A 66,828-nucleotide genomic window follows, 5' to 3' on the forward strand; every position below is an offset into this window, starting at 1 on the left:
CACCTATGACACTTACGTTGGGATCGGGTGGCTGATTGCCGGTATGGATCAGGGGCTTCTGGGAATGTGTGTTGGAGAGAAACGCATCATCACTATGCCCCCGTCACTGGGATATGGAGAGAATGGAGATGGTGAGTGTTTACACATTCTTTAATATGATTTATTTCTTTGGGTCTGTTTTTTAATAACTTTATTTAAGATGTGAGGTACCATTTTGACATACAACCAGGGCACATAGGAACAAAAACAACAAAAGAAAAGGATACATAAGAACTGCAATGATTAAAAAAAAAAAGACTAAGACGGTTACGAGTATTATATAAAGAAGTATAAAACTAAGTACAATATCCAAACATCATCATCCACCCATTTACTTTCAATTACCCACAATGACTCATCTATTTACACATTCAAATGTGTTATTCTCACTCTTTCTCACTCTTCTGAGTCTGATTTTATTTCTGTGATTGATTTTTGAGAAAAAGAAGAGATTGATAATCACAGTAAAAATCAAAAGATGCTGTAGTTGCACAGTTTAAGCACTAGATGGCAGTACATCACACACAAATGCAGTTCAACTACAAAACTCATCTGGTTTTACCGAGTAGTCAGAGATGAATAATAGTACAAACATATACTTATAATGTATGATATATTATATTAAATAATATATTATAAGACTAAATTTGTCTTCATTTTACAGCCAACAATATAGGAAAAAAATGTATAACAGTTTTTGTATTTTTAATCTTTATTTGTTCATTCTACTTTGTTCTTGTGAAAATCATCTTTAATACAAATGAACTGCCTTTTTCATACATGAAGGAAATAATTAAAACCTAATGAAAAAGAGCAAAATAGAATCACTTCCAGTATGAGAGGTAATATCTATTCATCCAACTTTCAAATTAGGCTTTCACTTTATGTAACAATACCAGATATATTATAAATATATGTTCCTTTATTGCTTCAAGCTTCTCAGAAGGTTACCATGCTGTGAGGTTAACATCACATTTTCATAGTTTAAAGCTCACCTTGGAAAAGATAGTTTGACAAAATAACAATTTTAAAACATATTCATCAATGGAAGAAGAATGAGTAAGAATGTTTCTGGAGTTCCTGTAGTGCCTTTTTTCTCGTCTTTAACCTTTCCTCTTCTTGGCTCTCCAGGTAGCGACATCCCGGGTCAGGCATCTCTGGTGTTTGACGTCGTGCTTCTGGACCTCCACAACCCCAAAGATGGGATCACAGTGACCAATCAGGTGGTGCCCGAATCCTGCACCAGGAAGACCGTCACTGGAGACTTTGTGCGCTACCACTACAATGGCAGCCTCCTCGATGGAACATTTTTTGATTCCAGGTATGTGTCAGTGTTTAATATTCATCCTATTAGCCACACAGAAAGGCTAATAGTAAATATAATATTTAATTTAAATGATAGTTGTATTATTTTTTCACACTACCATGTGCTATATAAAACCAGAAACAGATGAGCATTACTGTAACTTAATAGGAATATAAATAATACATAAAATATAAAATAAGGGACAAAGCAAGATAAATAATAACAAAGACTGTCGTAAGTATACCTTATTAAATTCATAAACCATTCAAATATATTTGACACGCTGTTTCTGAAATTAATATTTCATGTCTGTTGTTCCTCAAGTGGCCTGAGGGCGGCAGCATTTATCTGCACTGAAGCCACATTGAGAAGAAACAAAACTTAAAAAGCATTAGTGGAAATGTTCTGTTTGATTTACAAAATACTGCTACTTATCAAAACAGAAGATTACCTTCCTGTTTAGTAACCTTTGGCAAAGACTGGTCGACTGACAGAAAGAAAGTGTCTTTACATACTAAAAGTCTAAAAAAGATTGAAATAAAACTATAAAAATAATGTTCTTTAAGACTATTATACCATATTTCTTCTTTCATGTATAATGCTGTCAATATATGGTGTTATATATTGCATATATACAAGCAAAATGCATACATAAACCCATGCAAGGAATTTGAAGTTATTTTCTAAAATGACATCTTACCTTGGCTTTTTTCATGGCAAGAATAAACACAAATGTAACCTCCAAAACAAAGCGCTGAAAGCAACTCATGCAAACAGTGGCTTTAGCCTTTTATTTTCTCTGCCCCGTTCCCCGCGACAGAATAATTGTATATCCTATAGTCACTTTACTATAGGGGTTATTCAGTTGTGCACTTCCTACAACCTCTGTATGTGATTAACTCACTATATAGGCCTACTATAAGAAAGTTCATTGTGACTGATTTTTGTAACTGGTAGTTTAACAATACTTTTGTTAATATTTCTCTTCCACAGCTACTCTCGTAATCATACCTATGACACCTATGTGGGCAAAGGCTACGTGATCGCCGGCATGGACGAGGGTCTGATTGGAGCCTGTGTGGGAGAGAAACGCACCGTCATCATCCCGCCACATCTCGGCTATGGAGAGGAGGGCACAGGTGTGTGCAATGCTCTAATACCTTAAACTGTTCCACAAAATGTCTCCATTTACTCTTCTTTGTCTGCAGCTTTTAATATTGTTTTCTTTTTTTCCCTTACCATGTCCCTCTCAGGCTCTAAGATCCCTGGTTCAGCTGTGCTGGTGTTTGACATCGACATCATCGACTTCCACAACCCGACAGACAACGCTGTGATGACCACCGTCCACAAGCCAGAGGAGTGTGATAAACAAACCAAGAAGGGAGACTTTATCAAATATCACTACAACGCCTCTCTGATGGACGGCACATCCATTGACTCTACGTGAGTAAACCTTAGTGAGACACTTGCCTCCTGGGAAAGCAGAACATCTTAACTCGCTTCAACACATCCAGTCTTTCCCTAAAATGTTCATGTTTCTCCTACATTTCATGCAGGGATTGGTATGAGGGGAAATCTGTACCACTGATTTCCCACTCTAAGACTTTTTAACATTTTATAGAAATTGTGAATGAAATAATAACATTGCAGGCACAAGCACGTAAAGGGTTACTTCCGTCAAAAGAAAGTCTCCTTTTTTAAAGGAGGTTCTTTAAAATATATCCTTTAGGTCCAATTTGAATAAAAAATCTCCACTTTAAATAGCTAAAGCGTTATTCCATTACAAAGAAAGAAACTTTTCATACGGCATTTTTGTTACCTGGATGTAGTGCATGTGAGAATAGTGAATGTCACTATCAATTTGTGAAAGAAATCCTTAAAAAAATATATTGAAGAGAGAATCTCCACTTTAAATCCATTCCACTTATTCAGCAGAGTTGATAATGCATTGCATTCATGCTGGCATTGAGAAAATGACCTGACCTCTGAGCTGATCTTGAGGGCAAGGGCGTTTAAACCATCTGTTGTCTGTGAAGACCAAATGGTGGGGAGACTGACAAAAGGACAGGATGTGACAAATTGCATCTCAGTGGAAAGGATCAAAGGAGGGCATTTGGTAGAGCTTTGTTACTGCAAGCCCCTCTTTGGATGGTGTTGAGGCAGAATCTCTGCTTCGCGCGTTTCTCTATGAGGTTGTTTTAAAAGAAGGAAAAGTCAAAGCACCAGGATAAGGGTTAAACAATAATCTGCTTTAATGGTAAAAACATACAATACATCACCCAGTCACCTAATCACGAAGCACTCTGCAAAGTACGCCGGGCTCAGGTTCTACCACCGTGTGAGACATGTCTCAGGAACGGCAAGTCAAAAACAAGAGCGCCGATCTTCAATATGATCACAACATTTCTACACAGGTGGGGAGGAGTTTTGTCGCTTGCTCCTTCCTAGCTATTTGTTTATTGGCGGGTTCACTTCTGAGCGAGCTAGTCAGTGAGTTGGTAGTGTTCCATTGGTCGGTTTCCCTTCTGGGCGGGACCCCAGGTAGTGTGTCCGCAGTTGTTGATTCCATTTGTTGCTTCACAGTGTATGTGTATGTGTGTGTGTGTGTGTGTGTGTGTTTGTCCCTCTGCCCTTAGGCAGATCCCCCAATCAATGATTTGGAGTCATGACAGAGGACTCTTTGACAGGACACATACTCATTACCCCTAAACATCTTCAACACACACATCCTATCATGTATCTTATCACACAACAGTCACATGTTTTTCTTTATGAAAGCCATATTTGTAAATATCCAAACGTCATCGTCTCATGACATCTTTAGGATTAGGTAAATAACAAAGCTTAACTGTTCCCATGGCCTAAGGCCTTCCCTGACCTTCTTCTCACCTAAAAGTCAGCTATCTGGAATGAATACAGACATTAATGAGAACAAAAGACTATGGCCTCTAACTGTTTGACTCAATTCTCAAGGCCTCTTTTGGGGTCTGTAGGAGATAAATCATTAATTCTACAAGACTTTAACTGCCTTATCTCTGAAAATGTATCTGGGAATTCCCCTGTTAATTGCAAAAACCGTGGATGATTAACAGAGAGACCCTAACACTCTCCTGATATTCTGGGAACTGCGAAGCAGATGTCAAAGGTCATTTGTAATATGCTTAACCACAGAGAGCCAAAAAACCACCCTTTTGATTACACATAAAAGTGGAAGAAAAGACTATTGCGCTATATTTAAAAGAGGGAAAATGTACTTTGTCCCTTCAAATTTAACACACACGAATATATATAAGGTGACATTAAAATAAATATATCACAATGGTAAAATGTGTTTCAACAGGATCACAAAACCAAACCTCCAGGCAAGGATTTCATTGTAAGACAGAGTTAACTGTCAAACAGTAGGATAGGAATGTCATGGAGAGATTTTTAAATGTTTTCTATACACGCCTGAAAGGTTATCCCTGGGCTGTAGACAGTGCAAAATAGACATGTGTAACAAAAGTATTTGGATTCATCATATTGGGAGCAAAAATGTCCAATGTTCAATATTTCTTAGCAATGCATCCACTATTTCTTAAGATATTTCACACCAAACTGACCGACCAACAGACTCATGCCACTAGCATGTCTAAAAATATTAACGACATTTGAAATCAGTTTCATACTGTTGTATACAACCACTCTTATGTATATAAAAAGTGCTAGGAGGAATTGCTATGGTAGTTTCTCTGTCTTCAAGTCCTAACTGCACATTCACCTCCTCTTCAGGTGCTATCTGTCTTTTTAATTTAAAGTCTTCCCCTTTTAGTGCACCATACAGCCCTAAATTATTTACAAGTTGATTAGTGTTAAATGTATAACCATATGTACACACGTTTTTGGAAAATTGCAGGAGATTATAGACTGCATGCTTCATCGAAATAAAAAAAAAGAATTAAAGTAAAAAAATATCATAAATATAAAAGATAAGATCATCTTTCAGGAATGACTTGAAGTCTTGCTCTGTCACGAGATAACCTTCAAAACGTATCTATTTTGTGGATTCAAGACTAGCTTTGGCCTTTCCCCCACTGAAACACAACTGAACGTTGACCTCCTGGCACACATTATCATCCTGACTTTGGATATTTTCACACATATAATATATATATATATATATATATATATATAATAATAAATAATTGAAGAATACTGTTGGAAGTACCGTAATTTTCGGACTATAAGCCGCGCCTTTTTCCCAATTTTTCGACGCTGCGGTTTATATAACGGTGCGGCTAATCTATGGATTTTTACAGCTAACGGCCAGCACCTTTAACTCTATGGGCTCTATGGCCGGTCCGCGGACGCCCACCTTTAAGCGGCGGGTTCCAGCAGGAAAAGCTGGAGGCCGGAAAAGAGTGAGACAGGTAGCGCGCAAAAGTAAAAGTGGAACCGAGAGTTATGCCGCTGCTGCGGCTTATATTCAGGTGCGCCTTATAGTCCGAAAATTACGGTAACATACTATTTGTGATGTTAAGAGTGATGACCGAGATAGTTATTTTGTGTTCTCTGTTTTTTTACGATTTGTTTCAGGCATAACTATGGAAAGACATACAACATTGTTTTGGGAGCCAACCAGGTAGTGCCAGGGATGGAGGACGGACTCATGGAGATGTGTGTTGGAGAGAAAAGACATCTTGTCATTCCTCCTCACTTGGGCTATGGGGAGAGAGGAGTCGGTAAGTACTTCACAAAACTCTATGAGCAGAAATAACAGAGAATATATAAGATGGTTGTCTTTCTGATGAGTAAGATTCAGATTTTCATGCGTGTACCTTTGAGTCAGACTAGCTGTGTCAGTCTTTAAGCTGAGCTAAGTTAAGCTAAAACAGTGGAATTTATCTTCTCATGAAAGTCAATTCATTTATCAAACAAACTGTCACAGTGAAGATCCAGCTTATAGTTTGTGTTCTAATTATATATGTTTTACACATAGGCACTTTAAGACATCTTATCTATGATATTCTAAAAACATATACACAGTACCACCACTCAATCATGGCCCACCATTCCATTGCAATCTTTTAGCAACAGTGGTTAACATTATTCAATGAACTAGTCAGAGATGAGAACTTCTGTATCTTTCATCATGTTTTGCAAAAAGAAAAGCACTCATTCTCTAGGTCTCTATAGAAGAGTGCAACTTCTTACCCTGTTTAGTCACTTTATTACAGTTTGAGTACACATGCTCAGTCAAGAGATAAAAGACCCATGATTTTTGTCAAAGGTTGCTAACTGAGAGGTCATGTGGTCATTTGCGACTGGTCATCTACAAAAGGGATGATATCTTAACTCCATTAATCTACTCTCTTCTGGTATGTAAGGCTCTCACAGTAACTAAAAGCATTAGTTGAGGATTAACGTGGAGATATTTAAAGGACAAACAGCAGAGTTGTGGAGGAGATGAGTTTATTTAGCTGGTGAATATAAATATATGTTCTTTCCTTCAGCAGCACTAAGTCTGAACTCTACCACTAATGCTGTTTGTGTGTGTTTATATGTGTGTGTAGATGATGAGGTTCCCGGGAGCGCTGTGCTGGTGTTTGACATCGAGCTGGTGGAGCTGGAGGAGGGACTTCCTGAGGGCTACATGTTCATCTGGAACGACGACGTGTCCCCTGACCTCTTCACTGAGATGGACACTGACAAGAACGCGGAAGTAGAGCCCTCTGAGGTACGTGACACTAACCTGCTGTTGCTGTAATATTTGTAACATCTGATACGTTCTCACTACTTATTTATTGATGTGTATCTTGTCATTTTGTATGTGATATGGACTTTGAGTCTGAAATTAAGATTGAATTGAATATTACAGTCTGGGTGTCCTTAACTTAACATCTTCGACTCCACGTTTGTTTCCACAGTTCACTGACTACATCATGCTTCAGGTGAGCGAGGGCAAAGGCCGCCTGGCTCCTGGCTTCGATCCTAACCGCATCATCGACAACATGTTCTCCAACCAGGACCGTGATGGAGACGGAAAGATCACAGAGGCAGAGTTCAGACTGAAAGCAGATGAAGCCCCTCACGACGAGCTATAACGGGATTGAGGGTGAAACTCAGATCAGGGTGTAGGCTGAAGGGCTAGACAGCGGGAGTGTAAAACACATGTGGGTAGTAGAGTAGAAAAAAAATGGGGTTGTGTGTGTAAAGTAAGCGAGTGCAAGTCGAGAAATGTGCTGCGAGACTGTTTTTTTGTTATATTTTTAGATAGTGTTCAAAGGGTATCTTGTTTCATAAGTGCCAAATGAGAAGAAAGAGGAAGGATTATTTTTTAAGCTTTAAAATGGAAAGAAAACACCTCATTTTAAGTCTGTGATGACGATGAATTTTTTTTTTACCTCCTCTCCCATCAAGTTCTTGTCTTGTTTTATGTGACTCTATTTTTATTTTTATATTGAAGGGTACAAAAGCACTCGTGTGTGAAAGAACAAAACAATGCCTCACTCCATATATCTCTACATACAACAATCCTTCCCGACTTTTATTGTCGTTAATATTTTCTGTTTGTGTGTGCATTTTCTTTTCACTGGGTATCAACTTGTCTTTGAAATATCTGACAGTCTTCCAGGAGCAATACGTCGGCAATAAGTGATAAGTGAACATTTTATGTAAGAATATTTGTTTTATACATAGTTTGCAGCTGACACCTTTCACTGTTTTACCTTTACATGTCAGGATGCCTTCTATGTTTTCTGCTGTTAAATTTTCCAAAATAACGCTGAAAGGTCAAAAACCCTAAAATGTTGTCGGGGGATTTACAGTCTTTCAATCAGGTTTGGTTGGTCAACTCGTTTTTCACCTGTTTTGTTCTTCATTATAATGTCAACACCTGGTTGCAATGTAAGACTTTGTGTGTATTTGTGTGCTTGAGTATGTGTGCGAGTGTGTCTGTGTTTTTGTTAGTAAGAAATACAGAGAAAAGTGTGTATGACTGTTGCTGTTTTGCTTGATGATGACAATGTCGACACAAAGTTTGATTTTATTAAATAACCTGACCGAAATATTTTGTCTGTCTTTTTATGCTCCAAGTGATATGTTTGCTTTAGAAAGTTTAACTGCTCGACTGACTGCACACCTATAGCATAGCCAGTCAAAAACAAACACATTGACAAAAAACACAAATGATATATTCTTAATTATGGATAACTACAGTACATTTAAAAGTTGTTATATAATAAATGAATGCCCTTCCATTGTTTATTAACAGAAAGAGTCCAGCAAAGATAAAGCAAAGTAGTTACCATTAAAATATAATTTGAACTTTCACCAAATATACAGTATTTCTACACGTAAACAAAAAAAAGGCATCACACAGACAATGGGGTCAGGTTCCCTTCTGTTCTGTCCCACTGAACCATAACCTCAACATTTACATAAGCAGGTATGTGTACCAGTGGGAAAAAAGCCGCCCTTTTCCAGCCTCAAGGATCCTTCTTAGGACATTCTGCCACCAACACCACCAACATCATCAACTTATTTTATGTATAGTAAATTATTTATTTTTAATACAACTGATATTGTAGAATCTGTTTTATCTTATGTGGTGGAAATCTGTCAATGAAGGGAACAAACAAATGAGACTTGTCTATGTAAGTTTATTAGGCTTCTGCGCAGAAGGATCAAACTCAGCAAGCAACAGCAAGTCACTGCCAAAGAAATCAATGCCGAGCACACTTTCAAGGTTTTTATATGTATTAGTACAATGGATCAACAGTTTCAAAGATGAAATCCTATAAAAGGGAACAATTAACAATATCGTCGTAAGAAAGGACGAGTTGTTAAAGAACAGAGAGCCAACAGTACTTGCTTTAAGGGGCTTTCCAAAAAACAAAGGCACACTCTTGTCATAGTAAACAGGAAAATAAATGAATGACATCCTGGGTTATACTTCTGCCTACATCGTACGCCTGTGACAATTAGTCGTGCACAATTATGTATCGTCTGGGCCACAAGTTGAAACAGAGGACAAGTACATCCTTGTTGTCATGAGTTAAACCAGAGGACAAGTTAATCCACAATACACAAGATTATAAGTAACAATTATAAAAGACCCCCATCACCCCAGCCACTAACTGTTCTATCTGCTGCCGTCTGGCAGGCGGTACCGCAGCATCCGGACTAAAACCACCAGACTCAGGGACAGTTTCATCCTACAGGCCATAAGACTATTAAACACCTAAACTTTTGAAACAACATCCATAACATTCATCTGGCGGGAACTTACAAATTATTGATCTAATATATCTATTCCAATCACTTATATAGACTCTTATTGCACTATTTCACTTTTTACTATTTTTTCTGTTTTTCTGTTTTATTGTGTTGCACTGTTTGTGGAGCCTGTGACCTAATATTTTCATCGTCATAACTACACTGTAGCTATTGTTGACAGTTCTGCTGTTTAAGTGGCCGTGTCAGACCTGACCTTTACCTCACCTACCTCTATTAAGCTTACCATTGATAAAAAGATGCTAAATTGGCTGTAAATAGAAAGGATGTATGTTTCCATCATGTATTTTCAGACATGTAAAATCAGGCATGTGAAACTAGATAGAACATTCTGAACTTTTGACCTATGTGCATTACGCATTCTAGATGGGGCAATAAAAGCGTACAAGTTCCAGCCACAATTATGAGAAGGCGCTTGTGGTTTTTGACACCTTGAGAGCGGTTACAGCGGGTATGAAGACAATGAAGCACAGGATGCAGGCGATCTACGCAAAGGGTCGAATCAACTTCCTGGGCCAGCGAATCGTAGAGACAAGCTGTCATTATTGTCTCTGTTAATAAATGAAGCCTCTGTTAATAAATTAAAGTATAAAGTTTGAATATTTGAAATGAGATGCCATACTGCAAACTAAAGTGAAAACACTCGAGGCTAAAAACACCAAGCTAGAGGATAAAGTTGAGGACTTGGAGGCAAGGTCCATGTTATCCAACTTGAGACTTGTGAATCTGCCAGAGGACGTCGAAAACTGGATACCAGACGTGTTGAATTTGGACCCGCTACGTTCAAAGTTTATACTGGAGAGAGCTCACAGAATCGGCCAGAAGAGGGATGCAAATGCCCCACCAAGAACTGTTATCATGAAATTCCTAAACTATAGGGACAGGATGGTTGTAACGAAGGCAATCAGGGCAAAAAAGCAGATCCTATACAAAGACCAGCAGGTGAGATTTTATCCAGACTTGGCTGCAGGAGTGCACAAGCGGCAGAAGACGTTCGATAATGTCCGTCAGAAACTACGGAACCTGGGGATTCTGTATGTCATGCTATTGCCGGCTCGGCTCCTGGTAATTTACAAGGACAAGTCGCACACTTTTGAGAACCTGTCTGCTGTGGAAAACTTCATCAAGCAGATTACAAGAGAGGAGGAACAGGCTTAGTGACGCAGGGCCGTGGGAAGTAGGGGTGCTGAGGGTGCTGCAGCACCCCCTGGTGGAGGACAGGGGATCTGCACTTCCACAAGATATAATAAAAAAAAAACGAATTTTCAGCCTTGATGTAACAACATTCATAATTAAGTAAAGATAACACCCTTTTCACCCCGGTTACATTTTCCATTTGCCCTGTACGATGGGCGCTGTAAGTGATGAAAGTGGGGGATGTTGGCTTAGCAGGCTCCCGCAGCTCACAGCCAAAGTGAGAGAGATAGAGAGAGGGGATACCGCGGTACCGGCGGGGATTGTTGTTAGCTTCTGCTGCGCTAACGGATATAAGAAGCTGTTTCTACAATAATGTGGAGGGAGAGTCCTCTCCTGTCAGACTGAGAGGCTCAGTGAGGTAAAGGACTCTGAGGGCTTAGATAGTTCACTTTAGTCGAAGTTATCTCAGTGGGTCTCAAACGTTTTGATCACAATTTATGTAAACAAATATTTCCAAGGCACACCTTTATAATTATTAGGATAAATAAAAACAGGTTTGAAATCATTCCAATGTATACTATAGGACAGTAAACCAAAAATATTGTTTAAAACTGGAGAGATTTTAAAATATACATAAATAAATAAATGTTAACTGGTAAAATAATATATGAATGAACAACACAAATAAAATAAGTTACATGTATTTGTTATTGGCTATGGTAGGTTATTGGAAATGTTCACATACCTACTTATTTGATTAATAAAATGCAAACCGATCTTTTTCATATGGGTGTTTAGAGTTGTACCCCCTAGATCAGTCTCTAATTGGGCGCTCAAAGTGCACCAAATTGAAGCATTTTACTTTAAAATGTTAAAAAAATCTTGCCGGGGGGGTACCCCCGGACGCAGGGCCGGCCCTAGACATTTTGGTGCCCTAGGCGAGATTATGATTTGGTGCCCCCCCCGCCTCCAAGCAATACACAATAGAATATATAAAGAATAAATGAAAAATCTCTACAAAAGACCAATACACTACAAAAACTGAAACTTATTGACATAGGTAATATACATAAAGAAGGTTTCAAATGTATTCATTATTGTATGAACATGTTTTAATTGGGGGGTGGATGTCACATCCTCTAGGGGGGTCCGGGGGTATGCCCCCTTCGGAAAGATTTGTTTTAACATTTTAAAATAAAATGCTTCAATCTGGTGCACTTTGAGCAGAATTACTAGAGACTAGATCTAGGGGTACAACTCTAAACACCCATATGAAAAAGATCGGTTTACATTTTAATAACCAAATAAGTATGTGAACATAACCAATAACCCACAGCCAATAACAAATAAATGTAACATATTTTTTATTTATTTTATCCTTATTATTATTATTGTAGTTATTAAATGAAAATCACTCATCAAACAAAAGTAGCTTCTCTTAAAACTTCAAGAAAAGAAAGTGCAAACGTGGACAAAAATATAGCCAACGGAGCTCTTACAACTGAGGTTATTGCAAATAAATTAAGATAATGAACAACATTACACACACTATAAATCAAATGAAACAGGCAATCAGAACAACAAGTCTCTGCTATGTTATTGTGTCCTTTAATTAGTCCACATCCTTAAAGTCGGACACGTCTGGACTTCCTTGCTGCAAATTCATTTATTGTGTCATCAAATGATATTTGCCCCGAAACCTTGCGATTGATGCTTATTAAAGCTAATCCATTGAGGCGTTCTTGAGCCATTGACGACCTCAGGTATGTTTTAATGAGCTTCAATTTAGAGAAGCTCCTCTCCCCAGCAGCAACTGTCACTGGAATAGTGACAGCGATCCTGAGGGCCACCCACATATTTGGATACACTTCGTTCATTTTCTTCTCCTGTAGGAAAGTCAGAAGTTCCAGGGTAGTCATGTTGGCTTTTGGCAAAGCTGGGAAATTCTGCATCTCCAGTGCAAGTTCCCTCTTATCCAGGTCTGACTGCCCACCCCAGCTCAGGGTGTTGCTGAGTGTTTCACACTGCTTCGTCAGATCTTCCTTTGGCAGGTCAGGGAAGTTGAGTAGCACCCCAAACTTTTTCTCTACTTCACCTAAGGCCTTGAATCGCTCCTGCAGTGATGCAATGGAAACATCCACCACCATATTGAAAAAAGAAACTTCGAGTTTCTTTAGTGCATCACTCACTTGCTCCTCCTGGGACTCATAGGAGAACTGTCTCTTGGTTGATCTCAGCCTCTTCTGCTTGAGAACAGCTTCCACATTCATTTGGCCACAGATGTCTTTGGCAGATGCTTGGGCAGAAGCAAATCCATTGCCTCTGTAGCTGACCAAAGAAACTTCTGTTTTTCTCAGGAGGTCAACAGCAATATCCAGCTGCATTGACACTGATTGCAACATTTTGCTGACATGTTCGATGTTGGTCAGGATGTCATACCATACCACAGTGCATATTGCAAAGCGGTATGATCCAACCTCTTCAGCCAAAGATTGTGCCTCAATTTTTACGACTCCATCTGTGGCTTTATCCCTCACCTCTAGAAGTGCATCTCTGACTTCTGCAGCCTGATACCTTACAGCCTCTATGCTGTTGATCCGACTCTCCCATCTGGTATCAGACCATGATTTCAATGTGATGTTCACATGGCTTTTTAGGATGGACCATCTCTGAGTGGAGGCAGAGAAGAGTGTGAAAAGCTTCTGCAGGTAGCCAAAGTAGCTAGTGGCTTCTGCAGAGCTTTTTGCTGCATCAGCTACCACCAGGTTCAATGTATGTGCTCCGCATGGCACAAATAAAGCCCTTGGATTGATTTGAACAAGTCTGGCTTGGACTCCTTTCCTCTTTCCTTTCATATTTGCACCGTTGTCATAAGACTGCCCTCTACAGTCTTCAAAAGGGATATCAAGCTGTTCTAATCTCTTTAGAATCAGGGTTGAAAGGCTTTCTCCAGTGGACTGTTCTACCTCAAGGAACCCCATAAAATGTTCTTTTATTTGGGGCGTGTCCTGGGTTGTAACTAGTCGAATAATGACTGATAGTTGCTCTGTATGGCTCAAATCTGGGGTGCAATCCAAAATAATTGAAAAGTATTTGGATTGTTTGATTTCCTTGACCATATGGTCCCCAATCTTCCCACTGATGCAATCTATCAGTTCATTTTGAATTATTTTTCCCAAATAGGAAATATTGGTGGTTCCTCTTTGGACCTCAGCAACATGCTGTTTGAGGACTGGGTCGAACTTCGCCATGAGCTCTACCTCCTTCAGGAAGTTGCCATTATTTGGCTGGTTAAGTGTTTCTTAAAGGCAATATTTCGCTCTGCCAACGACTGAATTATTGCCACCAACCTGGTCAGGACTTCACGCCACTTCCTCTTTTCAGCCTCCATAAGTGCCATTTCTACCTTGTCTATAGTTAGGCCCTTTTCAAGTCGAGTCTCCAGTTCCTTCCACAACGTCATGTGCCTAGAGTGTTCTGGGCTGTTCTCATGTGTTTTTAGTTTGTCAGTGCAATTTTTCCAGTCATTTAGTCCACTGCTGATTAGTTGGTACTCTTTTTGGGAGAACAGCTTGCAGCAAAAGCAGTAAATACTTTTGTTTTTCTTGGAATACACAACCCAGCTCCTCTTGATTGTCTCTCCATTCACTAATCTTCTGTAAAAGTAGTGATGATGGCAACTTCTCCCTCCCTCCTTTTTAGGAAAAGTGAAGTCGGATTTTAAATGATATGGCCCACGTCTGACTAACTCCATCCTCACTGTATCACTCAGTGCTGGCCAGTCAGCAGGATCTGAGGGGACTGCAATGGTGGACTCAGGTGGGCCTGGGCAGTCAGCAGGATCTGAGGGGACTGCAATGGTGGACTCAGATGGGCCTGGGCAGTCAGCAGGATCTGAGGGGACTGCAGATGGGCCTGGGCAGTCAGCAGGATCTGAGGGGACTGCAATGGTGGACTCAGATGGGCCTGGGTAGTCAGCAGGATCTGAGGGGGCTGCAATGGTGGACTCACATACTATGCTCGTTATTCCTTCACCTGCAGGCAGGCAATCCAAACATGCAAAGAAGTTATTCATGCTTCAGTTTTCATTATTTATCATAATAATAACAATAATAATAATGACAAAAAAGTAGTGTATGAACGATTACACAGAGACCATAAATGTTTGGCAAAACTTACATTCTTCAGAGTGTGATGTACATGGGAGATCAGATGTTCCTTCTCCAGCAACTGGGGGCTTTTTGAGGTATTTCTCAAGTGCAGCTGGACATTTATAGGGTAGATATTAGCACATTACAAGGAAAAACATTTATATACAGTCAGGCAAAAATAACTGCTGCAATCTGCCTCAGCTGTATGCAAGTTCACAACTGGCCTATATAAAAGTGAGGTTCTGCTGCCCCAGGAGATCATTTGCAAACATAAGTAACAACTAAATAATAACACATGCCCATATTGGTTGGTCAGCCTCACTTTATACAAAGGAGCAGTTATCCAGATAGCTTTCTTCTGGCTAACATTAACATTATTTCGTTACATCAGCATATAAAACAAAGCATTGCACAATAATTAGACATTAAAAAGTGCAGAAAATAAAAAAAATATAATAGAAAATAAACAGAAAAATAAATATATATATATACACACAAGTTGACCGTGAAAATAAACTATCTGACAAATTAAACACTATTGGAGGATCAATTTACAGCTATCACAATATAAAAGTAGGATATTATTTACAAAAAGATTATATAGGAATAATAACACATAAATAAAAACTTAAAATCATTTGTATCTATCATTCTGTATCAGAGGCTCGCTGCTAGCATGGCATCAAAGCTGTATCATGGCTACCTCCTTAGCTAGCTAGCTAGCTTAAAATCAAATGTCTAACGGTACAGTACATACTGAATTTTTTTTTTTACACAAGCCGACTTACCTCTGTCTTTGACTTTCGATTCCTCCTGTTCTTTTTTCCGTTTCCTTCCCGTTGCCCCAGAAGGCTTGGACCTTTTCATAATGCTAATGTTTTGCCTCTTGCTGTTGCGATCGTTGCGATCTCCGACACTTTCAGCTGGAGCTGCCGCGTCACTTTGGCTGTGAGCCACGGCCTGTGGGTGCCTGATAATAAGCGACCATCCCCCCCTTTCATCACTTACAGTTACAGCGCCCATCGTACAGGGCAAATGCAAAATGTTGCCGCCAGCCCGGGGTGCAAAGGGTGTTTACTTTGTTCAATTATTGTAAATGTATTACATCAAGGGCAGAAAATTAGGCAGAATAAAAATTATTTTAATTTTTTTTTATTAATTTTTTTTTTCTCCCAGCGCAGCGCGGCAGCGCCCCTCCAGATCTGGCGCCCTAGGCGACCGCCTAGTTCGCCAGTGGGAAGGGCCGGCCCTGCCCGGACCCCCCGAGAGGATGTGAAGTCCACCCCCCCAATTAAAACATGTTATAATATATAATAAATTTGAAGCCTTGTTATATAAGCTGTGTGCACCATGTCAATATATTTCTCTTTTTGCAGTGTATTGGTCTTTTGTAGAGGTTTTTCATTGCCAGCTAAAATCTTGCCTAGCAGCACATTGGTCAGAACCAGCCCTGGTGTCATCCCCACAGCACCCCCCATTTGAAACATGTTCCCACGGCTATGTAGTGACGTAACCTGTGGCTGCGCCCGGCTAAAAGGCTAACATGTGCTAACTATGTGCAGGTATCATGACTTATCTACTTGAAGTTTGCAACTGATGTCTGACGGTGACCAAATGTTTTGTTTGTATGTTCTAGTGGTCACGAGTGTTCTCTATAATGTTGAGGTCTGTTACCAAACATTAGTCGCTAATTACGTTGGCCCTAACTTAGCTTTTACTTCTGGGTTGTTTTTATTTTGGTATTCTATTTTTTATATTCACTCCATACATCTCAGTATCTAGCCAACGTTGCATTGCGCTGAGTCAATAAGTAATAGAGAGGCCAGCCCTTATGGGGATTGCTGATTTAAATTCAATCTGGCTCTGATAGCTATTCAGCTACATTTGTGTTAAGCCCTGATGGTTTTTTTTAACAAAACGGCAGTGTCGTTTTATGACAAGGGTATGTGGAGCCTTCAGTTTAAAATTGAAGAATGAACGCATCTTTTCATTTTATTGGGTTATAATCTTGAATTTTTTCGACATAACATTTGTTGGCTTCTCCTGAGCTCACTACCCATTAGATATGTATTGTGAACAGTGTTGGGCAAGTTACTTCCAAAATGTAATATATTACATATTACTTATTACTCTCTTTTGAAAGTAATAAGTTACATTACAATATTACTGTCTCTGAAATGTAATGAGTTACACTACTTTAGTTACTTTTTAGTTACTTTCACCAAAATAACCGCAAAAGAATAGCTAGGTATTTTAAATGCTAAAATGTAGTTTAGTGCAGCTCATTATGCATCCAGTGAAGGGCAATGTGGTATAGCATAACAACTGTGTAGGCCCTTAAGGCTACTAACAACTTGTATTACAGGGCTTAGTTGAATACTCGATTCTGATTGTAAATTCTTAACATGTGACACATTGTTAATACAGCAGTACAGACCGCTGTCAAGGACTATAATGAAGGTTAAAATATTGTAAATCAAGGCAAATATTATTTAAACCATGCTCATGGTTTGAAATGGCAAACATTGAAAGGCAAAAGTATTATTAAAACCATGTAGCCTACTAAATCATCACCTTGGTCCCATCATATACGCTGGGAAGAGAATATTTACTGTGCTTGAAAACTGGTATCACATCATCATGTGAGGTTGAATTTGTGACCTGGAGAACATTTCAGCTGCAACATCAGCTCGTTGATAATAAGCTTGGGATATGAGATATTTTTTTAGCCATTCGTGGTGAAGGCATCTGCTATTGTATGCATTATTTTTGACCCAACATTTCTAAAGGCATGTCAGAATATGGTACTATTTTCACATGAATATTCTAGCCATTGTCTATTTTTATACCACAAGCTGCAAAATGACCGCCTTACCCCACTGTACAGGCGGGTAGTTGTTTAGATATACCTGGCACCTGCGGGCCGCAGAGGGGCGGCGTAGTTTCGGGCGACGAAGACTGCTGCTCCGGGGCTGGCGAGTCAGGCTAGTAAGCTAGTGTCCACAACGGAGGGTAACGTGATGTCCGCATCTGACCTGTTGCTACTGTCTGCAGTAGATGCAGTGTTGCTGGCGTTTAGTGATGGTTGCTTTAACCATTTTCGTATAAATGATTATCCACAGATCAGATGTGTGTCACTGCTGTGGAAGCACTTTGGAAATGATGCACGCGCAGCGGAGCAGGTCACGCGCACCTGACACAATTTGTTGTTAGTATTTTTCGCTACGTTCTCTTTTTTGAATGGTTGCATAACGTTCAACTTCCCCGAAGATCTCGACGCGAAGCCTGAAGGGTAAACACCAGGTTTACTAATCTACCCGCACAATTTGTCCGGTGTCGGAATGTCTCGCTATGTTAGTACATTCTTAAAAAACAAAACACCATTTAATTTCGGGTTAAAATGTGTTGTAACTGCGTTACTGAGCATTGTAACGGGTAATATATTACCCACATTTCATTAGTAATGCGTTACATTACTTCGTTACAGCAAAAAGTAATATATTACTGTGACTCCGTTACTTTTGTAACGCGTTACACCCAACACTGATTGTGAATCTACTTTAGGTGGGATTTCTTATGGTTACATGGCGGTTAGTAAGGTAAAACAAAGGTTAGGTATAGAAGTATAGTCGAGCTGAAACACGTTCTGTAAGAGTACAGTGACTGTCAGCCATAAGAAGAAGTGTCAACATGATGAAGGTTGGACGCATTCGGGAAAGGGGGTAAAGGTTCACAGGTTTGGATGTGGTTTGGAACATCCGTGTTATGTTTCTTAATGTTTTTTAAATGTATTTCTTTTTTTTATGTACATGTGGGTAACCTAATCTGTGTCAAAAGTCATGTCGCAGGGTGTGGAGGTTAAATTTACTTCCTGGAATTGCAGGGGCCTGCAAAAACTTAAACAAATTAAACAGGTTATGAATAGAGTTAAAAGTCTGAAATCTAAAATAGTTTTTTTGCAGGAGACACATTTACTTCCAAAGGATGATATTATAATTAGGAGGAGGTGGGCGGGATGTGTGTATTCAGCAATATTTTCTACTCAGGCTAGGGGTGTTATGACGCTAATTTATAAATCAGTACCATTTCAGGTAAAAAATGTAATCAAGGACAAGGTTGGTAGATACTTAATTGTTCAGGGTACTCTACTAACAGATAACTTGAATTTAGTTAATGTATATGCCCCCAATAATGATGATCTGAAGTTTTTTAGGGACCTGTTTTATACGCTTTCAACATTTACTGGTAATTACATCATAGCAGGGGATTTTAATTGTGTATTAGATCCAACAAAGGATTGGTTAGGGGACATAGATAAATCACACACCAAAAGCAGGGAAGTTTTAGTTAGTATTATGAAAGATTTAAATTTAAAGGACATCTGGAGAGAATTCTTGCTACTCTGCTTCTTACAAATCTTATTCCCGTATTGATTACTTTTTGATATCAGCAAATTTGGTTTCTAAAATCAAAGACGGCACTTATGATGGAATCCTTATTTCGGACCATGCACCAAACTCACTGCTTTATGTAGACTCAAGGCTGGTGAGAGATCCTTCTAAATGGCGTTTTCAACAAAAATGGTTGCAAGACTCAGATTTTGTCACGTATCTTGGCAAACAAATTGATTTATATTTTGAGAAAAATACATCAGAAACATCAGCATCTATAAGATGGGAAGCTTTTAAAGCATTTATTAGAGGCCAAATTATCAACTACACAAGCTCTAAATCCAAAAAAGCTCGTCATAAAATGACAATGTTGGACTCAAAAATAAAAACCCTGGAGAGTGAGGCCTTTCAGAAACCCTGCCCTAAATTACAAAAATAACTGCTAGTGCTGAGGTCACAGTATAATGAATTATCAGCTTCTAAAGCAGTGGCAAGTCTACTAAGACTCAAACAAACATTTTACGATCAAGGAGAGAAGCCTGGAAAGATATTAGCGTGGCGCATTAAACAATTACAAATCGAAAGATCTATTACGTCCATACAGAATAACAAGGGAGATAATATAGTTGATCCTTTAGAAATAAATTAGGCTTTTAAAAATTTCTATGAAAAGCTATACGACTCTGACACAGATTCAGATCTGACGCGTCAAAATAACTTCTTAGACTCTCTCAATATACCGAGTATCCCAGCAGGAATCAGACCTAGTTTGGAAGAGGAATTATCACTTGAAGAGATCTCTAATGCAATTGATAACATGAAATCTGGGAAAGCTGCAGGACCGGATGGCTTACCCATAGATATCTACAAAAAGTTCAAATATAAAATACAATCTCCCCTCTTAAATATGTTGTTCGAATCTTTTAAAAATGAAGTCCTTCCGCCATCACTGAGAGAAGCCTTGATTACATTGTTACCAAAACCAGGTAAACCCTGCAATAGATCTAAGACCAATAAGCCTTCTTAACTCGGATGTAAAGGTGTTATGTAAAATCCTTGCGAAAAGGCTGGAAGGCCTGTTCACAGGGATAATTAAGGAAGATCAGAATGGGTTTATTAAGGGATGCCAAGGGTTTCATAATGTCAGGAGGGTACTGAACATTCTGCATAATCAAAATGACATGCCAGATACTGCTCTCTTGTCGTTGGATGCCGAGAAGGCATTCGATAGGGTCGAATGGCCATATCTTTTTGATATCCTCAAACGCTTTGGATGTGGTAACAATTTTTGTAAATGGGTTAAATTGCTATACACTGACCCTGTGGCAGAAATACGTACAAATAATACAACCTCTAAACCAATTAAGATTCACAAGGGATGCCGTCAGGGATGTCCTCTATCACCAATTCTGTTTATAATGGCAATAGAACCGCTGGCCATAGCTATTCGGTCTCATCCACAGATCTCCGGTATAACTATAGGTCAAACGGACCACCGTTTAGCTTTATATGCTGATGACGTCATCGTGTTTCTCAGGGACTTGGAGAGATCAATTCCAGTATTATTAGAAGTGATAGAAACATTTGGTGAATTTTCTGGTTACAAAATTAATCATTCCAAATCTTCCATATTGTTATTAAACTCCAAAGAGAGAAGTAGTCCGACTGCATCATTCTCCCAGTTTAAAGTTGCGGAGCATTTTACATATTTGGGTGTAAAAATAGTGTCCAATATAACAGATGTGGTGAATTCTAATTACGATCCTATTATGGAATCAATTACAAGCATAATTGATAGATGGAAGCCTTTGCCGATCTCTTTAATTGGGAGAATTAATATATTAAAAATGAACATACTCCCCAAGTTGCTGTATCTATTCCAAAACATCCCCCTGCCTCCTCCTCCAAACTTATTTTCAAGGTTAAAGAAATTATTTTTGAATTTTCTGTGGAACAACAAACGAGCCCGCCTGCGCTTGGCCCTCCTGTATATGCCCTATGATAGAGGGGGCCTTGTGTGTCCTAATCCTCTCTGGTACTACTGCGCAACTCAGTTAAGGAATATTATGTTTTATTTTACAAACGACAACCCACCGTCTGGAGAGAGATGGAGACCCAACTTTTAGATTTACCTCTTCCCATGTATTTGTACTCAGCTAATGTGAGGAAACTTGAAAAAAAAAAACACTAAGCCTATTACTAGGAATATGATCAGAGTCTGGCATGAAGTAAGGAAGTACTTGGGCGAACCTCTCTCACGTTTTAGTCCAATTTGGGGAAATTATGACTTCATTCTAGGCAGAGCTGATAATGGGTTTAAGATTTGGTCAGATAAGGGGGTACAGAAAATTCAAGATCTATATAGGCTCAATGATGATAATCTGATGTCGTTTGAGGAGCTTGCAATCAAGCACAACATTTCACAGAAACAATTTTTCAATTTCTTACAAATCAGAAGCTATATTGGAGCAAACCAAAAACAATTATTAACTATACCTCCATACTCAACACTAGAAAATAATGTTAAAGGACTGTAGGGGGTGAAAACTAATTTCTGCACTTTATAACTTGCTTATATCTGGCTCCCCTGAGTCATCCGAAGCTAAACTTAGGAATTGGAGGGAGGATTTGCAGGAAGACATTTCGATTGATGAATAGGAAGGTGCCTGTAAGAAAGCTCAATCACAAACAGCGAATACCCGTCTTAAGATCTTACAATATAACTGGCTAATGCGCACATATATTACCCCAGAAAAACTAAACAAGTTCAATGATAATATTCCGGACTTATGTTTTAAATGTGGACAATTTAAGGGAACATTCTTTCATTGTGTTTGGGAGTGTACCAAGATAAAAACGTTTTGGGAAGAGGTAAAATGTTTTTTTTGTTAGGGTGTTACCCAAAAGAACACAACATAAGGAAGAGAGAACAAATCTTTTTAAATGTATGTCTGCTGCAGGCAAAACGCATGATAGCACTTTCATGGAAAAATGTTAACAGTCCAAGTATTGGCAAATGGCTAAAAGAACTGTCTGCATGTGTCTCATTGGAGAAAATAACTTATTCAATTAAAGGAAAACAAGAACTATTAAAAAAGGTATGGGGCCCTTTCCTTAACTATCTGGAACATGCGGATCTAGAGAGTACTCTGGGTCAGCAAATTGGAGATGATTAATGCTTCTCTGCTGGGAGAAGGATAAAAACCTTTCCTATCTGCCTTCATATTTGTATATTTCCTTACTTAGCCTACCCACGTGTTTGTGAAGTTAATTTTATTTATTTATTTTATTTATGTGACTTGTAATGTACTTTAATTTGGTATGTCTTGTGGATGTTTGTGTACTGTCTTATTGTCTATGTATGCTTAAACAATAAAGAAAGTGTTAAAAAAAAAGAAGAAAAAAAAGTTGAACAAACCCCACACAGCTCAGTGAAATGTTGACTTTATTTGACAATTTCAATAAAAACTAATGTTCATATTTGTCTTTTGAATTATAATACTGATGAACGTTCAAAACAAAGCAGTTTGGCAAGTTACCACATACGTTTTAAAATGCTTAATAAGCACCGTAACTTTCATGATAACTTCTCCGTCATAATCGTTTGTTTCCGTGAACGGCCGACTGTTGTGTGACGGCAAATAATGCGGCTGCAAGGCATTGTGGGGCAGCAGTTTCTCCTCTCCTTTCGGTTAGGGAGGTCCAGTGGTCCCTAAGCTAAAGGAGGTTATAAAGGAAGTTTGAAACCTCCTTTCCTATCATTCTAGAGAATTCGAACGGCACTTATCATGGCTGCCACTGAGGGACTTCCGGGTCATTTCACTCCGTTAGGAAGGCTCCTAAGCTAAATGGACTATTCGACTTCAGCCCTGTTGTATGCATGTGATACATGTCTTCTGCCCTCTGGTGGATTATCCGGGCACTGCAGGCTGTAGAGCGCTTTTAATGACCAAATCCAAAATGGCTACCGTCATGTAACGGTTCAGACGGTTCAGACCCATGCTCAGACGCTTTTGGAAGCGACATCTTTGCCAATATTGCAGTGGCGGTTCTAGACCAATTTGAGTGGGGGGCCAGGCTGGGGCCAGTTATTTTCTGAGGGGGGCACAATAAATGCAGGACGAAAAAGACAAAGACAGTATGAAGTAATTGCGCATAAGAAAACAATGCAATACAGTTATTGGTATTTGTTTCATTACCCATATGCATTTCAAATACTTATAGTTACAGTTTTTACGCTCTAATGCAGGGGTCTCCCACCTTTTTTAGGATGAGAGCTACTTTCAGAAAATAAAACAAGTCGTGAGGTACTTTTACTCCTTTTTGTTTTGTTTTTTGCAGTATATATATTTAGCACATTGTAACATTATTATATGCTTACCTTTAACCTTTGTGTGCTGTTTGGGTCTGTGGGACCCGTTTTCAGTGTTTACTGAAGGAAAATGCATGCAATTTAATTATTTTAACCTGCTTTATTTGGGGGTGGACCTCACATCCTAGGGGGGTCCTGAGATTTTTTTTTAAATGTTGAAGTTAAATGCATCAATCTGGTGCACTTTGAGCACAACAAGAATTTATGGATACAACTCTCAACACTCATATGAAAGGGAGCTGTATACTTTTCAATAATCCAAACATCTTTAGAATATGATCACAACCAATAACAAACCATTTAAACTTGTTTATTCTTATCTTATGATATAGTTAGCATTCTTTCTTTTTATTTATGCATATTTTACTAATCACTCCCCTTTTAAACTGTTGCAAGAATGTGCGAACGTGATTGGTTGATATTCATTGTGGGGGGTGGGGGGAGGAGGGGTGTTAGATAGATATAGAGTTGTAGTAAGTAGATAGAGTTCGCTATGATTGAGGTTTCGTTTATGCATAGGGTAGATTCTTTTAATTACATTTCCTTTTTTTTGGTGTATTTTTTACATTTTGGATTTGCTTGGGGAGCTACTTATTGAGGGCTTGCGAGCTACCAGAACCTCGCGATCGACGTGTTGGAGACCCCTGCTCTAATGGGTCCGACTAGAACGACAAATAACGTTAGTTACGCCTATTCCGTCAGCCAATAAATCGATTAATCATAAACTTTTTTTTTTTTTTTCATTTTCATTTTCAGGGGGGCCACAGGGGGGTCCAAAGTCAATGTTAGGGGGCACTGGCCCCCCCTGGCCCCCTAGAACCGCCCCTGCAATATTGAATAAATTACGATAACAATTACTTTTATATTGTTACTGATATTTCACTATGAATATGTACTGTATTGAAGCAACTTATAATCAGTTTATATTTTGTAGCTTATTTCATAGAAAATTGTGTTGAAAATGTATCTAAATAGTATACAGCAGGTATTTGAGTACATTTCTCCAGAGAATCAGTATCATTGACTCATTGTAGTACATTTCATGATGCAATCTGGGTTATGCTTACCACAATGCCAAAAACACTGTTTAGATTATTTAATCAAACTAATTAAAGATTAAAATGTAAAATATTAAAAGTCAAAATTTAGATATTTACGTGTTTTTTTTGTAACCCGGTGAGTCAAATGTTGCAATGACTCACTTGCTAATAATTGCCACAACTTATTGATTTTTTATTAAAAAAATTCCTTGGCTGTCATAATCTATGTTATATTGACCAAGTCAAGGAGTACAACATCATTTGTGTTTTCATGTACTTTTAGATGGCAAAGAAATACTCAGTATTTATATAGCCTGTTGGTTCGGGTTGTGACATGTTCAAAATCTTCCAAATGTAATAATCAATATTTGTTTCAAAAGGAGACGTTGTGTTGTTCAATAAATTGCCATAAACGCCTGACGTATTGTAGGAGCAAACACAGTGGTGGTGGCTTAAAGCCCACCTCCGCTCCGCGCCGTCCGTTAGATGAGCCTGGTCAGATTAATAAAAGAAGGAGTTCAAAACACCGGAATAAAAGTTATAACAATAATTTGATTTTAATGGTAATAAACACCAATACAAGTTACAGAGTACTCTGGACTCCCAGTTCTACTGCCGTGCGATACAGATATCGGGACCAGCCAGTCAGAAACAGGGGGCATCGTGCATGAATAAACATCAGTATACATAGCCATATTTGGGGGCAGAGTTGTGTCGGTTGCTCCGCCCCTCCAAATCTCTAATTGGTCGATTTAATTCCTAAGCGAATCAGAGAGTCCGTGTGGAGGAGTTGTGTCGGTTGCTCACTCCCCTAGGTGTTCTTACTGGTTGGATTCACTTCTGGTCGGGTCCAATACAGCGAATCAGAGTTCTGGGAAAAAGTATTTTACTTCTGAACAGAGCGTGAGAGCTTCCGAAGTAAACAAGGACAGAGTCAATCTTTATCTTGCACCTGAATTCACTCCTTTACTTTCCCAAGGAATATTTCACACAAACTATTCTTTCCCAGACAATCAAACATTGTACAAAGATATATTGGTGCTTGAGATTATATTAGCCCCAGAAAGAACCTTGAAAAGAATATGTGTGTGTGCTGGTATCTGGATCAGTGAGTGTAAGTGAGAAGGTTATATATATAGGATTACTTGAAAACAGTCCCACACACTCACTTTAATACAGTTTAGAACAATATCTGTTGACTTTAGTATCAAGGCAAGGCAAGTATATAGCACCTTTCAACCCAAGGCAATTCAAGGTGCTTTACAAAAATGAAATGAAATGCACAATGAAATGTATCAAATATGATACATGATATGATAAAAAAAAATCATATATGTAAATAATTACCAAATATTTTGTTGTTGTATTTTTGTTAAAAGGTGCAATAAACACCTACATTTCAAAAAAATTGAATTTTCTGACTATTATTTGATGTGTCAGGCTTCACAGGGTTTTTAACTCCACTCCATTTATAATATACTTAATTACTTTGCGCATTTTGATTCATTATGTGAAATATAAACAACAAGACTCATAGCCGTGGGAACATGTTTCAAATGGGGGGTGCTGTGGGGATGACACCAGGGCCGGTTTTGACAAATTTGCTGCCCGAGGCAAGATTTTAGCTGGCAATGAAAAACCTCTACAAAAGACCAATACACTACAAAAAGAGAAACGTATTGATATGGTGGACAGCTTATATAAAAAGGCTTCAAATGTATTCAGTATTGCATGAACATGTCTTAATTGGGGGATGGACTTCACATCCTCTAGTGGGGTCCGGGGGTCCCCCCCGGGAAGATTTTTTTTAACATTTTAAAGTAAAATGCTTCAATCTGGTGCACTTTGACCCCGCCAAACTAGAGACTGATCTAGGGGATACAACTCTAAAACACCCATATGAAAAAGATCGGTTTGCATTTTAATAATCAAATAAGTATGTGAACATAACCAATAACCTACCATAGCCAATAACAAATAAATGTATGCTAACTTGTTTTATTTTTGTGGTTAATTTATATCTTATTTTATCAGTTAACATTTATTTATTTATGCATATTTTTAAATATCTCCAGTTTTAAACAATATTTTTGGTTTGCTGTCCTATAGTATACATTGGAATGATTTCAAACCTGTTTTTATTTATCCTAATAATTATAAAGGAGTGCCTTGGAAATATTTGTTTACATAAATTGTGATCAAAACGTTTGAGACCCACTGAGATAATTTAGACTAAAGTGAACTATCTAAACACTCAAGAGTCCTTTACCTCACTGAGCCTCTCAGTCTGACAGGACAGAACTCTCTCTCCACATTATTGTAGAAACAGCTTCTTATATCCGTTAGCGCAGCAGAAGCTAACAACATTCCCCGCTGGTACCGGTGCACCCCCTCTCTCTATCTATCTATTTCTCTCTCTCTCACGCTGGCTGTGAGCTGCGGGCGCCTGATAAGCCAACATCCCCCACTTTCATCACTTACAGCGCCCATCGTACGGGGCAAATGGAAAATGTAACCGTATTATATTTGTATTTAATCTTGTGAAAGTGCAGATCCCCTGTCCTCCACCAGGGGGTGCTGCAGCACCCTCAGCACCCCTACTTCCCACGGCCCTGACTTAAATAAGACTTTATATAGACCTGGAGTAACATTCCAGCTACCCTGAAACTAGCTGCATATTTACCATCTTTGATAAACACGTTAATGCATCAATAATCAAAAATATATCATATATATTATTTTTAAATGGTCCAATCTGCATAATAAGTACTTTTCATTTTTGGTATCTAGATGCTAATACTTGTCTACAAAATTACTTGAGTATTATTTTGAATTCAGGACTTTAACTTACAGCAGAGTATTCATACACTCTTGTACTTCTTATTTTACTTAAGTACACGACTTGACTGAGTACTCCCACCTCTGGTAAATTGTATGGACAATAAATGATTCTGAAACGGATCTTCAGGAAACCGTTTCTCGGAGGAGGAGGAGTCAGCGCCATATAGATAGTCTACAGTCGGCGCTGGGAGGAGTCTCTAATCACCACAGCTGCCAATGCTTCCTCCCCGCGGCAGAAGCATTGCCGCGCATGAAGCAGCAAAATGGAAGCTGTGCAACTGACTCAAACAAACACACTTTTTTACGGATAATTTCCACTTTCAAACTTTTCTCAAAGCTCGGTGTAGACGTTGATGTTGTACTTCTCCAAATGACATCCTAAAAAGAATTTCCTGCCTGAGAAGTTGTACTTCTCGTTAGTTAACTTTCATCATGGACCATCTGAACCTGGGCTGTCAGGTAAGCTTTTTTTAATGCACCACAGTCAGTGATATGGAGGTAATATTTCGACATGACTTACTGTCTCTGTGCTTCAAAGATTCAGTGCTTAGGCTGTTATCTGTATGTTAGCATTGCAACAGTGGGAGTAATATCAACCATGTGCAACACAGTTAACAGATGCAACGGTCGACATGATATTATGGGATTAGTTTTGTTTCATAAAGATAAAGCAACACTTCCTCAGAATCAAGCTAAACTAAGAGTTTAAGAGAAAAACAACTGAGTCAAGCAAAATACATTTAATTAAAAAAATAAAACTATAAGTTGCAAACAAACCATTTGTGTAATCATGTAAACTATAAGTCTTTTTGTTTTGTTTTAACACTACTTTTTGTTTGCAGTTCTCTTTGCTTCTTTCTCAATGATCAGACTTTTGCTCTCGCTGCAGCTTTCTCGTTTGCGCTCCCTAATTTTTTGTTTTCTTCTTAATTTTTCTTTAATGGCGAATCGCTTCCACTTGGAGCATATATCGCCACCTACTGTTAATTTATTAAATGTTCATATTAAATCCTTGTCCTCAGACCAGTGTTTTTGAGGAACTTGAAGATCAGCTTGTTTAGTTAATTTCTTGATTTACTTTCGTATATTGACCTGAAATCCATGTCCTTGATGTTATGTTGTTCCAGTGCAGTTTTCAGAATGAGTCTTGGTCTGTTATAATCCGGGCAGATAAACAATACATGATGTATTGTCTCTGGTTGTTGGTAACCATCACATTTTGCCATTTGGATGTTTTCCAATCAGATGCATTGTTGAATTTGATCCAGAGTGACCTAATTTTATCCTGCTGTTAATGCTCTGTTCTCTTCTACTACTCCCCCCAAGTGTTTCCCGTTCCTACTTCCCTTTGTATCTGGTATAAATGTCTTCCTTTGGTGTTACTGTCCCATAGTTTTTGCCATTGTTGCTTGATAACAACTTTTGTAACAGACTTGACTTCTGCTCTACTAATGGGTACCATAATATCAATCTGGTTTGCTTTCAAACCACATTTTGCCAGTTGATCCACTACCTCATTCCTTCTAATACCCACATGCGCTGGAACCAACACAAATTGAGCAACAATTCCCAGATGAACTAACCTAAACATGATGTGTAAAATATCCTGATGACATTCTAAAGAGAAGTTGTTTATACTCTCCAGAGCTGCGCTGGAGTCAGAGCAAAAGTCACATTGACTGTATTTCCTCTACCCACTGAAGTGCTAGTGAGATAGCCATCATCTCTACTGTATATACTGCGATGTGATCACTTGTTCGCTTTCCCACTTTGACCTTTAATTCAGGAACATAAAATGCACAACTAGTTTGACAATTTTCTGGATTTTTGGATCCATCAGTAAATATTTGTATAAACTGCCCATATTGTTCATGTAGAACAGTGTTCACATAAGCCTGCACATTGATTTGACTTTTCATTGAATGTAACCGTTTCAATAAGGATAAATCTACTACAGGTTGAGGTAGCAAACATGGTGCAACAGCCGATAACAACACCGTCGGACTAATATTCCATTCTTTAAATTTGAATTCGTTACATAATTCCAAAACACAAAAACGTTCTTTTTTTAATTTTGTTACTTTCCCAACTTGTTTTTACAGTTTGTTTAGTAGGGTGAGTATCTTTATGGCCCTGTAGATTTGCCCAGTAATTACAGTGTTTCCCCTAGGATGGAGTCATAGCAGCGGCTTAAAAAATAGTTGTTCTACCACCTGAGAGAGCCCCAGGTCACATGCTGCAGGACCTGCTGGTCTGCTGCTAGCAATGACGAACGCACGCACGCACACACACACACACACACTAACCACTCTCGAGACCCCCTGGTAGTCACACGGCTCCATAATATAACTGGCAAAAATGTAAGAATTTCATGCATCGGCCTACAGTGGGAAAATGGTTGAATCTGGTGGAATAGAGTAGACATATCAAATATCACTACTTTTCTTCTAAATTAAATGCTGACATTATAAAATGCATGGTTTTATACTGCAAAGGCAGTGAGATCAAAAAATGTGGTTTGAATGGAAGTCAATGAGGCATTTTTGGCCACAAAGGTGTCCAGAGGTAGTATCTGACACTACGTAAAAAATAATAATGCAGTCAAATCAATTTTGTTGCTAATCTTTGACATATCCAAGACTCTAACCACCAAAGTTCCATCCCCCTACTACTATAATTATTATATGGACATTTCTTTCATTTTTTATGTTTTTATATCATAAATAATGAGATAATTCAAATAATGAAACAGGCATTTAAAGGGTTAAAATCCAGAAAATTGTTGAATGTTTGGTAGTTTTGAGTACGTTAGAAGTTGTTTAAGTGATTAATGAAAAGAAAAGTAGAAACAAATATTGATGTATCATGATTCAATAGCATTTGTTTGGGGCGTGTACATTTTTGCCACGAAGGTGTCGAAAGGATGAACATTCCAGGAGGGCACAAGGGTTAAACCAAAACATAAATTCAGGACAAACCAGCCTTCCACCAAACTCCCTCTTTCCTCATCTGTTGCCCGATGTTTCACTGGAAAAATATTAATAGATAAGAATCAAAGTCTAAAGTTGAACTGTTGAAGGTTTCCTGTTGTCCCGTACAAAACTCTATCCCTTTCTCTGTTCCTTCTTCTATTTCATGCTAATGATGCACCTTCTTCTTCTTCTTCTTCTTCTAGGTCTGCCTCACCACATCTAACTACTTGTTTGATTTGAAAACCCATATTCACTCACATGGACATGTAAAGGTGGGCATTCAACTTTAGGAACAACTTCACCTGGTTGATTCTCATTCTGTACCATTAACCAATACTAACTAGGAGATAATGCAGTTTTCGTGTTGCCTAAAAAAAGTCTGTTTTGTGTCAGCTCTGGCTGCTTGTGTGTGGGGGTGTGTGTGTGTGTGGTCATACAGAGATCAATCTGCATGGTTAGTGTGTATTTAAGAGCGATGGGGGGGGAGGGGGGAGGGGTTAGAGGCTGTGAAGTAAGACTGTTAAGATTGAATTATGTGAGTCACAAATTGTAAAACTTTAAGGATGGGGGAGGATGCATTTTGGTCATTTGTTCTTACGTGGGGGATGGGATTTACTCTCAAATCTTCTACTGGTCCACATTCCACTTCTGATGGCATATGCAGAGGGAATTTAAATGATCATTGTTTTGCTTATTCTGCATTAAAGCTGACAAGCATATGAGCATTTTACCATAATAATTTCCACAACACAAGAAAGGGCAACGAGTGCAAACACCCTTAAAAGTGTTTATCTGTCTCATGAACAGCATTCATATGTGGGTCCTATTTTTTTGATTTTTGTTACTGCAGTTTTCCATATTCCTGTTTCTATCTGCTTTTATAAACCTCTGCATGTTTCTTTGTTCTTTACCAACAGACAATGATTGATGTCTTCCAGCAAGGTATTTCCTTTTTCTTTTGTTGGGAAAACCTATGTTCTGAGTGCACGTCTTGTGTGCGGTCTTGTAAAAATGCAGAACAAAAAGTAATGATATTTGTTTGGAAATGAGACTTGAGTTTGAGCTTGCATGGGATCATTGTAATGCTAAAGCTTGGAAAACTGGACAAACTAGCTGAATAATAAAAGCAAACGATATAAGGTTGGCATCTATTGATACAAGATACTACTTGGTCAATCTTAAATGTGAATTTATTTTAGCATTAGCTTTATTTCCAGTATACTGTTTTGCTGTTCATTTGATAATTTATCAGCAGTCCAGTAAAAGTTATTTGAAAATCTGCAGCGAAGTCTGGACGCAGTGGAAACAAAACGGCACTTAATGGTTTTTGTATCAGCATTTTTGTTGTTGTTTATATCTTAGTGTTTTATTGCACGTATGGTAATTTGCTTTGGATAAAAGATAAACTAAATGAAATGTAATGAAAAAATGTAAAGTTTTAAGTTGCAAAAGAGTTGAGGTCTCCTGTAAATTATTCTTGGGGTTAGGTTAAAATTAGCTTAAAGAAACAATAATGTAACGGTTTACTAACTTAGCCAATTAGATATGCAATGCACTGCCCCCAGGTCAAATGGCTGTTAAGGGGTCCCTTTTCTTGTAAGCTGCTTTCGAGAATGTGTCGCTCAGATTTTCTGTGCAGTAGATTAACCTTTTTTTTCTTGTTAACTTCTTTTTAGATATGTTCAAGGGTCATGGTAAGCCTTTTTTTCTTTCTTCCTTTTTGTAAATAAATTGTGTAAGCATACTGAAACCTTGAGCTGATTATGTTTTATTGACTTGGTAAAAATAACGTAAAACACACAGATTTATTAAAACATTTCAATGTCACTGCCAATTAACTTCAATCTATCTATTTATTTTACTTTTTGAATTTAAGTTATGTTGGCTTTCATAAAAATCTAAAGTCTAATCCTCTTTTCTTCCATTGTAATGTTTACTCTACAGGCATCTTTCCTTGCATTGAGTTGATCAAGTCGCGAGTCAGACGTGAAATCCCATGGCCCATCATAGGTCAGTAAAGTATCTCTAAGTTGGTTTGTAATTACATTTTTAAGCAGGAACGACCTGCTCCCCCCATGTCAAATTCTCGCCCACTTTTCAAGCTTTTAAGTCCCGCCTAAAGACCCACCTCTTTTCCCTCAGTCTGAGCTATGCACTACCTACTTGTATGCTTTTATTGTGTATCCATAGCCTTTATGTGCCTTGTATTTATTCTCATGTGTGCCTTTTATCTATTCGTATGTGTGCCTTTTATCTATTCTTGTAATATTATATTTTATTATAATGTTATGTTCATTGTGAAGCACTTTGGCAAACCCTCTGTTTTTAAAATGTGCTATATAAATAAAGTGGATTGGATTAACATTTTCTCTCATACATCCCAACATTAGACAAACCAGGCCTTTATTGCAGCAGAGTTGGAATGAGTGATGGCAATATGATGAGAAACAACAGTTTATTACTTTAAGTCTCATTAAATGTTGCATTTTATGTAAATCCAGAAACAAATTGATTTTGCATTCTACCTAAGAGCAGAGTCTTTATAACCAATGCTGACACAGGTATGGCAAGCCGATTTAGCTTTTATTAATTTCTGGAGGATATCAAAAAATAAATTTTAATTAGTTAGAATGAAAATTCTTGATATCAGAAATTCAATTGTAACTAGTTGTATTGTGTATTTCTGATATCAGAAATGCGATTTTAACTAGTGAGATTTGCATCGTTTTTCTCGTTTCATTTCAATGGGAGTTGGAATTTAAACTAGTTCAAATGCCAATTTCTGATATCAGTAATTCAATTGTTACTAATTGCAATTACATTTGAACTAGTAAAAATACGAATTTATGATGTCAAGAATTACATTTCAACTAGTCGCAATGCCAAATGTTGATATCAGAAATGCAATTTGAACTAGTTCAAAAATATATTTTTTATATCAGGAATTCAATAGTAACTAGTTATAATTCAATTTTTATTTATAACTAGTTAAAATTGAATTCCTGATAACAAAAAAAAGTTTTTGAACTAGTTCAAATTGTATTACTGATATAAACAATTGGCATTTCCACTAGTTCAAATTCCAACTCCCATTGAAATGAATGAGAAAAACAATGCTTAAAATCGCATTTCTGATATCAAGAATACACATTACAAATAGTTACAATTGAATTTCTGATATCAAGTATTTGCATTCTAACTAGTTAAAACTCTATTTTTGATATCAGAAATAAACATTATTACTAGTAAGAATTGCATTTTTGATTTGAAGAATTCACATTCTTACTAGTAAGAATGGATTTGTTGATATCCTCCAGAAATCAATAAAAGCTAAATCGGCTTGCCATACACAGGATTGTATACCTTAACATAAATGATGCTATTTATTTTCCATATTTGTGTTTAGGCCAATATTTGTAAAAAAAAGTATCCCAAAAAGTATATTATTTGTTGCTGAACATCTGAGAGACAAGAGGCTAAGGTCTGACTGTCTGGAAAACTAAAAATAGACTGTCTTGACCGTTTAACCTTTTTAAAAGAGGAAATAAAAACAGACCGCTACAGAGGAAAACAAAAGTTCAGCTAAAGGCTAACTGGAGGAAAACACAATCTCACCATCTTCCTACGCCTCTACACAGCGCTCCACTTGAATAAAAAAAAATCAGCTGCAGAAAACTCAGATATAATAATTTCTATCACAGTAATTGTTCAGTTTTAAATGTGCTTTTTTCCAGGCATATCGTTGTGTTTCAGTCGAGAGTCAAAAACATATTTCTACATGTGCCATGTCTGTGAGGAAAAGTTTCTATCAACGAGGATTTTATCGCACCTCACTTCAATGGACCACCACAGAAACAACTTTGTAAGTGCGGATCATCATTACAAAAATATGCAGATATGTTTAGAATTTGGAAGCATACATTTAATTGTATTTTGCATTTCAGAGCTACATAAACCCCAACGCACTGAGTTTCTCCTGGATGCCTGAAAATCCAAATAAATACTTCATGAGGTCTGAGTTGAGAGAGAGTGAAAACGATGAGGAAAGCACAACTGGAGACCTACAGGTCTGTAGCTTAAGGCCTGCAATCATAACTAAATGCATTTTTTTATATTCGAGCAGCCGAGTAACTCGATAACTTCAAAGATTTTTTGCGTCAAGATTTGTTTGATTGACGTCATGTTTGATTGATTTGACATTTTCTCTTTGCAGCTGTTGGAATTGCCTGGAGAACTGTTTAAACAAGTGGAAAAAAGCAATTACTCAGAGGGTATATGATTGTTAGATGTCTTATAGTTATATCATATTTGAAACATCTATGCAATTGTATATTATTGAAATTGAAATTGATCTGACCCTACTCTCCAGTGGCTCGCACACTCAGTGAAATTGAGAAGCTTCCCAAGATGCATCAAGGTGTGTATGCACATTTATTCTTAGGACTCCATTATTAAAATGAAGCAATGCATTGTCATTCTGTTATAAGTAACCAAAGCAGCAGACATTTGTTTGTTTTACCTGTAATAATCACTCAATCTTTATAATATGTATAATGGTGACACATTTTGTAGCTTTTCTGGATATAGTTTAGTTCTGATATCTCAATATACTGAATATTTGCATCTGTTTGTACTGTGTGTATTTACTCCAGCTTTCTGTTATTCTTTATCACTGAAATATCTTTCTCTCCCCCCAGTTTTCAAGAAAGAGAGGATGACAATACAAACATACCTAAAAGACAGCAAAAGAGAACATCCACTTCTTGGTCAGTAAATGTTTCAGAAAAATTCCACTGTTAACTTCCTTAATGGAAAAAGGTAGTCTCTTTACAGCTGTCGTATGCAGTCTTCTAGAATCAAATTACTACTCTAATCCATAAGATACAATTCAAACTTGTTCCCCCCCCCTTTTTTTTTTTTCTGATCATTGTCTTTTAGGCATGAAGCACCTGATTGAGTGCATTTGTGTCGGGCAAACGGAGAAGAGATACTACCTCTGCACGCTCTGCAACATAAATTTGACCCCCCAAGGGATCATCAAACACGTCCTGAGCTTTGACCACGTCTTTTCTTACTTTGTAAGTGCCTCTGACGCAAAGTTAATATACATGAAATGAATGCTGATGTCTAATTTGGCAAAAGAACATGGTAGTTGTGAATCCATCATTATTGTTTGTCTTCATTAAAGTTTTATTCTCTGCAGAAAGCGTGGCACCCTTCAACTTTGTCGTCGAAGGATTATTTCAACACTTACACAAAAGACTTTGGCTCCCTGATGCTTAATTTTGCAAAGCAGACAGAGGAAATTCATGGTACTGCAAACATGGATATAAAGGTAATGAAGTTGATTATCTTGTTCATATTTCCAAACGGATGCTTTTGTTCATTCTCATGTAAAACGTTATGACTTCCTGTTACAGCAAGTGATCCTGGAGCCTGCCAAATTCTCATCAGTGAATTTCACCTCTTATACAGAAGGTTGGTATTTCTTTTATTTTTTTAGTGGAACCCATAATGTTTTATTAATTGTGCCTGTGGTTGTATGTAGCTTTAAAGGAGTTGGAATCGATCACAAAGGAAAACAATGGGAGCAGCTTGATGACGATTGTCAAACCAGGGAAGAAGCTGGGTATGTATTGAAGTGAAATCTATATTGTGGTCCCTTTGCTGTCCTACAATAGCTAAACTATTACAAGATTGTCTCAACATCTCTGTTTAATGGTTTTTAGCGTGGTGTATAATAGTGGTGCAGGAACGAGTCCTAAAACCCGGAAGTGAGTCAGCATGTTACCACTTCCGGTTCCCTCCTCTCAGAGTCAATGGGATTTCTCCATAGGATTTTGGAAAATAGCTGGAAATAAGGTCTGTGGTTGACACAAATTTAAGAGACGGATCACATTTTGTTCTACGACATTAAATACATCAGCAGTGACCCCACTGGTGATTTTTGAAGAGTTTACGTGTCTGAAAAACGATGGTTGTTAACAAGTGGCTGATTAGGACTACAGAAGTTGTGAAGGACGTTGTACGTCATTACGCCGAACACGTAAACACTCCCGCTAAGTTTGTTTGCCCCTGTTCTGCTTGAAAGCAAGTACCTGCAGGTCTTGCAAACTGTTAAAACAAACGCTTCAACTTGTATAATTTAGAATCTGTATTTTTGAATATCAATTTTAAGTTGGCATGACGTTGAAGTCGTGCGACCCTGCTGTAGTTCCTTTATAGCATAACGTTAGCATTTAGCTTCTGGCGATTTAGATTTATGATTAGAAAATTATAAGAGTAGGGTAGACATGTGGAGATTATCCGGCTGAACAAAACGTGCATTTATCTAACAGGTTCGTTTTCCACAGACCTTATTTCGAGCTCTTTTCCAAAATCCTATGGAGAAATCTCATTGCTTTTTTGTCAAGGGAACCCATGCGCAGCTTACTCCCGGGTAAATACGTCATCTCTGCACCACTCTATAGCTTTACACATACCCAGTGTTGATAGACAACGGATAACAGCTGTTCTACTCCCCCTGATCTGGGTTTCAAACGTTCCCAGCATCTACATGAAAGATGAATCGGGCACAGAATCCAGCGTGGCCTTCAACACGAACTGAGTCATTCCTAGCATTAGGTGCGATTTCAGCTAGGTTAATCAAAAATCAAAAACATAATTTTCCATGTTTTTTTTTGTTTAATCTGAATGATGGCTTGTTAAAGTATAAGAAAATATTTTTGGTCAAGGTCAGGATATTGTTTAAAACATTTATTTTTTAACATCCCCAGTTACTGTGTCCACCCTGTTAATGTGAAAAATAGTAACGGGGTGGACATTTTATGCTAAACTTGGCTATTGCTACATGTGTGATGATAATCAAGCTAGCACTGGGTGACAACATAAACATATATGTGATAGATATATTCCACATATTTTCTAAATGTAAAACAAATGATAATTTTCCACTAAAATAAATATAACAGTGTGGACATGTTATGCTTTACCGCAACAGTTAAGTTCTTTAAAAAATAAAAACGTTGAAGGAAGAATGTGTTGGTGCAATTTATAGCTCACCAACCTTAAATGTTAACACAGAAAGAGATCAATAAAACACAGACATGGTTGAGATTAATTATCATTCAGTTGCACAACAACAATAATAATCTGGAGTACATCACCTCCTGCCACTGCAGCCAATTGTGGAAATGCCCCCCAGACCAGAAAGATCTCATGTGCTTTATACATGTAAAACAAACACGAACATACACTTGAAACAGCATACGTGGCAGAGATGTTCAAACCTTATACAGTCATGTTGCATCCTCTGAGTTTTACATGATCCCAGATTTCATGACTTTATTTAGCAGCTACCACACATGCAACTGTTAAGACTACATGTATACTGTTTGAAAGATATCACTCAACACCAGGTTGAGAATCAATGATCAGGTTCTAATTTATTCTTGCAAGAAGGAGCAGAGTTAAATCACATACAAAGGATATGGGTTAACTCACACACGAGGTATGTTGCTCAACGGAGCAGCATAAAACATCAGGCTTATATAGTCCAAAACACGGAGATAACAACAAAGTCGTAAATCGAGGTGGCGCTAATATCATTCGCAGGTGTCGGAAAGGTGTCAGGATCATCTGCGACGTCTTCTAGAAAAAGTCACGTACTTCCTTCACGCCTCATAGAAATTAGATATTTAGGAGACAGCAAGTCTGTCTTCTCATAAATATCAACAACTTGAAATGCCCTGCCTCCTCCTATCTCAAGAAGAGGCAGCTGCAAGGTCATACACAGTTCAGAGTCACCCACAGTATCAGTGCTTTAAAACAAACCAAAGAGTGGAGAAAAGAGTATTTCTCCAACATATACACAGTTTTAACCTAAGCATCGGGCAAGTTGAGCAAACATGATTTGGGACGGGACACAGCAATTTGGCCTACTTGTCCTAAAATCAGAGTAATTATTTTTGAATATCCTGGGTAAATAACATTGGTGTTTTATGGTAGAGGGGGATAAAAATGTAAATCCAAGCTTTTAAAAAATTAAGCATTAGACATTTTAAATACAAAATATATGATATAATGTGTCGGGGACCTAAATGGCACCGAATGCTAGGAATGACCCAGCTGCCGTTTTATGACCTTTATCAGGCATTAAAATCTCTAATGTTTGACTGCCAATGTGTATTCAGTAGGGGGTCGGTGGACTGGTCAAACTGCACGGCGGTAAAAACAGTCCTGCTCCTAGAGGAAACCTGTAGTGCTAAGGAATCTCTTCATTTTTTTAAAGGTCCCATGTCATTGCCATTTTTACTGATCATAATTCCATTGTTGAGGTATACTAGAATAGATTTATAATGTGCAATTTTCCAAACTCACATTGGTTTCTCATACAGCATCTCTGTATCAGGGTTTCCGTTAGCCGGTAATTACCGGTTTTTAGCTGGTAACATTTAATAAAAACCGGTAAATTCAAAACCTGCCGGTCAAAATGTCCGATGCTCCGATCGATTGGCCGCCATTATCGGCCGATATTCACTCTTAATAGTTTGATCTGTGCTCTCTATAAAGGCCGATCAGGAGAGCTGGATCTGATCGATATGGACATAAACGCGAGTGAAGTGTAACCGGACGCGAGAGAGAGATCGGATCAGCTGCTGAGTCTGACCGAGACACACAGCTCTGATCACCTGAAGCCCCGCCCACTGTTTAGCGCGCTGCATGAGAAACTGACGGGCTGTCAAGAGAGAGAGAGGGAAAGAGAGGATCCGTTTCTCCCGTGTTATTATTCAAAGTTAATGTAAACTTTTGAATAATGTACTTCATCTACTGCAAGTAGTTTGTTTGAATGTAATAATTATGTTTGTTGTTTGTGGAATCATTTATTGAAAAATGAATCTGAATTTTTCGATCTGTTACGATTATAAAATGAAGCAATATAAAAATGACTCATTAACTGAGTTTTAAACATCGGCATATCCGGTCATAGTCCAGTGATTACCTGCCAACAGAAACTCTGCTACACAATTCTTATTATTATTGAAACATGACCGGTAAGTTTCAAATTTGTCCGGTAAAATAAATTCTGTCCGGACATTTGACCGGCAAGAAAAAATCCTAGCGGAAACCCTGCTCTGTATATGTGTATTCACTCTGTCCTAAACGGCTTGTTGGAGCTCCTGCCAATTTAAAAATCTAACACCTTATCATATCAAACCTACACAATCTAGTTCTGGTGTCACAAAGCAAAGCTTTAACCCTTAACACCTTAACCTGAGCATGTATTCTGCTTCATCGTAGAAATTTCTAACCTCTACTGTTACCAAGGTTGGTTTTTATTTGTATTTTTCAGAAGACAGAATGTTTTACTAATAGTGCCTGTGGTTGTTTGTAGGTTTAAAGGCTTTGAAATCCACTCCAAAGGAGAAAGATGACTGCAGCTCGATGACAATTGTCAATCAAGAGAAGATGCCAGGTATGTATGCCCAGTGTTAATTAGACACAGCTGTTCTACTCCCCTTGAACTTGCTTTGAAACTTTCTTAAAATCTAAATGCAAGACCGTCTTAGTCTATGGAAGTAAATCCAGCGTTGCCTATAACACCAGCTGCCGTTGGATCACCTATTTCAGGCACTGAAACCTCTTGTGTTTGACTGCCAGACATCACCACAATGTTATTCAGTTGGTGTCGGTGGACTGGTCGAAACTGCAGCAGTGTTTTGTTTTGTTTTCCTTAAGGCAGCCTCAGAGGTCAGTCCCTACATCCCGTTAATTTAGGGTGCCTTGACACAATCTAGTGCAGTGGTTCTCAAACTTTTTCTGTCAGGCCCCCCCTTACAATACAATTGTCCAATCCCTTTGCTAGAACAATAAGTTATAATACTTTGCAATCTGTGCAAAAAAATGAAAATGTCTTTATCAGGCAGAAACCAAACAAGAAAAGTACATGTCATACAGCAGAACATCAAGCAAAACCAAGCCAACCCGAATTACCAAATGATGTCCAAGGGAATCTCACAGCATTAACCTTAGAATTGACTGATGCTTCATCATAAAATGTCTATCCAAATTGTTACTAAGGTTGATTTTTATTTTTCAGTGGAACCCAGTGTGTTTTACTTACTATGCCTGTGGTTTCTTGTAGCTTCAAAAGAGCTGGAATCCATCACAAAGGAGAACGATGAGAGCAGCGTGATGACAGTTGTCAATCCAGAGAAGAAGCCGGGTATCTATTATTTCAATGTGAACTAGTGTTTGATAGATTCCAGAAAAAAGGATTATGTTTTCAATTATCATAAAAACAAAATTATTCTTCTGTTTTTCTTTGCAGAGGAACCTATTGAATCATACAAATTACACTGTCAGGTAACAAAATATCACTAACACATTTAATTACTGTATCCTGGAAGTTATTATTGTACCTCATGGAAAACATAAAAATAACCTAAGCTTTGTTTCACATTTGTATCTCACTTTTGGCAGAACTGCGGTTGGGGCTTTAACTTCTTCTCTAAATACTGCAAACACGTTTCGTCATGGAAACACCAAGAGGTAAATCGAACTTTTTCAATGCTTCTTACAGAAGGTCTTATGCTACGGAAACTTACATACTATAATATCTGTCTCTCATGTTCCTTTTCTAGATGGTGAATAAATGTGTTGGCGGAGGTACCATTTCACTTTACTCTTATTTTTAATAATATGATGTATTGTTCAATAAGATATGATAATATTCTTCCTTTTCTTACAGGTGCTGATTGTTATGGCCAACAGGGTAAACGTTATTCCTTCTGTTACAACATGCTGCAACACTCATTTATAAATTAAAACAATATTGGGAACATTTCAGAAAAAAAGTACGGTAGATCTAAAACGAATCACACCCTATATACATTTTCCTTCCATTTTCTTGACAATGATTAATGTTATAACAGTTTCCTAAAATATGCCTTTGTCCATTTTGGAAACTCATTACACTAAAGGAACAAGTATTGAGTTGATTTTAACATGTGTTTTTATTCATGTAAAACTATTATATTATTTTAAGCTTTTCCTCCTAACCTCTTCCTTTGAAACATTAGGATGGGTACCTGAACTGGGCCTCTACTATATCCACAACGAGAGCTTGAAGCTAAAACAACCCCTTATTGGTGAGCGCTTTAACATACGTTTTGTTAGGTGTGAAACTGAAATATATATATATATATCATTTCTTAATGTGTTGTTTGTTTGTGTAGGTGTTTCCCTGGTTATGACGTTTGTCTGCAATCAGGTTGAGAGCAAACCTTTTTACATTTGCTTCGCTTGTGAGGAGTGTTTCTCCGAGTCCTCTCTCAGACAACACTTACACTCTACACAACATCTCGTAAACACGTTGGTGAGCTTTGAGTCGTTTATATGGTTGGTGTGTATTATAGTGACTCCTGTTCTCATTGAAAATGTGTATTACTTTTTTCCGCCACACACATTTTTGCTTATCAACAGTAACAAGGAAATGTACATACTATCTATTTGAAAATGATACTTTTTTAATAAGTCCAACTTATGATACAGTACCTTCTTGTTTTAAAATGATCAGCTTTTGTCTTGAATTCTCAGCTGTACCAGAACCCGTGGCGGCTTACTTTTGCTTGGAAGAGTTGCCTTGATCTTTCTTTTTTGAGATCAATGGCATGGGAAGAGGAGAAGGAAAGAGGAACAAACGAGAGGAAGCTGAAGGTAAAATGCCCAATAACTCGAACAGAGCTGTGAAAACTGTGAAGATATTCAAAAGCTTATTTGCATTTAAAAGGAATCTAACTTTGATAACCACGTCAGGGTTTCCGTTAGCCGGTAATTACCGGTTTTTAGCTGGTAAAATGTATTGAAAACCGGTAAATTCAAAATGTCTGGTAATAATTAGGGATGCTCCGATCGATCGGCCGCCGGTCATTATCGGCCGATATTCACGCTTAATAGTTTGGTCTGTGCTCTCTATAAAGGCCGATCAGGAGAGCTTGATCTGATCGATATGGACATAAACGCGAGTGAAGTGTAACCGTCTCCGATAGCTAGCTCCGATGCTGATAAGACACCGGAAAACGGCTGTTCTATCTTTAACTAACCCCCAAAATATACACACAAGATCAACGTAATCTGCTTTGGGAGGCAACTAACAGCGTGGCTTCTAACACCAGCTTCCCGTCGTATTACTTATTTCAGGCACTAAAACGTTGCACGTCCGACCGCCAGGATATCAAATGGAGTGTGTAGTGCAGTAGGTGTTGGTAGGCTGGTAGAACCCCAGAGCAGGATCTCAACCTGGAGGAGAAACCCTGTGTCGTTGGGAGACTCCCTGGTTTAGGGCAGCTTCAGGACCCACAATCCCTAACCCCCACTTTTGAACCCTAATTATGCCAATTATAATAATGTAAATGTAAAATCAAGCATAGCCAGAGTCAAACACTGATATCACAGCTGTGATATCACAACACAAGCAAAGCACATATTTCAGCATCAATCAAAACCACATCAACCACAGTCACCAATATGAAACTACAGCTTACCTTTAGCAGGGTTTCTATTTCCCTTGAACTATTTGTAGTCCAAATTATCAAACTACTGTCAGCCTTTTCCAAGGAAGGGTGTTCTTACCTTACTCGAAGACCAAGCAGATACCTTTAGAGACCACCAGAGAGACCAGGAATTGGGTCGAAGTGTACAAAGCACAAACCGGTTTTATTGGGTTTTTACACAAATAGAGGATTACAAGATACAAAAATGCAAAAGAAAACTGTAAAGGTTTTACAAAGACACAAGGTCAAAGTACGAAAGCATAGGCTCCCAAGATAACCCCGAAAAATCTCCAACCTAAGGCCCAGGGCCCAAAAGCCAAGACCCAAAAAGCCTAAAAAGACCCCATTTCTCTTCGCTCATCTGTTATAGTCTCTTCCCTCCTCCCTCTCTGAATCAGGTGGTTTCCCCTTTCCTATCTTTGAGTGAGAAGGAGGTCACATAGGTTCAACTCTTACTTAATGAACAATAAAAATGTCGAGTTAAAATTAAACAAATGAAGACTATAGTAATGATATGCAATTTTAATAAAAGTGAATAATAACATTTTTCATGAAAGTTACTTAGATTTATTTTAACTTCAATTTAAAATATGCAAACTTTATACTTTAATTTATTAACAGAAAGAAATGTAACAACTGTCTCTATTGTCTCTAAGATTTTGTTGGTCCAGGATGTTGGTTAAAGTCTTAAGTTCACCTGCATCCTGTGCGTATTGTCTTGGTGTAGTAATTCTAGAACCCTGAAGGCAGGAGAGACTGAAAAGAGTCAAGGGAAGCTTATAAAAGTTAACAGCATTTAATTACACAAAATATGCGGTGGTGTACAAATGAAATTTGCCAGCGGAGACACTCTCCCCATCTGTTGGTCAGGAGAGGAAGAGATCGATTCTTGGCTTGTCCTTCCTGTTGTCATCTAAGGTCTTCTCCTATTGGCCGGCGTCGTGGGGGGCAGGTCCAATGCAATTCCTGCCTTTTTCTGTTGCTAAATTACATAATTCTGGTGTCTGTGGTTATTTAAACATTCCCTAATAAACGCGATTTCAGCGTCAATAAATGAGTGTTAAACCCTGTGTGTTTAGGGTACAACATCACGCCATTTCACCTTCAATTCACGGTTTGAAAACGTAGCATTTCGCCACATGCTAATGATAACCGGAAATGAAGAATTTTCAATAAATAGAATAAAACTGATTTAAATTAAATAGTGTATTTAATTCAAAATTACGCCATATCAACATTGATTTTAATTTCTAACATCGGTCAACCGTTGTAACCACTCTCAAGATGTCAAAAACCACAAGGCCGTCCTAGAATTTTGGTGGAAACTTTATGCTTTGCTTCCACATTCTAAAATGCACAATCAGCATAGGTCAAAAGTTCAAGATGTTCTCTCTGGTTTCATATGTCTAGTAAGACATTATTGAGAAATGCTTCCTTTCCATTAAAAACAAACTAAAGCCAATTTAGCATTTTTTTTTTATTATTATCAAAGTTTAATAGGGGTAGTAGATGTAGGTGAGGTCTGTCACGGCCATTTAAACAGCAGGTCTGTCAACAGCATACAAACAAAAAATGAAGTCCAAAAGGCAATAACTAAACTCAATAAAGTTAAGCTATGTAATAGAAGAAAAAAAAAACTACCTCTCTGCAATCACCTTGTGTGGAAGAGTGTTTCCTTAAGCCCTCACTTATTAGAAAAATATTTACTTTCACAGGTTTTTGATATACCACACTGGATATTTGAGGGCCTCGACCAGCTAAATTACGTACAAGGTAGGAAATGGTATTACATTAAACAATTTAAAGAAAGCTCTTCTTCCTCTCTGCATTTAAGATCTTATTTTTATAAAGTACATTTTGTGACATCTCTTTCTTAAATTTGTCTGCAGTGATGGAGAGACTTAGTCTGTATCACACTGTCTTAAGGATCGACGGTGAGTGATAAAATAACATCTTAGTCTTTAATAATAATACATTGAATTCATTACTTTAATTCAGCTTTTGCATTTTGTCTGTATTTATGTCTGTGCAGTTCCTGAGCGTGAAACATACAGCAAACTCAAACAAAACGAGATCTTTCCTCAGCTCGGTGAGTAATACCGAAGAGATTAAGTCTTGCCATGAACAAGAAGTGCAATCCGTGTTTCTGAGGTTTCTTTACCTCATCTTTGCAGGCAGTCACTTCCTGGTCATTTACCCCAGCTGTACCAAAGAGGTTCCTCTCACAAGAAAGGGATATGTGTGTCTGCTTTGTGAGAGGAGGTTGTTCGGTGATGAATGTTACGCTCATGTGTTCAGTTTTGACCATGTGGAAACATTTCTAGTAAGTATCTTTCGTCAAACTTCTTCCTGCATTATTTGTCTTAATGTTGATTGCTTGGTGCTCTTATCGTTGCCAAGTACTTGCAATTTTTCGGGTCGATAGGCTAAGTCATGACCGGTCAAATACAAGCATTGTTTCTGCAACCGGTTCAATTGTTAAACTGATTTTTCTTTTTTTTTGTTGCATTTTTCCTTTTCTTTTTGGATTGTTTAAATTGGGGTTTGCCATACAACAACAATGCCGGAAACTTTTTTTTTATTTCATGCGCTGTAACCACTCAGCTACTGAGGGGTCAATCATTCCATTCTGCCTCATCCAGACCACATCATAAACAAAAAGATAATATAAATATAAGATAACTTACTTGTGTGTTCACATTTACATGTTGTCAAACATGTGTAGCAAGAGAATGACTAAACTAAACATGTGTGTATATGCACATTGTGTGTCTGTGTGTTTAGGAGAGTTTCCATCCAGGCTCCACGGATTCGAGCACTGATGCAGAGACGTTGGTGGACTTGGCAAAACAGGCGGGGCGCATTCACCCCATATCATGTGTACAGGTAGTCTATACAGGAAATGTAATTTCTGTATCATCTGCGTGAAGCACTACTCTAGCCTTTCACTTATTCTCTTGTCTCCATATTCTCTGCCTTTTTAAAGGTTATATGTATGGAGAGGCCAATCTGGGATTCGTGCTCTTACTCTGTCAGTGAGTATTTTTAGTGCAAACTCTCTTGCAAATTGGCATCTGTGGCTGTGATTTATTTTAACAAATATTACTCTATTTTATTCCAGCATTAAAACTCCTGGCAGGTAGAAAGTGGACCGTTTGTCAAGCAGTGCTTACAGACCCAATTATACCTGGAAAGAAGCTGAGTAAGTCTAGCCAAATCAAAATGTTGAGTCATGGCACTGTTTTGAGTTCAATATCACCCTAGTACCTGTAGCGCTATGAAAACATTATCTTTGTTGTATTTGAGATCTGGGTTCCGATGTTTTTTTCTGTTCATATTTTATTGGTTAGAGTTGAAAAATAAATCTTGAGACCATTTTGCTTCTTAGAAAACCGCCAATAATAATCTTTTCACCTCATTCACTTTGTTTTAATTTGACAGTTTATAGTTATATCGAGTGGATACTGGATTAAAACAAAGTCAATAATTCTAATCAAATGCGTACTTGATGTCATGTATGTTTGTTTTTAAGTCCCCAGAGAAACTCTGAAAGCTGTGGCCACAAAACAAGTGACAGACAGCAGCCAGAAGAATGGAAGGATGATGGGGTGTTGTGAGAACACAGCAAGTGAAAAGTCTACAGACCAGAATGAGATGACCCTGAAAACAATCCCAGTAGAAGTTGGTTCTGAAATCACCAATACACAATTTGCAAAAAATGGACAAAGTGTGGAAAAGGGAAACAAGGACATTCCTACACCAAGTGAAAAAGAATTAAAGAAGAGAAAAGTGTTTTCAAGAGATGATTTGGAGGAAATAAAGACTGACGGTAGTGAGACATGCCAGAAACCAAGTAGGGAGACCCCAGAAACCTGCAAAAAAAACGACAAAAGGGATGAAACGGAGAGGGTAAAAGAGAGGAACAAAAGTGGCGAAGAAATCCTGAAACGGAAGAGGATAATCTCACAGGAGGACCCTTGTCCTGTTCAGGATGTGAAGCAAGTAAAGAAACAGAAAAAAGGAATCCTCTCCTCCAAAAAAGACTCGTCTGAATCTCAAATGCAGGTTACTGCCACAAACCGGGGAGAAAGTGGCAAACCAGGTCAGGATGAAAGTATGTTAATGCTGTATTTTGGTTTGTGTAAGATTTGCCTCAGTGTTTTTAATCAAATATCTCGGTCCTTGGTTGTTACAGGGTCTTCAAATGTGAACTGCCAACAAAAAAAACAGCTGTGGCAGTTTCTCAAAAAGAAGACTCGACACACTGTGATTGGTCAGTGCCTTTTTAAAAACATTTAAAGAGATTGCTTTTTAATGATGTGTGAGAGAGAAAGCACTTTTAACTATATACTTTTTGATACAATTTGTTTACATTTACCTGATCATTCAATAAGAACATGTGTTAAAGGTGAACAATGTATCTTCTAGGCCTGAGTGGACTTGTTGAACTCCAATGTGATGAGCGTGACCCCATCTACCTGTGTGACTGCTGCTCTCTGAAGATCCCCGAGAAGGAAATCATCAGCCATGTTTCTGGAATCTACCACCAGAAGTTGTATCTGATGGTGAGTAAATGTTTAAACACTTTATGTGACGGTCTTGTATGCTATGTGTCATTCTTAAAATCCAGCCAGTCAAATTCTCATTATGTACATAAATGCATACAAAGTTAGATGAATTGATTGGGCACTTCAAGGGGCTAGTTATTTTCCCTCAGGGTTTCACCTTTTCCTAATATCAGTTTTTTTATGTGTGCATATACCATGTGAATATTGCTCTAATTGCCCCTGTGGGTTCATCTAGAGAGGGTTTGGCTGTGCTGTCTTGATTGCCCTGATTGCAGTAACTCAGGGCACCTGGGTCTGGTGCCCTGCAGCTATTTTAGGCCCCAGCCCCACGAGGACGCATACGGCTAAACGCATAGGATTAACGCAAACGCAATCGCAAAAAAGCTTCCGTCCACACGCAATATTCACCGGATAGTGTCTGTCCACACGAGACAGCTCCGTTTAGCTCCAACCGCTGGAGAAGCTGCAGTACATATGCAGGAGCCTGTACGTGGCACTTTAACTTCCTCCACAAAAGCAGCAAAGAAGCACGGTTGTCATGGTTGCCCTTCTGTTTATTCTCCGCGGTGGGGGCCGAGGGAGCCGGGCAGAGTTTTTCGCCAGTCAACGTGTGTTAAAGTTTTAATCTTCTGGACAAAATTATAAAAGTGCCGGTCAAAGGTCTTCTTTGTTATTTATTGAGCTTTAAAACAAATGAATAACGACTCTATATAATATACCATAATTTTCGGACTATAAGCCGCGCCTTTTCCCCTATTTTTCGACGCTGCGGTTTATATAACGGTGCGGCTAATCTATGGATTTTTACAGCTAACGGCCAACACCTTTAACTCTATGGGCTCTATGGCCGGTCCGCGCCCCCCACCTTTAAGCGGCGGGTTCCAGCAGGAAAAGCTGGAGGCCGGAAAAGAGTGAGACAGGTAGCGCGCAAAAGTAAAAGTGGAACCAAGAGTGGTATGCCGCTGCTGCGGTTTATATTCAGGTGCAGCTTATAGTCCGAAAATTACGGTAATAATAAAATACACGGAGCCCGGGCCCGACAGTAAAAATAAACATATTTATAACTAGTTTAGGTTTGAGAGGTAATTCAAATAGCTAAGGGTGATGATCTGACTTGAAGTGGGTGCTTTGCTCCGGTCACCGCTGCATCACAGCGGGAGGAGCTGCAGGTGAGCAGAGCTGCGTGTCCCCGTCCTGTCAGATTATACTTCACTCGCGTTTATGTCCATATCGAGAGAAAGATAAATAATCTGAATTCAGTGTGCAGTTTACTTTGACGCGGGGGTGAGCAGCAGAGGTGGGGAGAGGCGGGGCTATTGCGTCATCATTATCAGAAAATTATCGTATAGGGCGTACACACAGAGCCGTTGGAGCCCCCAGAGCGTTGCGTATGCCGTTCTATCCACCTTGGGACCCGTTATCATTTCCGCAGTTGTTTACTGTCATATTCGGTCGTCCTCGTGTGGCCGAACGGTCTATATGACACTAAACACTCAGTAACGCAAACGACCGTTTTCGTCCTCGTGGGGCCGGGGCCTAAGGCCTCTCTGACGTTCACACCTCATGCTTTACTTGCTTTGCACTTGATTAATTTGGTTGATTTGAATTGTTTGTTTAAATAAACATCTTTTGCTAACCGTTGATATGGTGTGTCTCCTCTTTGTTGTGGCCTTTTGAGCCAGGTCATAACAGATGGACTTGATCCTGACCTATTCCCTTAGGACACAGCTTCACATTTACAATAAATGCCGGACATCATTTCAGTCATTGAAGTCTTCATTTGACCCCTTCAGCCGCTAGATACAAAACTTATATGATTGAATACATACTTTTAAAAAGTCTTAAAATTAATATCATAGCAGCTCAAATTGCAGGCTACTTACTCATAGCTATTAATAGTAACTAAACATCTTCATTACCTCTCAGAAACCTTTCTTTTAGAATGTATTTCTACCACATTTTATATTTATCTGTTTTGCTGTAAAAATGCTTTTCCATTTGTGTGTTTTTGACTTTAGAAGTTCCAGAAACTACCTCCACGAGAGATGCAACAGGTGAAGGCAATCAGAGATGTGGCTGCTTTGTTTGAACAACAGAATGGATATGGAGAGGCTCAGGTCTGGTCATTATTATTATATTTGTGGACATTGTAATAATGGTTACTTATTGAACCAAAGAAAGTATTAAATGTGGCCATAGTTGAAAGATTCAAACAGAATTAAATAACACGTTTTACTAATTGTGGTCATATCTGGACTCCAGGTTGAGTATCTGGAGAAAGAGATTTACGATGAAATCTTGGTACAAAACTTTGAATCAGGTGAGTCCACATCCATCCCTTATTTTGAGATGTTATGTTAGTAGTTTTGGTTGAAGCTCATATCATTCAATTAACATATGATTTTAAAAGTCTAGAGAGCTTCTATTATAAAGTATTCCTTCTGTATTTTCTATCATCTGAAAAAGCCGTCAAGACGGTTAAGAAACTTCAGGATCAAATGAACATCAGAAGGTATGAAAGACCTTCTACCTCAGCTCCGTCTAGTGTTCAACCTGTGGACACATCGGCTGCTCAACATCAGCTCGGTTCTGTGAAGGGCGACTACCAGGTCAGTCTGTTTGACATCAATCGGGTCTAAATGCGTGCTGAGCTGATGAAACAGATATAGCATGAAATGCAGCTGTTTTGATTTGTTGCTCTTTGGCAGCTGCACAACTGAGCAGTCTACAACATATTGTTTTGTTCATTTCAAAGGAGGTGAATATGGAGGTTGATGAGGATTCAGAAGACTCCTGCCTGACTGTTTCCAAAAGCAGCGTGGACAAAGCTGAAATATTTTCAAACAAAACGTTTGTACCTTTTCAAATAGCTACCATTTCCCAAAAAGAGGGGGCATGCAAAACTGCACCAGCTTCATGTTTTAATGAAACCACGCCAAAGACTTCCATGCCAGCCGAATCAACAGCAGCCAGCTCCATATCCACCATGGGAGAAACTGCCAATGGACGTAGAGCAACTCTCTCCATCTCTACTGCCACCACCTCTGAACCAGCAGCAACCACCACCACCTCAACTGCATCCATCTCAAGTACGATGTCAACAACTAAATCTGCAACATTGCCCAAACCTCTGGAAAATATTACTGGAGCTGCAGCCAGTGTTACAGCTAAGACTTCATATAAAGCTGCCACAGCTTCTCACAAAGAGTCCATGGTAGTGCATGAAGCCGCCTCCAAAACTGCATCTGCTTCCAAAAAGGAAAACGCCTCCAGAAACTCTGAAAATGTCTCTACAGCTTTCTTCCCGTCTCAAACCCATCCCGTAACATCTGTAGCCAATATTAAAATGGCAGTGAAATGTGATAATACTGAAACCTCTGTAAAGGCTGCAACTATGAAGAATTCAGTGGCTTCAACAGCTGATGTTGCACCAAATGTTCAAAAGAGTAAAGCGCCAAAAGCTCCTGAACTGAGCAGGCACACAAATCCAACCACAGAGCCATCACATAACTCCACAACTGCTAAAGTTGGTAAGTATTCTTTTTTATAGTGTAAAACAATGTGTTTTGCTATTGATATTATTTTAGAACCGGTAAATGCATAATCATCATATTCATAAATCAATCGCACTCAATTTAAAACAAAACGTTGGTCAGGGTTTAAGGCTTGCTTTATAATTTTTTTAACTGGTTTATTTTCCTTATTTTACCCCTTAAACACATTTAAGTTGACACTTGTATAAATAATAAAACCGTAATCATGTTCTACACTGGGATCTGGTATCTGTGTATTATATCATCGCCATTGTCCAGTGAGTTGGGATCTTCTTCCTGCTTTTTAAGGCATGATGATATAACGCACCAAAAAGAAGTGTAGAAAAGTATCGATTGTTTGAATTCATTAGAGTTGTTTTAATTCATTATAATTGATCATATGAATGTAATGATTTATAAATGTGCTTATGAGTTTACTAATTGTAGAAATAGTGGTGAAAAAGTGGAAGTTAAGTAAGTTTAGTATAAAGGCTGCAGAGTTCAGAGCCTTGGTTACCTTGATGAATAGATGTAGGGGAGGTAGAAGAGGAAACCCTCTACACACACACACACACACACACACACACACACACCAGCTGTCATGAAGTAACTGACACACACACTGTCACAAGCATATTTTGTATCTACATACAAATACATAACAATTTTACACTTGTACTTTTTGATAGCTTGGCAAACTCATGACTTGTCTTTGAAAGGAAGACATTAAATAAGGCACAGAAGTATAGCATTATATTATAACTGCAATTTTGTCTCTCAGGTATTTACATGCCGCAAAATGAAGGTCTTTCTCCTGTTAACCAATCGGAGCAGATCAAACATCAGCTCCAGAGACGATTGGTCCAGATTCCAGGTGAAAACATACATGCTCACTGTGTTCACACAAAAACAAAGCCAGCTTTCAGCCTTGCATTGATCACACAAGCTTGACCATTGGATCATTTCTGTTTATTTGAGTCAAGTGGCGGATTCTGGTTGAGTACAGATTTTGCTGTAATTTATTTATAATAAAATGGATACAAACAATTATGAAATAACATAATGTTGATTTGTTTACATTTAGATTGTTGGATCTCTATGCTGATGTGCTTTGGCGAAACGGCATCACGCACATTTTTCATCTTTGCATTGACTTTGTAATCGTGTGTAAAATCACTTGTGATCTACGATAATACTTTATTGGTCAGATCGAGTCTGAAATTTGACTTGCGTCATAGCAGCTCCATGTGTAACATCAACATAGACAACTGTCAAGATACAATACATGAAAAACAAACATTTAAGATAACGGCACAATCACTGAGAGAAAACATTTTCAAAGACCCTTTAGCGTGCATTTGATCTGGGATTTAGCTCTGTATTTACTGTGAGGATTGACTGGTACACAAAGGAGTGCTTCAGTCTGACTTTATTGAATCGTGGGACCCTGTCTCTCCGATTAGATGGTAGCAGTTCATATTCACTCTGTAATGAGCTGTCTATTCTTAAATAAACTACATCTTTTTAATACATCGCTGTTCCTTATTCAGAAATTGAATCCAGTTATATCTGCATTCATTCAGTAGATGTCGGTGCAATCATTGATATGTTAGGTATTGTTTTTATGCTAAATAAATTGAGTGCAGACTATGCTGTGTGTACATTTTAATTATGCAGTGTATGACGTATATTTGTGTCATTTACACAAATATCCACAATTTCTCATTCTTACCAGCAGTCAATATAGGGAAACATCAGCCTCCTCTTGCCACTGGCGCTGCAGGCAGATTCACCGACAGCCCAGATACATGCCAAGAGACCCGCAACACTAAACAGCAGCAGGCGAGAAGAGATCCAGAGTTAGAGGACTCGAGCAGGGAACAGCAGAACCAACCAAGATCCAGCCCGAGGGCAGAACATGTGTCGACACACTCGCAAGCACTCGCAATGTTTTTAACAGGTAGGTGTTAAAGGTTGACCTGCGTTATTTGCTGTCTTTTATAAACAACATTAGTTGTGCCAAGTTTGGAAAGTACCGGGCCACAGAAGCTAGTCAATTTGAGTGGCAGTGTTACTTTGTTGAGCTTGGCGTCGGCCAATCTTCTGCAATCTTTTGGCATTTTTCTTTCTTGTTCTCTCATCCAAAATACAAGTTAGGGGCAATAAGGTTTTGAGCATCGGAGGCGGGGTCTCGTTCTTTCCTATGAGAGCTGCTCATTGGCACATGAGGACAAAATGGCCCAACTTTTATAGTTCATACTGGGTAGTTTATTTAGTTTAAACAAAATTATCCGCTGATTTACAGACGTCTCTTTCCCAATGTTAGTCGGAAATTGTAGTACCGCCGTTTAGACACAACGAATATTTTCTTCAGAGTCCGGCGCACTTCCTGGGGGCTTGGTTTTGAGGCTTAAGCAAATTTACTTGATCAAAACGTACTTGTAAGGAACACTGCGTGTAAGCTACAGTCTTGTATACATCTTTGAAATTGTTTTCCATCATCATTAAAGTCTTATTGTACTAATGTGTTGTTATGGTTGTCACAGGGGAAAGCAGTCATTTGTCCACCTACTTGAAGATACAGGGAACTGAGCGTGGTGGATCAATCATAGGTGGGTTCAACCTTGCACAGCAAACTTTTTTCACTTTTTTCCATTCAATTTAATTTGTCAAGAGCATACGATATGTTAAAGCCAGCGTGTCACCCCCAGGTCTGGGCTTTGTGTGGGAGTTTCAGGGGATTTCTGTGAGCCCGTTTTACCTGTGTGAGAGCTGCAAGGAAATTATCATCCACTATAAGATCTGTGAACACATGAGGAGCTATGATCACCAGTTACAATACATTGTGAGTGAAAAATGGATTCAAAATATCTTTAAGAAGAAAGTGTTGCCCCCACATTTTAATATGATATGCATGTGTTTTCAGTGGATGCAGCACCCAGACCTTCTACACTTCTGGGATCTTGATTTTATTCTTGAAGAGATGAAACAGGAAATCGTAGAGGGCATCGCCATGATGCTCTCTAAACGGGAGCCTCACTACAAGGTGGATGCACAGGTAACCAGTTCATGTTTCATGCATGTTATCTACATATCCATGCGGTAATACGGTCAAGATCCGGTGTAATTTATGATGGACAAGATATGTCACCATTGTGCTTCACTAGTCTAATGAAACAAGTTAATATACGAAGTGTTTGTCTTCTCTCACAAAGTGCATACTGCTGAGACCGAGGGCGTTTGAACATGTTAAGAGTCTTTCGTTCAGTGAAGGTAACAGAAACAGTCAATTTGCAACGTCTACAGAGTGTATGGTACATGGGCGTATGCTGTGTTAGGTATCAACTGTGCCTTTTGCTTTTTGCAGCTTTAAAACTGGTTGAAGACCTCAAGAAAAATCCTAAACTGGACTGGAAAACCAGCTTTACTGCACAACAAAAGAGTGAGTCCCATTAGCCAAGTTCAAGGTCTTTTATTTCTCTTTCACACAGCTTAACTAAAATGACAACCAATCAAAATGTTATATATGACTTTTGTCACCAGCTAACCAGAACCTGGTATAGCTTGAATAGTACTTGTAGGTTTTTCATGGTAAATATCTGTCTCTTGTACATTTTAAGGTGTTTATTCACATTTGCAGTTGCTTTAAAATGTTTGTAGCATTTATAAACATTTTTATGAATTTTAAATGTGACTATTCAAACATTAGTTATTCTTGTCTGAAATTGAATAGGGCTCTGATGCTGACAATAAAAAGTATTAAAGTTGATAAATCAATTTAGCGAAAATTAAGGCTATTAAAAAGTATTAAACAGCATTTTCCAAGGTATTAAGAAGGTCCACAGCAACGTCAACATGAAACACCCTTTAATTTACTGCAACGACATGTCGGGAAACCCCCTCAAGGCGGCCCCATGCGCTGTAAAATTCTGCTTCTTATTTTAAGTTTCGTTGCCTTGCTCCGTCTGGGGGGGGGGGGGGGGGGGGGGAAAAAAGAGTGTTTTGGGGTGCCACTGATGGTGATGAAGGCTGGTTCAAGGGGCCCACAGACTCTAGAATCGCCACTGTCGATGGGATCAAAGCTGTCCGGTCCCACATGCTAAGTAATAGCCAGAAAGCCGCGGCGTTTAAAGGCCCTGACACACCAGGCCAAAATCGACCGTTTTCGTTAGTCGGACGATGAAGCGTACCCTGTCGCCCAAACTCAATTTGGTGTGTCCCGCACCGTCGGCCGTGACACGCCTTATTTGGCCTTTCATGGGCTCATGGCCGCATGGCCGATGAATCTCATTTTGTCTCTCATAGTTGAGGTATACCTAGGATTAAAATTACAGGCTTCTCTCATCTTTTTAAGTGGGAGAACTTGCACAATTGGTGGCTGACTAAATACCTTTTTGCCCCACTGTATGTGAAGTGAGAGTAGGTGCACAACGCACCCAGGAACGAACGCTAGCTCCGGTCCTTTTCCCGTGGACTCGATGTCCTGACAGGCTCAAGTTTGTGCAACCTGCAAGCTCACAAGCTCACCATGATTACAAATGGTGAAATGCAATGTAAAATTACCGAAAAAATACCAGCTCACTAAATCACAACTGCTCAAACCAACTACAAACTACTACCGCGGATTGGGCAGAGAACGAGTCCGAGAAAGTTGTTCCCCCATGTGACGTAATATGACGCGTTTGACGTATGACGTTAAAAAAAAGTTTTTAGTAGCAGAGCTCAAAACGGCTCTTTTTCCTCTGAATTCATGCCCTTATGTCTTGTAAAACATATCAAATCGTGCTTTAACATTTTTAATTGTAATTTTCAGGCAAGGTTAAGCATAAATGTAGTAAAAAAAGAAAAAACCTGCAAGTTGCTCTTTAAAAATGCCAAAAGTATGTGAAACTGTATGTGAAACTGTGTATTAAACTGATGGGGGAGGGGGCCGTGTGTGTGTGTGTGTGTGTGTGTGTGTGTGTGTGTGTGTGTGTGTGTGTGTGTGTGTGTGTGTGTGTGTGTGTGTGTGTGTGTGTGTGTGTGTGTGTGTGTGTGTGTGTGTGTGTGTGTGTGTGTGTGTGTGTGTGTGTGTGTGTGTGTGTGTGTGTGTGTGTGTGTGTGTGTGTGTGTGTGTGTGTGTGTGTGTGTGTGTGTGTGTGTGTGTGTGTGTGTGTGTGTGTGTGTGTGTGTGTGTGTGTGTGTGTGTGTGTGTGTGTGTGTGTGTGTGTGTGTGTTCGGAGCAGTTCGTACCAGACACCAAATGTGTCTCAAACTTAAGAGACCGAGCTAACCAATCGGAGCACACAGGGAGAGGGGGGGCAGGAGCTCAAACAAGCCGTTTAGGGCAGAGAGTGAATACCGGTGAATACACATACTTTACAGAGGTGCTGTGTATGCGAAACCAATGTGAGTTTGGAAAATTGCTTGCACAGTATAAATCTATTTTAAAGGGGACCTATCATGCAAAATGCACTTTTGTACGTCTTTTATACATGAATATGTGTCCCCGATGTTCCAGAGAACTCACCAAGTGTCAGAAAATACAACTATACCAAATCCATACTATATTGTGTTGGAGATTTGGAGGATGTTTAAAACCAACCTTGTCTCCGCGTGTCGTTTGGTAAACTGGGTAAATTCGTAAAAAGGAAGGGATTAAGAAACAACAGAATGCAAGTGAAACAATAATCTTGTTTTAATGATACAAAGTAACAATACAAATACAAAGGAATCACGAAGCACTCTGCAGAGTACTCCGGGCTCAGGTTCTACCACGTGTGAGACAGGTCTCAGGAACGGCCAGTCAAAAACAAGAGCGCGAACCAAAGGAAAACAGTGTTTCATACTAAAAACACAGGAGGAGGTGTGTGCGTGCTTTCCCCCAGAGGTCATCTTATTGGGAGAGAACAACACATGGCCTGTCGCACCCAATCAGTGCGACACAGCAGAAGAAACCCGGAAACAAAAAGTCTCTTTCAGTTTGACGAAGACCAGACACCAAAAGGTGTCTGGTACGAACCTGCTCTAAACAACAAGTTTCCTTATCTTATTTCACATCTTGTAGCCAGCACACACACATCCCCTTTATGGCCCTTTGTCCCGGAGTCCATCTTCCCCCCTCAGGTTACCACACACAAGTTAAAAGTATGTTTTAAGATATAGTTGTTATAGTTGGCTAAATATACGTAATACATGTAAATCACTTTCATATCAATAATAACGAGGAACACATTACCTATGCTCTTAAGCAGTATTAGAGATGTTTTTCAAATAGTCAAACTTCACACAGGCCTAATATAGAGAACACACTCATCTGTCCTACAGCCCTTCCATTTGTTTGAGCTATTGTTCACATCTTTACTTCAAATAAAAGGTTTCACATTGTATATTTCCAGCTTCCTTTACACATACTGTCATTATTAATACAAAGTAATTAACCACACACATCTATTTAAAACAAGTAGATTTCCCTGATAATTGACATGCTGAAAATCTCAAGAAGAATGTTCCCTCCCCCAGCTCTCTCGTCCCCATCATAAAAGCTGCTTCCATTTCATATAGAGTAATAAAACATGTTTAAGCTAATTTCTCCACAATGTTTGTAGCCATTTAGTACCCGCACATGAAAGAATAAAAACGGAGGTATAGTTGAACAGTAATCATGCAGCACATATATTTACTGCAATGAAAACACACACATTTGCCCTAAGCATGTGTAACGCACCCTCTTCTTTTATGAGGGAAACATTCCAGAGTTTTGGAGCTATCCCCAAATTAGGATGTCCCCTGCTTGCATCCCTCTCTAAACACAAAGACTTCACCTCAATATATTGGAGAGGGAAAATATACTTTGTCCCTTCAAATTCAACACACATGAATATATATAAGGTGACATTAAAATGAATATACCAGATTTAACTTTCCTGCCATAACACGTTACTTTAATACTTCAAATAATTCAAATAATCCTTCAATTGTAAATGTGAGGTAAAGTGTGTCGCCAATGTAACCGGTTTAGAACTCAAAGTGGCGATGAGGTCTTAAAATATATGAAAAAGGTCTTAATAGGTATTAAATTTGACTTCAGGGTTCCTGCATATACCCTGCACCACCACTAAATATTTTTTTTAATAAGATTTCTTTATGCTTTTTTGTTTGTCTGTTAATTGTTAGAAGGTCCATTTAAATACAATCCCAAAGTGGCCTTTTTCATTATTTTCTCTAAGCTGTATAAGAACTAAGCTTTTTAAACTGTGTTCTCTTATTTCTTCTCCCATGTCTCCTTCTGTAGAAACAAGACAAGAAATAGAGGAATATCATTCCAAAAACACTGTTGGATATTTGGAGGTGGTCCAACAAAGAAGAGTCTCGAGTCCTCTGAATGTGAAAAGCAGTTCCCCGAATGCTGATTTTCTTGTCCCTCCCGCCTCATCTCTTAGTCCCCAAGTAAAGCCAGTACCCCCAGACTTTCAGCAACAGATGCCTATCACAGAATATCAAGTAAAAGAGGCTGAGGTGCATCTAGAATCCCAATCTTCCGCTATTGTTGGTCCTAAAACCAGTCAAACCCTGTTACTGTCTCCCACAGATAAATGCCCTCCAACCACAAAAAGACCAGCTGATGAACCAACTCTGGACAGATGTAGCACAAGTAACCCCCAACTCGAGGATCCTTTGCCAGAATATTACAAACCAACATGCAGTCAGCCCAGCTCAGAATCAGCCTCCGAGTCCTCTTTAGTCAACCCTGTTGCAACCCCCCCCCTCCAGTCTCCATTGGGCCAGGACGCAGGACCTGAATCTTATGAACTAGACGAACTCGCCGAGTACACGATGCATTTTGATCGCCTATTGGCTCTGGTGAGAAAGACTAAGTTAAAGGTTTCCCCTGGCAAATCCCCTCCTTCGAATAATGAGAATGCAACCTCCTGCACTTACGATTCATCTCAAAGGGTTGTGAAAAGCAGTTGGGATCAAAAGCATGTGCAGATAATATCTAACATGCCCCCAAAAGAAACAACAGGGGATTTAAAGCATGTTAATGTGACACAAGATCCAGCCGCCGCCTACTCATTTGAGGAGATGTCTCTAACGTCTGCAGCTCCTGTGGGCCATGAGAAGCAACTCGTCGCCCCTCATGCAAACTGGGCTCTCTCCGCAAACAACTCATCTATTATGGGCTTGACTTCAACGAGAGGCAACCTTTTAGGGGCTGAAGCCCAAACAGTCAGTACAGTGTTAGCTTTTGCCAGCGCTGTGGACCCAAGCGACCCACAACACCAGATAAATGTCAAAGATCAGAGAAACCCTAGTCTCTTCTGTGAATTCCCCAACGATAACCCAGAGACTGTCAGACCCAACCAACTGCCCATTAACACTATCATAACTGCCAGGACAAACGATCTGTTTATGAGCGGCTATAACCGAGAGGCGCTCACTGAGATGAACCAGACCCGGACTGCTCACACGCTAGATGCAGCTGCACCAATGCGCCCCAGCAAAGCTTCAGCAGGCCTATACGTCTTGAACGGACAGCAAGTGTTTATTTCTCCTGACGCTGTTGGAAGTTACACAACACCAGACCACATTCCTGCATACACAACAAGTGGGGTCTTCCCAAAGCAGGAAGCAGGATGCTTCAGTATGCAATCATTTGGACACATGTCAACAAGTCCTCTGCCCCCAGACTGGGTGATGCTGGGACGGCAGCAGCAGTGGCTCTTGCAGCAGCAGCAGCAGCAGCAGCAGCAGCAGCAGCAGCAGCAGCAGCAGCAGCAGCAGCAGCAGCAGCAGCAGCAGCAGCAGCAGCACTCCTCATGGACGATGGCTGCAGCTCCAGCCAACTATAGGATTGATCAAACACAGAGTTCTTCTCAGGTTTACATGCAACCTCCATTCAATCACTATCCTCCTGCAGCCGATAATGGAATCGTATCCCAGGGATCAGCTAACTCATTTATGGCCACTGGCACAGGGTTATTTACTCCAGGTCCCCATATGACCGATAACCCTCCTCAATGAAGACTACCTGTTAAACCATGTAAATACAAGGTATTTTTGCAGTACACCCGTTAAATACTGCTGATTGTATTAGATCTTTTTGTGAACACAAGGAAGTTTAGATACATGGCCTAAAAATCCCCAGTCTGATCTCTTTGTTACATTTCAAATAAGGTGTAAATTGTTCATTGCCATCTTGTTTTTTGATATATTTGTGTGTTTGGCAACAGGTTCAATAAACTGCCAGTTCATTTAAAACCTTTGCTTGCTTAATATGAAGGATACGTTTGTAAACATTTTCAGACAGGATATTAAGCTACTGTAGATATTTTTTGTTTTTACATTTTCAGCAGTGTACTTTGATTTATAATGTTTGTTTTAATAAAATTCCTTTAAATGCAGACTTTCTGTTGAACGTGAAATATTTGTTTATTTTTAAAAATGCGAAGATGGGGATAGTGAAAAACTGTCGCTCCAAAAACAAGGATTGGGTTAATATGAATGATATTGGATTCATTGTAAACTTCTGTCCATCAAATGTTGTGCCCGAGTCTATACCACATCTAAAGTTACAGATTGAATTGGTTATGAAGTCTCACAAATTGGTCACATTTTCTTTCCCACAACCAACATCTCTTAGTAGGACAATGTTTAAATGTACAGTTCCTCATCCGACTGCAACATTAAAGTTACTGATGACTCTTAACATTGCAATTCTTTAAAGTGCTGTATGAAATGTATCTCAGAGTCAACATAACCCCAAATATCCAGGGTATTTCGCAGCATTCTGCAAATAAGAGCTGTATCACTGTGTATCCTTGAGCTGCAATTAGTCCAGGCTTTCAACCGTATAAAGTGGTATAAGAAATACATGTCACAGTGTACAAGCCCATGAGCATTTTAACTCATCCATTTCCAGAATAGAGCCTATAGGTGACCCTGAACGTGCTGTTGGTCTATCATTGGGATTTTTTGGGAATCCCTTTTCGTGTTCTGGTATGACCCCAGCTGTGAAAACAAGACATAAAACAGCATTATCAGATAAAGTCAAGAATGTTCCCAGTAAACCCAGTCGGGTGGTAATACTCTGACACATTAAAGGGGTTTTATAGCGTCAATGTGTGAGAAACTCTTTCCTGAGGCAACAGTTTACGATATACAGGAGTGCTTTGACAGACCACCACACATGTGATAAGGACCCCCACTCATTAGTACCCAGGGAACAAAGACACTGATTATAGCCTAATGCAAATTGATACTCATCCACATGACGCTCTCCTCTTACCAGAGGAAAATCCATTTTGCCAAGCTACTTCTTATTTCCTCATGTAACACACTGGCTTCATTCATTCATTGACTACCACTGTATTCATGGTTCATTCATCATTGCCAGGGCTGGCCCTGACCAATTTGCTGCCCAAGGCAAGATTTTAGCTGGCGCGCCCCCTCCCCCCCAAATGCAGACATTCACTATGACTCGCGCATGCATGCACGTGTACGGTTGTGGCATGACCACCAAAACAGAAAGATATGGACACAAGATGTGTGCAAATGTATTTAGTTTCGTATCCATTTGAACATGATTTATCATTTAAGTGGGGGGGACCTAACCTAACTATAATGATCATATAAAGGTGTGCCTTTACCTCACTCAGCTGAGGTTATCAGAGCTGCTCAGTCTTTCAGGAGAGATCTCTCTAAAGCTCTCCCCCCGACCGCTTATACAGTAAATTCCAATGTTGATAAAAGCACACAGAAGCTGTATACGTTTTTTGGGAGTTTGATTTATTTTTTAAATGAACATGAATACAAAATTAGAACCTATAATTGCACACTAAAACCATTATTTCAAAAAAAGAACCATTTCATATAAACCTCTGGTTTTGACTGGGGCTGGGGCAGTTCAACTTGATTTTGGGGGTGGGGGGTGTGCCATAGTTTATTGGCGCTGTACGCAATATAGGCGTAGTTCTGTTAGTTTAAGATGATAAGATGAGTTGGTGATCCAAAATCGGGAAATTGTGTTCTAACTTTTTTTTTTTTTTTCTCCCAATTTCCGGCGCCCCCGATGGGTTGATACGCCCTTAGCATTCACCTATACTGCCTATGCCAAGGGCCGGCCCTGATCATTGCCCTAATTCATTCAAGTTTTGGAGTGCCCTACATACTCAATTTTGAGGGCCCCTCTTAAACAATGGCTTAAGGAAATACAGAACTGTTTTGTGTATTCAATCCAATATATTCAAAGTAAATAGGAATGTATACGTTTTTATATTAAGGGGATTTCAAAAAGTAAATAATTCATGTTTTCTTAGTTTCCATTGTCATGTGTAGGGTAGAGGGTCATTGTATGAATGTGATATATTCAGTGGCGTTTTTATATGTACAAAATTGGTGGGGCACAAAAAACGTAGATGTCTATATATAATCTTCTGCAGTGACGTGCAGTGAGATTCATGGCTGGTGAAGCACTGGCTCTGACTCTTCATGTTTACAAATATTATATTTGGACCTAAATCCAAATATAATATTATTTTCAAAAGCTTTTTTAGTCTGATGCTTCGATTAATTTTAAACAGACATTTACCAAAAGGATACCCAAAAAAATGTAATTTTATCATTTAAATATTGAATTGTTCTCTCTTCGTAAGATCCCATTTTCAATAAAATGGCGTTCTTACCTTGATTTGAAGATGAAGTCAATTTGCCTATCCCTCTGGACAAAAATCTCTTACTTTTTTGTAAAAGACCTCCTTATCTTCTTGTAGTTTCAAAAGTCTATCATAAATCTAATCTATAGATTTATGATTCGAAAATGATAAAAGTAGGGTAGACATGTGGATATTATCCGCCTGAAAAAACGTGCATTTATCTAACAGGTACGTTTCCCACAGATCTTATTTCGAGCTATTTTCTAAAATCCTATGGAGAAATCTCATAGCTTTTTTGTGGAGGGTACCGGCCCGTCTACACTACAGGCATGAACAAATCTTGAAGCTGGGCGTGTCTGAAGCTTGGCAATTTTTTGCGAGCAACCAATCACATGAATCTCCCGCCCCCGAAATACAAAGCAATAGCAATGTTAAAACAAAGTAAACTGGATATAAACTCTCCAAACAGGCGAAAAAACGATCAGTTTCACCCACTGTCTCTGCCACCTCCCTCCATGCCTGGTTCCTCCGGTTTGTATTCCAGCATTTTTTGATGCCTGTAGTGTAGACGTACCGGTACGTCTACACTACAGGCATCAAAAAATGCTTTCAACGCTTCGCCCATTCACTTGAATGAGGTGACGTAGAAGATTTTTAAAACTCGCCGAACTGCATTGTGGGGAGCATGGCATGGCTTTACAAGCATCACGAGCATCTATCGGCAACTTTTGAGGCTCGATGCTTGGCATCAGCCAATCAAATCCCGTTTATGCAAATCCCGCCAGTGCAAGCGCAGCCAATCAAACCGCGTGCAAGCTGGGAGAGCCAGACCGCAGTTAATTTCCTCATATTCCAAAAGAGATATTACGGTAGCAAATCACCCGGTTCTTTACGACCGGAACTATTTGCCGGGATACAAACCGGAGGAACCAGGCATGGAGAGAGGTGGCAGAGACAGTGGGTGAAACTGATAGTTTTTTCGCCTGTTTGGAGAGTTTATATCCAGTTTACTTCGTTTTAACATTGCTATTGCTTTGTATGTCGGGGGCGGGAGATTCATGTGATTGGTTGCTCGCAAAAAATCGCCAAGCTTCAGACACGCCCAGCTTCAAGATTTGTTCATGCCTGTAGTGTTCCGGCCCGTCTACACTACAGGCATGAACAAATCTGCCATGCGCAGGTTTTTAGGGTTTTAGGACGCGTTTCTCGTCTCCTCTTCACACACACCACACTTTTCGTGGCACACGTACTTACAGCCAATCAGCTCTGAATGATGTGAGATGACGTATGGTGGGGATGGCAGCTATGGTCATTATTTGTTTGCCACACACATTAAATAGGATAATACTCTGAGCATGCGCAGTGTAGTTTTTACAGTCACCGTTCACTTAGACAGTGAGAGGGAGGGGCACGATCGGGTTTTATATGGTTTTGTCCCTCATGGCTCTAAACAGCTCAATAGGCACACACTGTAGGCACTAATTAGAAGAACACAGACTAAAACAGCAATGTACAGACGAATCAGATGATTAAACATGATCTTAAAATATATTTTATATATTTTTTTATTTACATTTTTGTATTTTTTTGTAATCATTATTTGTAATACTTTCTGCTGACACTAGGTGGGGCTGTGCCCCACCTGCCCCTAATGACCAGTCGCCACTGGATATATTTTACTTTTAAAATGTAATCAGTTAGAGGTCAGTCTATACTCGGCTATGTTTTGTCATTATCTTTAAAGTTAACTCTTATAGTGGTTACAAATGTTCACATTACATTGTTTTGTTAAGCTTTTAGTCACAAGTAAAGACGGGTTCAGTCCATACCAACAAGTTGGTTGCTTTGGCGGGAAGGACCATCAGCATGAGATGGTTTGTTTAATGGAATTCTTAGAAATGTTTTCCCGTAGCCAATAACAACAGGTCAGCGTGACATGAGATTCAGAAGGAACAAAGATTGGTCCCGTAACAGACAAAATGTACGTCTTATAGCCTATTCCTAAACTGGGAATTGTTTCAAACTAAGACCAGAGGGAATCATCTCGAAGAATAGAAGGTCAGGAGTTTATTTTGTCATTTGGATGTTCTTGTTATGACAAAAATTGGCATGTCATGTAACTAATCGTACTAAATTACATAAACCAGGTGGTTTGGGAAAAGCAGAATATGTGATATTTGCATAATGAGGGCTTTTGGTATTGTTGCCTTGTTGTACCATATTTGACACTGTACTGTCAAATACGATCAAAAACAGGTAGGTGAAATTGTGAGAGGATCCACAGTTTGAGAAAAACGGCGTTTCTTGCCATCTTCGGTTCAGTCTCGGAAACTTCTGCGAGACTTATGTCAGGGTCACCAATGTAGTGCCAAGAGACGGGAGTCGGAGGCGGTGCATCTAAGATACAAAGTTAGCTTTAATGAGCATCAGACACACACATGTTATCGGCTCGAAGCCCGGGAAAAGAAAGGAGGGCACACAGTAGGTACAGTCAATATATATGTCCGTGCGGAACAATACCCCCCAACCCGTAGTTCCATGAGTGAATTATGTCAATGGCTACAACACTGAAATACAACTAAAACCCGGCACTCTTCAGATCTGCCTCTCGTCTCATCCTTTGTTGCCATTAGATTACCTGTCTGGGAATGACAGATGTATATTATTGTTTTTGCCTGCATTTTTACATTATGTTTATTTCTACTGATATCCATTAAGTTGCACTGTACCCATCAAATTAACTAATAAGTAAAGATTAATATGTTTTAAAAAGTGTGTCAATGATAGAACAATTATTCACAGCCGAGAGATCGGAAGGACCAAAGTTGTCTTACATACAGGAATGTTCAAACTCTTAAAGGTTGTAAGGCTGCTATCAGACTGCTGTCCTGAGCACATATTTAACAGGTGACATGTAAAATGTATACACAGAATAACAAGTTACACAACAGATAAGGAGTCCTGAGATGCTAGATATGTAGTATACTTGTCTCTGGAACTGTTGTTACACCTATTCACGGCCATGGAAATAACATGACAAACAGGGTCTGCTCAGTATTTTTCTGTCACTCAACTTTACTCAACACAACTCTGTCAATTATCAGGGTGTGTCTGGTTTAAGGTATGTGGTGGAATTTCACCGAAATAAACTAACACATATTATAAAATGGTGAGGAAACCTTCCTGTTATACTGAAATGAAGATACTTGAAATAAGACAGGCTTTTAAAGACTTTAGTCTTGCAAGAAGGTAATGTTTGTGCAATTCAGCACTCAAAACAGGAAAGAATGAAACCGAGAGGAAGCAATAAAACACAAATACAGATATAGTTGATCAATTATTATTTTGTTGTACAACAATCAATAATAATAAGGAAACATTACCTTTGCTCTCAAGCAGTCATAATGCTCCACAGACTATAAAGATCTCGTGTGCTTTATAAAAAACACACGAACATACACTTGAACATACAGCTAACACACGTACATCACAATGTATTCAACTAATGCAATACTTAGGTTTTTAAATGACGCACACTCATTTCCCCTATCCATGTTTAACGCACAAACATTAAAACAACAAGCAGCCAACCACCCAAGCATGGATTAGTTGATATGTTAATATGTTCCAGATGTGGAAAGACCATTATCTCATGACCTCTTTAGGATTAATTCATATCTTGTCAGGATATAAACCACCTAACTAACAAACTGTATTATCTGAGCAGGGCCTCTTTGTACTTCCTTGGCGTCAGCTCACTTAAAGTGAATAATTAGCAAAGAGACAATGGGCCTCTCTAAATAATTCAATAACATACCTAGTTATATTGAGAAGGTCCCAGCCTGATATAACAGTAACAACGTTACAGAGTGTCGAGCAGTCTGCAGCGAAGTACAAAAATCAGGATATCCGCAGAGGGCCTTATCTTCACATTTTCAGACAAAAAATAGAAGAGGAGGGGCTATAGGATTATTTTTTAATAAACCTGCAACAGGAGAGACAACATGTCTACATTCC

The 66,828-nt window shown here is 38.9% G+C and overlaps 3 protein-coding genes across 7 annotated transcripts in view; 2 read left to right on the forward strand and 1 right to left on the reverse strand.

Moving 5' to 3' along the window:
* fkbp9 (FKBP prolyl isomerase 9) overlaps nucleotides 1-8,391 on the forward strand; it is a 13,290-nt gene extending 4,899 nt beyond the window's left edge. Inside the window, exons 5-11 of the mRNA XM_079654865.1 lie at nucleotides 1-131; nucleotides 1,171-1,360; nucleotides 2,339-2,484; nucleotides 2,599-2,788; nucleotides 5,921-6,066; nucleotides 6,898-7,061; nucleotides 7,252-8,391. The exon at nucleotides 1-131 is cut by the window's left edge and continues 15 nt beyond it. Of these exons, the coding sequence (XP_079510991.1) occupies nucleotides 1-131; nucleotides 1,171-1,360; nucleotides 2,339-2,484; nucleotides 2,599-2,788; nucleotides 5,921-6,066; nucleotides 6,898-7,061; nucleotides 7,252-7,428 (1,144 nt within the window). The 3' untranslated portion in view covers nucleotides 7,429-8,391. The remainder of the gene's footprint in view (nucleotides 132-1,170; nucleotides 1,361-2,338; nucleotides 2,485-2,598; nucleotides 2,789-5,920; nucleotides 6,067-6,897; nucleotides 7,062-7,251) is intronic.
* Nucleotides 8,392-14,021: 5,630 nt separating this feature from the next.
* On the reverse strand, nucleotides 14,022-16,146 carry LOC307022077 (uncharacterized protein; the record flags this gene model as incomplete). Its single annotated transcript, XM_079654650.1, has 3 exons — nucleotides 15,696-16,146; nucleotides 14,936-15,019; nucleotides 14,022-14,791 (listed from the first exon to the last, which is right to left on the reverse strand). The coding sequence occupies exons 1-3, from the start codon at nucleotides 15,928-15,930 to the stop codon at nucleotides 14,022-14,024; spliced, it is 1,089 nt and encodes a 362-aa protein (XP_079510776.1). The 5' UTR covers nucleotides 15,931-16,146.
* Nucleotides 16,147-27,723: 11,577 nt separating this feature from the next.
* LOC307021402 (uncharacterized protein) lies at nucleotides 27,724-60,561 on the forward strand. 5 transcript variants are annotated; one of them, XM_079653499.1, is made up of 46 exons: nucleotides 27,724-28,010; nucleotides 30,727-30,795; nucleotides 31,441-31,465; nucleotides 32,200-32,217; nucleotides 32,468-32,533; nucleotides 34,258-34,385; nucleotides 34,468-34,590; nucleotides 34,737-34,794; nucleotides 34,893-34,940; nucleotides 35,221-35,289; nucleotides 35,462-35,601; nucleotides 35,727-35,858; nucleotides 35,944-36,001; nucleotides 36,072-36,152; nucleotides 39,918-39,998; nucleotides 40,668-40,748; nucleotides 40,854-40,888; nucleotides 41,006-41,074; nucleotides 41,167-41,191; nucleotides 41,274-41,297; nucleotides 41,605-41,673; nucleotides 41,761-41,900; nucleotides 42,122-42,241; nucleotides 44,793-44,850; nucleotides 44,967-45,011; nucleotides 45,110-45,166; nucleotides 45,252-45,400; nucleotides 45,862-45,963; nucleotides 46,064-46,112; nucleotides 46,199-46,279; nucleotides 46,610-47,179; nucleotides 47,273-47,350; nucleotides 47,506-47,642; nucleotides 49,664-49,762; nucleotides 49,908-49,965; nucleotides 50,112-50,254; nucleotides 50,401-51,175; nucleotides 51,960-52,052; nucleotides 52,914-53,138; nucleotides 53,725-53,790; nucleotides 53,890-54,023; nucleotides 54,105-54,236; nucleotides 54,394-54,451; nucleotides 54,546-54,620; nucleotides 58,452-58,660; nucleotides 58,749-59,044. In XM_079653499.1, exons 1-46 carry the CDS (start codon nucleotides 27,984-27,986, stop codon nucleotides 58,899-58,901), a joined length of 5,232 nt encoding a protein of 1,743 aa, XP_079509625.1. In that variant the 5' UTR covers nucleotides 27,724-27,983; the 3' UTR covers nucleotides 58,902-59,044. The 5 variants fall into 5 exon arrangements, with proteins under 5 accessions (XP_079509625.1, XP_079509621.1, XP_079509622.1 ...); XM_079653495.1 differs by having other exon boundaries at nucleotides 27,727-28,010; nucleotides 58,452-60,561; XM_079653496.1 differs by having other exon boundaries at nucleotides 27,727-28,010; nucleotides 52,917-53,138; nucleotides 58,452-60,561.
* The last annotated feature ends 6,267 nt before the right edge of the window (nucleotides 60,562-66,828 follow it).

This window comes from Notothenia rossii (assembly GCF_949606895.1).
Source record: "Notothenia rossii genome assembly, chromosome: 10".
Lineage (NCBI taxonomy): Eukaryota > Metazoa > Chordata > Actinopteri > Perciformes > Nototheniidae > Notothenia > Notothenia rossii.

What these genes read in the sequence shown, in the direction of transcription:
- LOC307021402 (XM_079653495.1), top strand. Translation starts at nt 27,984, where the DNA reads ATGGACCATCTGAACCTGGGCTGTCAG. An exon ending in ACCCCATATCATGTGTACAG is followed by an intron (nt 45,964 to 46,063) that starts GTAGTCTATACA and finishes GCCTTTTTAAAG; the next exon opens with GTTATATGTATGGAGAGGCC. An exon ending in ATCACCAGTTACAATACATT is followed by an intron (nt 54,024 to 54,104) that starts GTGAGTGAAAAA and finishes ATGTGTTTTCAG; the next exon opens with TGGATGCAGCACCCAGACCT.